This window comes from Carya illinoinensis, chromosome 3 (assembly GCF_018687715.1).
Source record: "Carya illinoinensis cultivar Pawnee chromosome 3, C.illinoinensisPawnee_v1, whole genome shotgun sequence".
Classification (NCBI taxonomy): Eukaryota; Viridiplantae; Streptophyta; class Magnoliopsida; order Fagales; family Juglandaceae; genus Carya; species Carya illinoinensis.
In genome coordinates this window covers 11236192-11307399 of record NC_056754.1, presented here as the reverse complement: position 1 = coordinate 11307399, position 71208 = coordinate 11236192, and the positions used below count along the sequence as shown (strand labels likewise).

Sequence of the window (71208 nt, the reverse complement as noted above, 5' to 3'; positions counted from 1 at the left end):
CGCGGGGCGCGGAACTGGGCATCGCTCGTCAGGTGTCACATGCGTGGTGGTACTCTACGGTGTGACACTGGAGCCAGAGTGTGCGGATGACCCCTAGGGGAGGTCATGGTGTATACGGTTAAAATTGGATAATGGTTTGTGAGGCCAAATGGGACTTTTGGCGTGGGCCAGATAGACTTCTGGCGAGATATTGGGCCAAATGGACTTTTGGCGGCCAAATGTGACTTTTGGCGTGTTTTTCGGAAAGGATATGTTTTTGGGCCAAATGGGATTTTTGGCGTGTGTGGAAAAAAATTATGTTTTATGGGCTTTGTGCATTGGGCATGTTTCATGCATATTGTTTGAGTCCTATGTGTTTTTATCTGGTAGCGTTTGGGTTTACTTACCTGCGGAACCATTTGTGGTTCCGTAGCTTTTGGTGCAGGTGATGAGGATGAGGAGGAGGAGGCTGAGCCCGAGGATGCGGCTCCGCCGGGTTGCTGATGATATGTTTTATATTTGTTTAAAACTGTATTTGGGTTTTTGTAATATTTTATTTACGTATGTTTTAAACAGCTTGTATTACATTAAGAAAAAAATTCTGGTACTTAGTTATATGACTTTCGTTATCCGCTGCATTTCCTTTTGCACATTTGTTGCCTTTGCACACACTTGGCACCCGTCGATGGGATGGTGACCTGGGTTGTCACCATCCGGACGTCTCGATTTCCCCGTGTTCGGGCGTGGGGATTTGGAGGCGTCACAAGATATCTTTTTAGGAACATGTTTATGCCAAAGCCACTTCTTCCAAGGGCAAATGTTTCGTCTTCTATGAATAATCTCCCATGTCAATTTGGTGCTAAAAATTCCATCCGATTTCGGCACCCAGATTAGGATATCCCTGCCCATTCTCACCTTTACTTGGGATGATATAATTTTACTAACACTTTATGCTGGAACAAGCTCACGTAACTACCCTTCATCCCATCTAGCATGCACAAAAACCGAATGGACTTGCAACGACGGAACTCCCCTCACCTCTATAGTTTCTACCAACGGTCCATCCCCCAACCAATTATCATACCAAAAGTTGATCTCCCCACAACGAACCAAGTACTTTGATTTCATAATCAGCAAAGGAAGCGTAGCCATAACCCCCTTCCAAAATTTAGTACCCCGCTGATTACATACTGAGGCCAGATGAGCGTCACCAACATATTTTTTGCCGAAGAAATTCTGCCCATAAAGAGTTCCCCACAAGTAATTTCCAAGCAAATTTCATAAATAAAGAAGATTGCACCTCTGAGAGATCCCAAATGCCCAAACCACCCTCTTCCACCTGCAAACAAATTCTACTCCAAGCAACCCATTTTCGTTTCCTTACCTCCTCCCCAACACCCCAAAGAAAATTAGAGAAAATGGAAATTGAAGCCTTATAAACACCCTTAGGAGGGTTTAGTACAGATAATATTTGAATGTGCATGCTACATAGAACATGTTTGATAAGAATAATTTTTCCTCCGAAGAACAAGAGCTTACTCTTCTAGCCTGCAAGTGTTTTCTACACCTTGAGAAGTAAAGGATCAAATAAACGGATAGTAAGCAGCCCCACGTGCAATAGGACTCTAAGACAATTACAAGGCCATTTCCCCTCCACAAACCCTATAACCCGAAACACCTCAACTTTCCTACTAAGAGGAAATTTTTTTGAAAAAAATATAGAGGATTTGGTAGAACTTACAAGCTAACCTAAGATAGCTTCATAAGAATGCAGCGTTTTTATGATCTACCGAACTGAACTCTTTCCACCATTTGCAAAAACAAGAAGGTCAACCGCATAAAACAAGTGACTAATCATTGCCCCTCCCCCCCCCCCCCCCCTTTCCCCGGGCCCCCAAATGACTGAATGGCTTAATCCCTTTGTTGAACTCTACTCGAATCATATGAGAAAGTATCTCTTCAGATAAAATAAAAATATACGGCGATAAGGGATCCCCCTGTCGAAGTCCTTGAGAAGGCTTAAAGAAACCTTTAACCATCCCATTTATCATAATAGAACATATAGGATAAGCAATATAATTGAAAATAAGATCCCTCCATTTTGCTGAAAAACCCAAACGCCTCATGACTTCCAACAAAAACTTCCAATTAACCCTATCATAAGTTTTCGCCATCTCAATCTTAATCATGATATCCCCCTCCCCCTCCCCCCAAAGCTCGCCTGTTTATACCATGAACCAACTCCTATGCAATGACAATATTATCGAAAATACTACGCCCCTTAAGAAATGACGATTGCTCTTCAGAAATTAATTTGCCCATTAACGGCGCTAATCTATTAACCATAATTTTTGTCAATACCTTATACACCACTAAGCACAAACTTATGGGCCGAAATTTAGCAAAACTATCCGGAGCATCAACTTTGAAAATCAATACAATATTTGTAGTGCAAAAAAAAAAAAAAAAAAGTAGATAGTGGCACTCCGTCAAAAAATTCAATAGCCATATTCAACAGATCTTCCTTAATAATATCCCAAGCATGCTGAAAAAAACTTGCCGCAAACCCATCAAGTCCTAGGCTGCTATCTTGAGGAATTGACCAAAGAGCCTCCTTCACTTCCTCCATCACTGGAGCCCTATACAAAAACAAAGTCTCCTCGTCTGAAATAGAGGGAGTTAATAACTCCATAACCTCCACATCCTCCGAAACCATGGACGTTGACAACAGTTCGTGAAAATAATTCACCGCACCACTATGCACGTCATCTGTTGAGGTAAGAATGCCCACATCTTCAAGTTGAATGTGGTCAATAGTTTTATTCTTCCTCTTGCATTTTAACGACGTATGAATGAACGCCATATTTGAATCACCTTCCTTAAGCCATTTAATCCTCGATTCTTGGCATCCCAAAATTTCTTGGCGATGCAAAATTTGAAGATGTTTCTGCTTACAAAACAGTAACTCAACCTCAACTTGTTGGGAAAAATTATCAATCACATTATGTTCTAGAGCAATCAGATTCTCTTCAATCGCTTTTAACTCCAACTCCACCCTGCTATAGACTTCCACATTCCACTTTCTCAGGACCCGTTTTAATTTTTTCAACTTCCCACTCATCCTCACCATCGCACATCCCGTTACCTCCTACGCCCAGCACTCACGAACCACTTCCAAAAATTTAGAATGGGTACACCACATACGCTGGAATTGGAAAGTTCAAGGACCACTCCGTCTCTCCCGAAGTAACTTAATAATCATCGGACAATGATCCGACGATGTTCTACGCAAATATTCCATCCGGCCATCTGCAAAGGAGGATAAAAATTCCTTGTTAACTAACATTTTATCAAGCTGAGCCCAAATTCTACCACCCCCTAACCTCCCATTGCACCAGGAGAATCGCTACCCAGACAAAGGAATATCCAACAAACCACATGCTTGGATACAATTATTGAACTCCATAATGGCACGAGAAGATCGGAAACTACCACCAATCTTCTCATTCACTGGCTGAAAAATATTAAAATCTCCTCCCAGAAGCCAAGGAGACCCCTCCATTACTAGCTCACCAAGATACCTCTAGAGAAGCAGACACTAATGTTGGAAACAACTAGCATACACAACAGTAGCAAGGACCTGAGTAGCTCCACAAGAAAACCAACAGAAAGAGCCTAATCCATAACAAAAATCAACTCAAAATCAATCCCATCAACCCAAAACAACCATATTTTACCTCCAGCCTCATTGTTATGACAAAAATTTGGAAAATGTAGCCACTTAGCCCAACACTTGCATTTATTAACGGAAATAAATGGTTCTAGCAAAGCCACCACCGATGGCTTATGTTTATTCAAAATAAGCCGCAATCTAGCTCTTGAAGAACAAATACCCCTAATTTTCCAAATAAGAATCAGCATCAATTAATAATGTTTATTAGAACGTGTAATCCTTTCAAGAACTACAGTAGCTTTTTTTTCCCACCCCGAAGTTTTTTAATCGAGATAGAAACATCAATGTCCGAATCATAGCATTTAGCAGCCAACTCTTCCAAATCCTTATCACCTTCCATATCCGACACTAAATGGCCAGGCAGCCTCTCCAACACAAGCATTCAGTCCCCCTCCTCCACTCGTCCATCATCGTCTCTACATAACTCATACTCCAATACTTCATCAATAATTTTTAAAGAACTTCTAAGAGATAAAACTCCCTCATTAAGGTCCTCAAACTCAACCAGGGCCGCTTCCTGCTCAGACTGCTCAAACCAACGATCATTTGGCTTATTCATCTTCAAAGGGGTAACATCCTAATGCACAGAATTGTTCTCAAAATTTGGAACGAACCCACTAACGATTTGCACTAGGTCCTCCCGCATAGACAAGGTGGTATCTAACTCAAGTTCACGGTGCAATTGTTGTTTATAAAACAATTCACCATTCACACTCGCAAAAAGGACCTCCTTCGAGCTCTATTCCATACCTCCGAGGCAGTTACGAAATTCAGCCAAGATTTTCTCCCGTCTAGCTTTTCGCGCATTCACCTTAGCAAGATCACTCTCAACCGCATTATCTTTTTTCACCCCAACCATTTTCCATCCTGCTGTACCTTCATCTTGCCTTTCTTCATCGACTTTTCTTTAGGCCCACACTTAGATTCTAGGTGACATTGTTTTCGACACCATCCACAAAACGATGGAACCACTTCATAAACAACTTCTTGATAATGACTCGACTCGAGTCCTGGGGGCACAACCAAAAATGATGCCAAAGAGGTTTAGACACATCCATTTCCACACAAATCCTCGCCGCTTCTGGTCTCGTAACACAAGCTGTGGCATTTATTTGGAATGATAATAAAGGAATAAAGGAATGATAATAATTTGGAGGAAGCCCTGGCAAAGAGATCCACACAAGGACCAAAGGAGAATCCTCCTCTTCATTGAAATCAGGAGTCTAATTAAAAATACGAAACGAAAACCCTTGAATATCCGCATTCCCCCTCGCCATCACAGTCACAAAATCGTCCTCTGTTGACAATCTAACTAGCATATTACAATGATTTTTCAATTCTCCCACCACTGGCATGGATTTCAAGCTCCAACAATTTTTAATGAATCCCTTGACATGATCCAGACAGGGCCTTTGACGAAGAAATTTCAGCACAACGGAGAATCGAAAAGGTTAACTAATTTAGTGATCTCTATCTTAGAGAAAAGGAAAAATATTTCACCATCATTGAACCATGGCTCTCTAAATGGGAGATCAATCTCTAGTAAAGGTTGAGGCTTCTACACCATGATATCTACATAAAAACTCCATGCAGACACCACAACCATCCCAGATCCCACATTCTTCCCCGCCTTTCTATCCTGATTTGATCCATCACCATCAAAGGCCATACCGGCCGAGGAAGCAGACGGGGCGGCAGGAGGAACCGTGCATGAAACCCTAGGTCACCCCAATCCAAAGAGAATCCTAAAATAGTCCACGTCAACACTTTTTTTTAGATAATACTCGCTCAGATATGGACTTATCTTTGGCGAAATCTAGTGCATTTCACCACCAATAAAGTAGTGGGAAAAAAAAAAAAAAAAAGACATTTTTTCCCATGACTTATAGTGTTGGTGGAGAAAGAGGCTTATCTAACCAATATTATGCCACAAGTCTCCCACGGAAGAAATTGGTGAGAAAATAGTTTTTCTTACCAAGGTTACACTTTTTTCGACCACAGTCTCTCCCAGGTAAAAATAGTATTTGTTGTAGTAACAATAAAAATGAGCATTTATAACGATTTATTTGCGAGAAGAATTATTATTTGTGACGGGTATAATGTGTGATTCCTAACATCTGGCTAATTCCTTAGAAGTGCATTGAGTGTCAAGTCATATATATTAATAATATTTTACTAGATTAATATGAGACTTAGGCATCGTTTGGTTATACATATGAGAGGAAATGAAAGTTGAATAAAACATTATTAGAATATAATTTTTTAATATTAGTTTTGTTTTGGTATTTGAGAATTTTAATTTATTTATTGTATTTTGTGTAAAAGTTTGTGAAAGTTTCAATGATTAGACAAGATGAGATGGCCTGTGTAACCAAACGAGGCCTTAGGTTGTATTTAGCCCACTTCGCTGTTATTCACTACTATTCACAATCTATTAACTACTTTTTTACTACTATTTACAGATAATATGATATCAGCTCAGCATCCAAACATAGCCTTAGTATCTCCAGAAACTCCTAATCTGTGGTTACCTAGTCCTTTTGGAATAGAAAGCCTATTATGATTTGAATTTTTCTTAAATAATAAAATTATATCAAGCTAAAGCTTCATATTGTTGGTCTTCTATCTGGAGCTATCGTCGCAAGGTTGAAGAAGCTGACACAGATTTCAAAGTCTGGAAGAAGCCCCCTTTGAAATCTTCTGGTCCACTTCTTTTATCCTCTGTCCATCCTTCTCTTATGTCATATCTCATTTCCTTTGTGTCACATCTGCTTCTTTCTTTCTGACACACTATCCTTCCTCAACCCTTTCATCCCCTCCTTCCTTCTCTCTTTCTTCACTCCTAATGAGACCCCTAGCCTTGGGCTGGGCTTGGAAAGCCGATATTTTATCCCTTCCAATTGCCTGCGATTTTTAAGAGCAATTTTTTTTTTTTTCCAAAAGAATGCCTTGAGAATCTTTAAGATAAAATATACGATCAAGATAGTCTACCAAAGTCTGTAGAGAAATAATTTCCAAAAGTGGATCCCTGGTTTTTTAGTTCTGCTCGCGATAAGTGATAAAAATTTATGAGTGCAAGACAAGGCGAGAGATGGGCCTGACCGTATTAGGTGAGAGCAAGAACTAGTCTTGGTGAGATAAGCGTGAGGCATGTTTGACTGCGTTAGATGCTAGCGTGAAGCTCGACTTTTGTGGCAGATGAGCTCAACCACGTTTGGTGAGAGTGCAGATCTTGTCTGGGCAAGATAAGAGGGAGGCAAGCTCGACCGCATTAGGTGCGAGCACGAAGCTTGACTTTGGTTGGAGATGAGCTTAACCAAGTTTGGTGTAAGCGCATAGCTCATCTTGGCAAGATAAGAGATAAGTAGGAGGCAAACTCAACCACATTAGGGGCGAGCATGAAGCTCTGCTTTTATGTACGTGAGATAGGTTGGGCAATCAAGTGACTTGCCTATCTATGGAGTGCTTGGGATGTCGAGCGATCCCTGTCCTTTCTCGCCTGTTGACTCATTATGAAAGAGGTGATATGGTCGGAGAGCTAAAAGACTTGACCCATTAACTCAAAGGCCCATTAACTCAGAGGCTCATTCTCAAAGACAACCCACTAGCGACGGTAATGGCACCAATGTAAATACTCGACATTTTTTGGAGGACATGTCATCCAAGAATAATGTTGGGCAGCCAAAAGACTGGACCCACGCTTCATCGTGAGGCAAGTCAGGGCTGCCTTTAAGACTAGACCCGCCTATTGATCCTCAATGGGAAAGTAACGTAGACGGGCAGCTAAAAGGTTGGACCAGTGCCTTGCCATGATGAAGGTGGGGCAGTAGAAAGGTTGGACTAGCGTATTGACTCTCACAGGGATGGTAAGTAGTCAGGTGGTCAAGAGGCTGGACCTTCACCTCACTATAAGGGAGGATGGGTAGTCGAGAGGTTGGACCCGCCTGTTGACTCTCATGTGGAGGGTAAGTAGTTAGGCAGCTAAGAGGTTGGACCCGAGCCTCACTATGAAGGAGGTCAGGCAGTCAAAAGGCTGGACCCGCCTATTGACTCTTGGGGAGGATAAGTAGTCGGGTAACTGAGACTCTGGATGAGCACCTTGTCATGAAGGAGGTCAAGCAGTTAAAGGCTGGACCCATCTATTGACTCTCACGGGGAGGATAAGTAGTAGGGCAGGCTAGACCCACGCCTCACCGTGAGATAGGCTGGCAGTTGAAAGGTTGGATCCACCTATTGACTCTCACAGTTAGGGTAAGTAAAAGATGCTTGACCATGCTGCAAAATCCAAGTCGGTTTGTGTCAGTAATCCTCAATCACAAGTGTGAGATTTGCAAACCTGATTCATCTTGCTGGAGTGTGGAAAAGGTCTAAGGTATGCCAACGAGGCCTGTGGGCAGTCATGTTTCAAAGATGACGAAGGTCTGAGGTGCCCGCATGCATGTTAATGCCAAAAAATTGATTCTAATGGAGACATATTAAGACATCTGAGTAGTGCCTGAGTGGGGTTGTGTAGCCTTTGTTTCACGCCACAAGAATCTATTATGTTTGTAAAACTGAAATCGACATAAGTTTTGAAGGAGACAAATCGGGGTGTTTTAGCCACTGTAGCCGATCTTTGCTTGACTGAAATTGTCTGCTGCCTGTTGTTGTTTCTATCTTCTCTCTTCTTCTTGTCCTTTTTTTAAATAGCTTGTCTGGTGTTAGCTATGCGGCTTTGACTACCTTGGTTGACCATTGCAAGGAACATGCAACGTGTGATCATCGCTACATCTTTCTTGGTCGTGTAACTTCCTTAGTGGGTAGTTTTGACAGTGATGCTCAAGGTCATCGTGTTTGGACACCGTCACTACGGAGCTATGTGGCTGGATAACCACCGAGGCTGAGGAGGATGTGTCTGTGAGGGGTTGGTCGAGATGGTGTTGCTGCTGGTGCATGGCGTTAGCTGAGATGCTGTTGTTGCTAGTGCATGGCATAGGCTGCTTGCTGGCACCTGGCCGAGATGGTGGTTGCTCGCTGCATGGTGGCAGATATGCTGATTGTCCGCTGCATGGTGGCAATGATGGGTTGGTTCACATGGTATTGCTGGTCGAGTGAGAGGTGCTCAGCACTAGGTGGCAAAAATGCTCATGATGGCCAAGAGGACTTCTAGCCAACAGTTCTGGTGATGACTAGCATTACCTGCCAAATCAAGGTGGTCATAGGGGAGTCTCCATTGGTTTCACGCTGTTGGTCGAGCAGCCCCCTAGTGGCTTGTCTCACTAGTGGCAGTGAGGAGCTTTGAGGCAGAGGTGCCCCGCTGGCCAAGGACCACCTTCTTGGCAGTAGAAATAGTCAGTGACCCACACGGTGTCTGGTGGTGGTTGAGCGGGTGGTTGCTTGTGCAATGCGGGATGGATGTTCGTTGGGCACATGGCGGTGCACATCCATTGCCTATCGTTTATTCTCCATGCATGTGGACACTCTGTTGGGAACAGACAAAGCCGACGGTCCACACGGTGGCCACTAGCGCCCTTAATGTGCCACGGTTGGGCTGGAACGAGTGGTTTCAGTCATGTCCAACCCGGTACATGCAGTGCGCATGGCGGGTGCCCCTGTGGTGGGCGGTCGAAAACCACCCCAAAGTAGACAAAACATGCCAATGGTCCACACCAATGTTTTGAATACCGTACCGGATGGCGTACCGGTCAAGGCACTGGAACGAAATATTTCGGTACCGGTACCGTTTCGTGTACCGTTTCGGGATAGTCGATATATAAATAAATTATATATATAAATATATATATAAATTATATTTCAAAATAATAATTTATATATGAATAAATTATACATGAATACATATGTATATATAAATTATAAATAGTCTAATATGAATTGGGGTAAAAAAATAAGATTATAACTTAAAAAAATGAAAAAAAAAAAAAAACATGAAGGCCGAAATACCGAAATACCGGCCGGTACAGGCCGGTACACAGGCCGGTACAGACCGAAATACAGGCCGGTACGGCCGGTATTTCAGCCGGTACGAAACAGGTACCTTACCTGTACCAGCCTGGTGACCGGTATGGTACAGTACCAAAAACTATGGTCCACACAGTGGTCGCTAGCACCCCTGTCTTGCCACGGTTGGGCCACGACCGAGTAACCGCGGCCAACTCTTTCGGGTTTACAGCATGCACCCATGAGACCTCTGTGCATGGAACTGTGAGTGCCATGCATAGTTGGGACATGCAAGTGCACAGTGCTTAGGACATGAGACTTGCATGCATGTCTGCATTGTGCATTTAAGTGCAGAGTAAACTACATGGGTGAGGGAATGTTTATTCTCCCAATTTTTGTGACAGTATTATCCATAAAAATAAAAGTAAAAAGGCCAAGAATACTTATCTGGAAAAATTCCATCTGCTCATTTGGAAATTATTTAGCACACTAGAAAATCGTCATTCTCCCACTTCTGGTGTCAAAAGTAAATCAAATCCCATAGATTGTGCCAACTGTTAATGTCTAAAAAACCACACAACATGTTGCAAGTGGAGAAATGGGCATTCCCAGCTCGCTACGAAGATACGAGCCTCGATTGGCATGGTTTGGAGGCTCCGACGAAAGTTTGATGCGGTTATATGGTGTCTGTATGTACATCCATGGCAATGAACAAGAAATAAATTTAGACAAAATAAAAGAAATAGAGACACATAAATTTACGTGGTTTGGTATAATGCCTACATCCATGGGTCATTTGGGTTGGAAGACAATCCACTATAATATGATTGCTTTACAACCTCTCATAGTCTCTCATCTTGTTGTACAATGGACATGAGAGATATATTTTATAATGAAAATCTTCTCTCAAGAGCTCTCATCATAAGGTTGAATAAGTTGAAGTATGGAAGAAGTCCCCCTTGAAGTCGTCTTGTCCACTCCTTTTATCCTCTATCAATTATTCATTTATGTCACATCCCCTCTTTTCTTCCTGATACACTATTATTGTTTAGCCTTTTGTCCCCTCCTTCCTTCTTTCTTTCTTTCCTCTTGATGAAACCCCCAACCTTGGGCTAGGCTTGAAAATTCACTTTGGGCTTGAAATATTTTATCCCCTTGAATTTGATATTATTAATAGGCCTCCTATTACAGGTCATTGCATGTGTAATTTTGGAAGTATTTTCATAATAAGTGTTAAAAACAATTGCAATGCAAAATTTATTAGGCCCAACTTCCATAGAGGAACTACACTTTTTTTTCTTATGAATTAAACATTTTGCTTACCATAATGGTTTATTTCTTCCTAATCATGTGCTTACAGCCCACCACATGGCCTTAAAGGTGGAATGGCTTTTGTGTGGCCGATTCCTAGTGAAATCCACATTAGGAAATTCACCAAGGAACGGATAACTACCCACGGATCATTAATCTACTTGGAAAAAATAATTGGATCAAAATGGAAGAATGACAATGGAAGAAAGTAGTTACCTTGACCATGAGAACCCCAAGCATTATTGGCCTCTCGGGAAAATGGCCAAGAAAGAAGTTGCCATTTGTTGTTACTATTTTTATAGCAACAGCTGAAACTCCTTAATTGTATGCAATCACTCAATCCATCAAGAGAAATGGAAACCTAAACCACAACCAAAAGAATGAAAAAGAGTCAAATAGCTTATTCACACGAATGTTACGGAAAAATAAGTCACTCACCTATGAGGCAGAATCTCATGAATCAGGTTGAAATCCATGATTGTTGGAAATGTTGCGTATCCTGCACAGGGGGGAAAAGAACCCATCATGTTCACAATGTCTAGAGAATAATAGGGAAGCGAAGTTTGTACTTGATTCTATGGGGATGGGATGTCTTCATTTTGATCTTTTACAGTGTCCAAAGAACAATAGGTGGTGAAATGGCTTGGATTAGTCTTCTTCTCCAATGGAGTGGTTGTTGCAAGGAATCCTGATTCTAATGACCAAGAATCAAGCCTGCAAAATCTCAAGCAAAAGATCCATGGCTCCACTAATGCTCAGGATATTCCACAGCAAGGTATTAGTTGATCCTTTTATTCTTGGAAAGTCCAAATGTATAGTTATGTGTATAGGCTAGTGTTTCTCCTTCATTTTAGCATTATTTACGTTTATTTAGCTCCCTTGAATGGGTTATACTCATCCTGTAACATCACTATAAATATGAATGATAATACTCTTTATCTCAACCTATGAGATAGAATTTCTCAAAACATCTTTATAGTATCAAGAGCTTCAACGGGTTGGTAGAGAGGGGTTGTTTTTTCTTTCATGAATTCTCCAGCTTCTTCTATGTGTTCTTTGTCCTCGGATCCTTACCCATATCATGTTTCACAAAATGTAGCAAACTATGTGTCCCTCAAACTTAACTCTTTCAACTTTCTGCTCTGGAAAATCCAGGTGTTAAACATCCTTGAGAGCTATGATCTTCAAGGATTCATTATTAGTGAGACTCAACCCCTACCACAATTTTTACCGAAAGAGTCATCTACAACTCAACCAAATCCTCTTTATCTAAAGTGGCACCAATCTGATAGGTTGGTTAAAGGTTGGCTTCATGCCACCTTGTCTAACGAAGTTCTTGGCATTGTTGTTGGCTTAAACACAGCCACAAAAGTTTGGAATGCTCTTGTGCACGTCTTTGCTAGAATTTCTTCTGACCGTAGTCTTGCTCTTAAGCAAAGACTTACAAAGGATTTGATACCTTGAGTGATTACCTATGAAAATTCAAGACAATTTGTGATGAGCTTATTGGTATTGGCAAGCCTTTTTCTGAACACAAAAAATCATGGTGGCTGCTCAATGGTCTTGGCGAGGATTTTGAGGTCTTCACAGCCACGATGCTTCAACCTCCCATTCCTACCTACTCTAAAGTGGTCATATTACAAGAGAGTTATGTTGATCATTATAAACTTGATACTCCTACCTCTTCCATGGTCTTCTATGGACAGAAGTTGTAATAGAACAAGAAACAACAAAGCAATTCTGGCTCTTTTACTTCCAAAGGGCATGGTTTTATCCAAGGCCAAACCAATGGATTCAAACCATCTTCTCATTACCATGGACAACCTTCCAATCATCAACCTCATGGTCCAACCAAAAGAAGAAGTTATCTGTCAAATCTGCAATAAAAGAAACCACACTACCCTTAAGTGTTATAATCCTTTTAATCATTCATTTACCTCTAACAATCTTCCTTAGAGTTTTGTAGCCTTAAAAATGGAGGAAAGTCCTGAACCTTCATGGCATCCTGACACTAGTGCAATAGATCACATGACTGGAAATCAAGGTACTCTTCACTCATTAACTCCATATTCTAGTTCTGATGGTGTAATGGTTGGAAATGGCAAGGTCCTGCCTATTACACATATTGTTCTGACCATGGTTGGTCCATCTCATGCTCCCATTTAGTTAAATGATGTTCTGGTAATGCCTAATATTAAGAAAGACTTACTATCTGTTAGTAAGTTAACATATGATTATCCACTAGAATTTAAGTTTGATACGTATGGTTTTGTGATAAAGGACAGGATAACAAAGAAGATAGTGGCAACAGGAAGGAAACAGAAGGGCCTATACATTTTTAATGCTGCCTCTCCCTATGAAAAAGACAAGACCACCTATTTCTCTTTTAGGTTTCGATCTACAAATAAACAAAGCTGGCACATAAGGCTGGGACATCCCAACCCTAGAGTTTTAGACTATCTCTATAATTAGCATTTTATTGCACTTTATTCTAAGCATACTGCCTCTACAATTTGTACAAGTTGTCAACTAGGAAAAGCTTGCAAATTACCACTTCTTTCGCAAGATAGCACTCATGTTAATGTTCCTTTCTATAATATCCATTGTGATTTATAGGGACCAACTCCTACACTTTCGTGGGACAAGTTTCTGTTCTATGCCAACTTTATTGATGAATTTACCAATTTTACATGGTTAATTCCACTTCAACATAAATCTGGACTCCGCACTGCATTTATCTAGTTCCATATGTTTGTCACTTGTCAATTTGATGCCAAAATTCGTATCTTCCAAAGCGATGAAGGGGGTGGATTCAATGTTAAGGATCTCACTGCCTATTTACAAACACGTGGAATTCTTCATCAATCTTCTTGTCCTAAGACCCCAGAAAAAAATGGAAAAGCTTAAAGGAAACATCAAAATATAACAAACTTGGATTTAACTATGATGTTCCATGCCAAACCTCCATCTCGTTTTTTGCTAGACTATTTTTCCACTGCTGTCTTTTTGCTTAACAAGTTGCCATCTCCTATGCTTAACATTGATTCACCATTCTTTAGACTTTATAACAGACATTCAGATTATAATATGCTTCGTACACTTGGTTCCAAATGTTTTGGCTACAACACCAAACATAAAGGCTACAAGTTCCTTTATCCACCCACTAACCACATCTACACATCCAGGCATGTTGTATTTGATGAATCTATCTTGCTATATTCCCAACCAACCATGATGTATGACTCTCCTCCTGTTGAAGGGGAACTTTCCAACTTTACTGAGTGGAACAAGGATACTTCCTCCTCCATTGTTTCAAAACCTATAGGCACTGCTTTGCAACCATCAGCTTCAGCTTTTGCTCCTCCTATCTCACTCTCAATCCCAGAAGAGCATGTCTCTCCATCATCTCCCATAGTTCCTGATCAAATCACTCAAACAGCTCATTTGCAAAATTCTTCCTTGCCTACACCATCCACTCAACATCCTATGCAAACCAGATCTCGGAATGGTATCTACAAACCAAATCCTCTCTATGCCAATTTACACACAATGTTGAATATTCCTGCTGAACCAAGATCAATCAAGTCTACCAAGAACCATCATGGTTGGTCTGCTGCACTAGCTAAGGAATTAAAGCACTTGCTATCAACGAAACTTGGAAATTAGTCCCTAGAACTTCTTATATGAATGTAATTGGATGTAAGTGGATATATAAAGCTAAACTCAAAGCAGATGGAACTTTAAAGAGACTTAAAGCTCAGTTAGTTGCCAAGGGATTTAGTCAAATTGATGGTGCGGATGTTTTTGAAACTTTCTCACCTGGTCTGACCTGCTAGTATCCGAGAAGTTCTCACACTTGCCACTGTTAAGCATTGAGAACTTCACCAATTGGGTGTTAAGAATGCCTTCCTACATGGCTTTCTCAACACCCCAATTTATATACGTTATGTGGACTCAGGTCACCCTTTACATGTGTGTAAATCAAATCGTGTCTTGTATGGCCTAAAACAGGCTCCTTGAGTCTGCTTTGATAGGCTTAGTGATTTTCTCTTACAGGCTAACAGCTTGGGTTTTTATAAATTTATAAACTTTCATATAGGTTTTTATAGGCTTAGTGAAGACTTTATAAATTTTCACGAATCCATTAATCATATAGGTTTTAGTCTAACTACATAGTTAGTGTTATTACTCATTATGGTATTAGAAGTGTGTTTTGATTATTGGAGATAGTTAGAAGTGTCTAAATGTATTATGGTTTGTGCCATTAGACTCGGTGGGTTATTTAAGGTCTTATGGCGCAATAACTCTTTTTCATATTTTCGGACGAAACGTCTGTTCAAAACTGTAGATATTATTGGATAAAAATATCTTGAGCTAATTTTTGTGGATATTATTGGATAAAAATATCTTAAATTAATTTTGTAGATATTATTAGATAAAAATATTTTAAGCTAATTTCGTGGATATTATTGGGTAAAAATATCTTGAGTTAATTTTTGTAGATATTATTGGATAAGAGAGTCCTACACTTATCTCACTCCGGGTAGGAGAGACCTACACTTAACTCTCACTTCGGGTAAGAGAGACCTACACTCAACTCTCACTTCAGTCTCATCTCTTTCATATCTCATCCATAAGTATCTCCAGCCACCCCCCCATGAAATTATCTTCATTTACACTTTCCATTAAAAGAATACCAAACACCCTCTCGGACAGCTTTTAGGAGTTCTTTTGCACACCCATTTCGAAACTTTTGTATGTGTTTTATCATAAAGTCTCCTTCATATAAGTTGTTCCTTTTTTAGTCTAGTTTACGTAGATATCTTATTTGTCTCATTTGAAGATCATTTGGTCAGTAAAATATTGTATAAACTATAAAAAGGTCATTCTGGGAGATAAACTGGAGAATATGTTATAGTTTGGAGTTTTTGACCAAGCTAATGGATAAATATTGGTTTGAAATTTTTATGGAGTATTGCTAACATGTGTATATGATTATTGGTTGAGGATTGTTGCATGATTAAAGGTTTTGATGAAAGATTTTCTTAGATTTAGAAACTTAGGAACTGGAAGAGGAAAAACAGTTTTTGTTTTGAGAAAGTTTAACTCTTTGGTGGTCTAAACCTATTCCAATGACTTTGATAATTTTATTGGAGGAACCTAAGAATCTTATATACATGTTATATTATTATTTTGAAGATATTTGATATTAGTTTCAAAGATATGAAATTTTATGCAAAGAGATATTCAGATAAGCCAAAGTGTGGATGTTCTTGGCTCAATTTATGTTTTAGTTAATGTTTAAACATGTGATCTTGAATTAGAAGCTTATATATGTTTTAAGACATCTTTTAAACCATGTAATGGTTTGGTTTGAATATCACATCTTTATAGGTCATAGATCAAAAGGTTAATCAAAACAAGTTAGAAACAAAAATCAATGGAAATAGCATATAGGAATTTTGGCCCTATAGAGTTTTAATAGTTGTGATTAGTTTTAAATTTTTCTAAATTGATATTTGAGTTGAGGATAAAATTTACATGAGGCATGTAAATTTTGGTGACTTTTGGAGTTAGTATGCAAAATCCTTAAGTTATGGGTAAAACGGTCATTTTCCTACATGTAGAGAGTAAAATGAAAATTTTACTCTTTAAGTTAGTATTTTCCATATTTCAAATTATTATTAATTTAGTGCTAACTTTTAGAATCGCTAATTACAATTTCTCATGATCACGCTTGAGGTTTTATAAGAAACGCGGAGATCGAGGTAAGTTAGCTTTTAACTTACTAGCAGTCTACTGTCTATGTGTGCTAAGTAAAGAAACTACAGTGTATGTATGTGTTTTATCATATATGTCATGTCATGCCAAGTTATTACGTAATTGTCTATTATACAGAATTTATTCTGTCATCAATTTTTATCTGTTACATAATATATTCTATCATGTATTACTGTACATTACAAGTACATCATACTAAGTATGCCATCTATTACATGTATGTCAAGTCATGTAATACTCACTGTTGCAAGTATGTCATGTTAAATATGTTGTCTATTATATGTTATGCCATGTTACGAAATGTTTCTATCTCAAGTTGGTCATGTATTTCAAGTTATGTTCAAGTCACGTTATGTTACATCAGGGCTTCAATCCTTTCATATTCCAGTCACGTTTCATCTTGATTACTTATGTATGGGGTCACAGCAATTGTGACGCATACACTACGTGAGACACATCAATTGTGACACGTAGAATACATGGGGCCACAACAACTGTGGAGTATGTATTTAAGCAGTTAAAGAATAAGTTTCCGTAGAATACATAGGGCCACAACAACTATGGAGTATGTATTTAACTGCATTGTGACGTGTAGAATACATGGGGCCACAACAACTGTGGAGTATGTATTTAACTGCATTGTGATGTGTAAAATACATGGGGCCACAACAACTTTGGAGTATGTATTTACACGTAGAATACATGGGGCCACAACAACTGTGGAGTATGTATTTTTCATGTTAAGTCAAGTTTCAGAACAAGTTCATGATAAGTCAAGTTTCAGATCAAGTTCATGTCAAGCCAAGTTCAATTTACGTTTCAATTTAAGTTATATCAATTATGCTATGTTGTACATCAAGTTATACTTTAATTACTTATGAATTTGATTATGCATTCATGCTTTTACTGTCATCCATGCATCATTAGCCTGTGTGGAAGTTTTTTGTTAACTTACTGAGATTTGTAATCAAATCTCACTTTGGTAGTCCCAACTACCATTCCCCCCGATTGGTAGATCTTGTTACAGGACCTGAAGGAGAATCAGGAGCTGACCAACTAGACACAGTTGACTAAGCGACGGTGCAACATCAATGATAATATAGTAGTTAACGTAAATTACTACTTGTACGATGGAGTTGTATCTCCAGTACTTTTTAGATCATAAATATTTTGGACTAGTCTCATGATCTTAGTTATTCAATGGGTCTTTATATATGAAGTATGTTTTAAGCATTTGGGATATTTTCAATTTGGTGCATAGTATTGCTAAACAAAAAAAATTTATCCGCTGCGAATATTACATAATGTTAGATGCATGTTAGGAACATTGCATCTTATATGTCATGAAAGGGGGCAGGTAACCTTGTGTTGCATGTCTCGACGCTTCAAATGTCCGTCCAATCCCAAACGGAATTTGGGGGCGTCACAGTTTTACTCCAGCTCTGCAAATCCCAACCTATTCATTTGTCATTCTTCACATGGAACTTTTATTCTTCTACTTTATATAGATGATATGGTGGTAACTGGTGACAATCTTCATCAAATACACTAGTTGATCTCTCAACTTAGTACTCAATTCCCTAGGGGTGTAAAAAAAATCGATAAACCGGACCAGACCTGACCAAACTGATGGGATCGGTCAGATCCTGAGTTTGGTTCGGTCGGGTACCGGTTTTAAGAAATAAAACCGGTCAAAATCGGTCCAGTTCTGATTTTTCTTTTTCTAAAACCAGATCGGACCGGACTGGACCGGACCAGTTTATATATATTTTAAATTTTTATATTGTATATAGTATTTATATATAATATATAACTATATATAACATATTTTTATATTATATGATATATTACTAATTAATATAATATTAAATTTTAAAATCTTATATCATTTTGTTTATTGTATTAATAGTTATACTAATATTATATAGTGCATATTAATAGTTATACTAATATTATATCACTATATATTATAATATACTATAATATATCATTATATTCTATGTTATAATATATCATCATAGTCTATAATATAATTATAATATATATTATAATATACTACAATATATTATCACTATAGTATTATATACTATAATATACTATATTATATATATTATATATTATATAATATAGTACATTAAAATCAATAAAACTGGACCGAATCGGACCAAAAACTAGTAAAACTGAAGTACCGATTTAGGAGGGTAATCAGTGCGTAATCGGTTTTGAAACATATAAAACCGGTGTATTCTAGTTCAGTCCTAAATTTTGTCCAAAACTGAACCAAACCGGACCGGTTACACCTCTACAATTCCTCATTAAAGACCTTGGTTTCCTTCATCATTTTCTGGGAATTGAGGTACATTTATTTGGCTCAAATATGTTTCTATCTCAGCATAGATATATTGTGGAACTTCTTACTCAAGCCCATATGCATGAATGCAAACATCTGTCCACTCCTATGCCCTCAAAAGGTAAAAAGCTTTCTGCTTTTGATACCATGTTCTTTGATCCTATCACTTATAGTACATGATCTTTACAAGACCAGACATCTCTTTTAGTGTAAACTATGTCTGCCAATTCTTGCAAGCACCATCAGTGGCTCATTTTCAGCTTGTTAAAAGGATTTTGAGATACTTGCAAGGCAACGCCACACTTGGTCTATGTATCTTATCCAATAGCACTCTTGATCTCTATGGCTACTTCATTGCTGATTGGGCTGGGTGCCCTACTACACGTAGATCTACCTCATGTTTTTGTACCTTTCTTGGAAGTAATTGTATCTCCTAGAGCGCCAAGAAGTAACCCATAGTGGCTCGATCTAGTGCAAAGGCTGAATACAAGGCTATGGCTTCCACTGCAACTGAGTTAACTTGGCTCTCCATTCTTCTCCAAGACCTTGGAATCCCATTAACCAAATCACCCTCTTTGCATTGTGATAATATGAGTGCATTATACATGACTGTAAATCCTATTTTACATGCTCAAACTAGGCATATAGAATTTGATTATCATTATGTCGAGAAAGAGTTGCCCTCAACTCCTTGGAGACTCAATATGTTACTTCTCTTGATCAACTTGCTGACTTATTTACCAAGCCACTACTCAAAGGTCCTTTCAAATTGCTGAGACACAAACTTGGCCTTTGTTACCTTCCACAGCCATATTTGAGGGAAAGTGTAAGGAATCCTGATCCTAATGACCAAGAATCAAGCCTACAAGATCTCAGGCAACAGATTCGTGGCTCCACTAATGCTCAAGATATTCCACAACAAGATATTAGTTGATCATTTTGTTCTTGGAAAGTCCAGCTTTATAGTTCTATATTATGCTAGTGTTTCTCCTTCATTGTAGCATTATTTATGCTTATTTAGCTCCTTTGAATGGGTTATACTCATCCCTTAACATCAATATATATATATATATGAATGATAACATTCTCTCTATCTCAACCTGTGAGATAGAATTTCTCAAAACATCTTTAGCTACAAGATGAGATCTGAAAGTAGGAAAAGAGATTTGTGATCTTGACAAAGACAAAATGCTGCAAGGTCGATGAAACATTTTCCGCTTAAGTATAGAGATGCATAGGGTGTGCACGGGTAGTCTCCATTCATATAGAAAAATGTACAGTAATTTTGAAAAGAGCCCGAACCTAAAACATTAAAGAAAATTATTTATGTCATATAAATACAAGTTTTGTATAATCATATTTTTTTAAAATAATAATAATAATAAATTTGGTAAAAAAAATTACTTCCTAATAATGGGTCTAACCATATATCCAACATGAGTTTTGTTATATACAAACAAAGTCGCGCACTAATCTGCGTACCAATACTGATTCTTTTATACTTAAAATTTAAATTAACACTAGTTTCAATAAAATTTACTTTTTAACTAATCACATTAAATTAATATACAGATTAATATATAATTATATTTACAACTAAATTTTTGCTCCCAACATTATATCCCACATTACTTAAACTTCAAACCAATTGGATATTCGCTAGTACTTCTATCAATTATTTGATCTGTATGCAACTCACTGTCACAAAGGTGGCGATTGAGTCGGACTCCTGGGGGGTGTTTAATTAGTTGAAAGGGACTGATTTGTGTACGTTGGGCTCTGAAGAGACTATTTGATTAGACTCTTTCAAATTTACTTTTATTATTTTTATTTTTGTATTGGTTAATGAAAAAAACAGATGTTGAGCCTATAGATTGGTAAATATCGTTACGTCATTAATTCATTTCAATAATGAACAAATTAAGATTTTTAGATCACGACCTTCTTAAAGTTGATGACCAAATTCCATCGTAAAATTTGGAGATATATAAACAAATATACTATATATTATATATATATATATGCACCTCTCCTCATGCAGAATGTAATTTTTTTTTTTTTTTTATCACCAAAGAAACATAGTTTTATTCATCAATTACATCAAAGTATCATGCCTAATGACTTGAGACGCAAACTCTGGAAAAGAATGCCACCAAATCACAAGGTCATCTATATGCCATGAATGTCTAGCTAAACAATGAGCCACAGCATTGGCCATCCGACCCCTATGCTTAATAGAAACTTTAGGAAATCTTTGCAATAGCCTCCTAATCTCAAAGACCAAATTCCCCCATATAGACATAGAATCCTGATCTGTAGCAAGTCCTTGTACCACCAAAAGGGAATCTAGTTCCACCTCGAGCTCAGCAATTCCCAAAGGCAAGCAAATCTGAAGTCCTCTTAACACAACCAAAAATTCAATCTCCATTGGATTTGTTACTTCATGTTCTGGTTTACTTGCTGTGAAGATCACCTGACCATTCTCATCTCTTAAAACTATTCCTACCCCCGAGCTGCACTAGTCCTGAAAGTTAACACCATCAGTATTAAGTTTCAAGGCCCCTACCTATGGAGGAATCCAAGTGCACACAGGCTTTAATCCCTTTCTCTGCTCTGCTATGGCTGATTTCTGTTCTTGTTGAAGAGAAAAAGCTTGATCCATAACTTGCTGAGGAGACAGTCTTTGCTGCTCGAAAAGTAGCTTATTCCTTCTGTGCCATAATCCCCATGTGCATAGAGCCATTTGTTCCATCTCCCTTACCTTTTTGCTTAATGCCAACTGAAGTATTATCTAGACAAAATCTAATAAGTCTGAAGCATTCTGCAGGAAACTAAGCTGATCCAACAATGCATCTTTAAAGGTCACACAGTTAAGCAAAGCATGATTTGTATCTTCTTCTTCCAGTCTGCACCATGGACACATAGCATCTATCACCACCTTTTTAAATAGCAGATTCTTCAAAGTAGGTAAACCTTCTTTACACACCCTCCATACAAATATTTTCACTCGAGTAGGAACCTGTATTTTCCATATTTTTCTCCACATTGTTGTTTGATCTTCTCGAAATGATACCTCTCCTTCTTGATTATTGGCAACATCAGCCAAGAAAAGTCTATAAACACTTTTGACACTAAATTGACCACTCTTCTCATGTTCCCATATCAACTCATCAAGCCTACTAATAGAGGTTAACACCATATGCAACACTTCTTCAGCTTCCCTTGGAGGTAAACATCTTCTAACCTTTTCCACATCCCAACTTCTAGTTCTATCATCAATTAAGTCAGAAACTTTCCAATTTAATTGGGACTGAGTAATGGAATCCGAGACAGGCACCAGTTTATGGTTTGGTAACCAAAAGTCAGACCATATATTAATGGCCTTACCATCTCCAACCCTCCACTTACAACCTTTCAGAAGATAATGCTTAGCTTCCCATATACCCCTCCACACAAAAGAAGGGTTTGCTCCTAGTTTGGCCTCTTTAAAACTTGTTGAATGAAAGTATCTAGCTTTATATAATTGATGTAGCAGCAGACTCTCTTCTTTAAGGATACGCCAACTCTGCTTTGCAAGAAGGGCCAAATTAAAGGTTCTTAAATCTTTAAAACCCATCCCTCCATGCAACTTGGGCTTACACATCTTCCTTCAACTAACCCAGCTAATTTTATTTTCATCTTTTCTTTGCCCCCACCAAAATCGAGCTATCAAACTTTCCAACTTAGAACACAAAGAGGCAGGCAATTTAAAGCAACTCATGGTATAAGTTGGAGTTGAGAGAGCTACTGCCTTTATAAGTACTTCTTTACCCCCTTGAGATAAAAGCTTTTCCTTCCACCCTTGTAACTTAGTCCACACCTTATTCTGCAGCCCAGAAAAAGCTTGATGTTTTCCTCTACCCACCATTGGAGGCAATCTAAAATACTTATCATAATTTTGCTGCTATTGAACACCCCAGAACTGCATAATCTTAGCTTTAGTAGTAGATGATACATTCTTGCTAAAAATCATAGAGGTTTTGTCTTTGTTCACCATTTGTCCTGAAGCTTTTTCATAAACCTCCAATAAATGAAGAATATTTCTATTTGTTTGTGTTGTAGCCCTGCAACATAACACACTGTCATCTGCAAACATAAGATGATTAATCTTTGGAGCACCTCTGCAGACACAGATCCCTTCCACTACATCTTTGACATCAGCTTGCTGAAGTAGGGAAATAAGACCTTTAGTACAGAGAATAAAGAGGTAAGGGGAGATGGGATCCCCTTGCCTTAACCCCCTTGAAGGATAGATTGGGCCTTTAGGTTCCCCATTCACCAAAATAGAGAATGAAACTGATTTTACACAAAGTATCAGTAAACTAGTCTATTTAGCACCAAAACCCATAGTTTCCATAACTATTTCCAAGAAATCTCATTCTATTCGATCATAGGCCTTACTCATGTCCAGCTTTAGAGACATGTAACCTTTCCTTCCTTTCCTTTTCCTTCGAAGAAAATGCACTAACTCATAGGCAATTAACACATTATTTGAGATTAATCTTCCAGGAACAAAAGCACATTGAGAGCCAGAAATCAACTGAGGCAGAATGGTCTTCAACCTATTTGCAAGAACCTTTGACACCAACTTATAGATAACATTGCAAAGGCTAATTGGCCTAAAATCAGAGACCAACTCAGCCTTTTTCTTTTTTGGAATCAGTGTCACATAAGTATGGTTTAACAATGAAGGAAAGCTGCCAGTATTCAACACATCTAAAACAACTCAAGTAACATCTCCACCCACAATAGCCCAATATTTTTGGTCAAATAATGGAGCCATACCATCAGGACCAGGTGCTTTTGTTGGATTCATTTCCTTCAAAGCTACTTCAACTTCAGCTGCCACAAACTCCATTTCCAGTTGTTGTTTCATGTCTGTTGTAACTCGACCCTTTAGAGCTTCTAAAAACTGCATACTGCCTCTTTGTGTTGAGGATGTAAAAAGCTTCTTGAAATAGTTTAGTATAACTTCATCCCTTTCTTCATCCACTCTCCAAATACCCATTTCATCCTTAATGCCTTTTATCATATTCTTTGCTTTTCTCTGTGAGGCTTTATGATGGAAGAAACTTGTATTTTTATCACCCTCAGTCAGCCATAGAGCCCTTGACCTTTGTCTCCACATAATCTCCTGCCTTTCCAACCAATTCTGAACATCCCTTCGAGCTCTCTTTAAATCATTTGTTCGATGACCCTTTGGATCAGAGGCCTCAAGTCTTTTTAAAACTTCCTTTGCCTGTCTTAGCTTTTTCTGCACATTACCAAAGCTATCCTTATTCCACTTTGCAAGATGTTCACCACATTGCTGAATCTGTTTGAGGACTCCCACCATAGTTCTATCCCCATTAATATTAACCCAAGTCTTCTCAATGAGTGGTTTGCAGCCTTTATCCTCCACCCACATGGCCTCAAAGCGAAAAAACTTTTGTCCTCTCCTCTGAGCTCTATCATTTTGCAACTGCAGTTTGATTGGCACATGATCAGAATATGCCACACTGCCATGACTGACAGTTGCCATAGGATATAAATTCTTCCATGTAAGATTAGCAAGTCCTCGATCGAGTCTTTCACTGATGCTGTGTTGAGGTTCCCTTTTGTTGCACCATGTAAATGGATTACCAATATATCCCAAATCCAATAAACCAAAATCATCAAGCAAGTCTCGAAACTCCTGTATCTGTCTATCAGTTCTTGCTGTACCACCAACCTTTTCATTAATACTTAGCACTTCATTGAAGTCTCCCATCAAAAGCCAGCCTTGGTCATGAGGAATTTGAATTGATCTAAGTAAATTCCATGTCTCATGTCTCCTACTAGCTTCAGGCTGGCCATACACCCCAGTAAAATACCAAGGAGCATAGTCAGTGGAAGAGCCCTGAATACTAGCATGGATATGGTTCTTAGAGTAATGCTTAATGTCCAAACTTACATCATTCCTCCACAATAAGGCAAGACCACCACTCCTCCCCTCACTACTAACTGCCAGACAATTGTCATACCCCAGCTTGTATTTAATTTTCTCCATAGCCTTAACTTGTAACCTGGTCTCTTGTAAAAACAAGACCTTGGGACCTTCCTCCCTGACTAAATCAGAGAGAGCTCGAACTCCACGTTGGTTCCCAAGCCCACGGGAGTTCCAACTAAGGAGAATCATTGGGGTATATAATTGATGTGGTCCAGAAGATTCACATAGGTATATAATTGACATAGAGTTCTGTTGTTTGAATAATCTGATGACATAATTTTAGATGAAAATTGAAAATTGAATAAAATATTATTCGAATATTATTTTTTAATATTATTATTATTTTAAAATTTTAAAAAGTTAAGTTATTTATTATATTTTATGTGAAAATTTAAAAAAATTTGTAATAATGAACTGATGAGATAGATTAAAAGTGTTTCTTATTCCAAACAGCCCTTATATATGTGCCTCTCCCCAAATTAAGTGCACTCCTAAATTCAGAAAAGGAAAGTTATGCCTAGGTCTCGATCTCATCTTAATTACGTGCTCAATTATTTATTTTCTAATACTTAAAGAAAAAGAAAGAAATTATGTAAGTAGAGATATAAAGAACATTTGCAAGTCAAAAGTAATTTAGAAAAAGGATCAGGCTACTGAGACGCCCAGCTCTTACCGTTGGGCATGCCGCCCAAATCATTTTTATTTTTTAATTTTCTTTTCACATTTTTTAATATATTTAAATATTTTAAAAAAATAAAAAAAAAATACACCAATATACTTAAAATCCCTTTCTTAATCACTAAATAAAAAGAAAAATTTACCGAGTGGTACACTTGAGCGATACCGCCTAGGCGGTATAGTAGCTTTATGCCTAGAAAAAAGGATGAATTTGATTTGTGAGGAAAAGGAAAGCTTTTAACCTTCGTTAACATTTCATGAATAATTAGTCTGGAGTCCTACTAGGACAGAAATTGATGATTGAAGACACACATTTTTGTTTTTGTTTTTTTTTTCCCCCCCGTTTTAATAGTAAGAATTGATCAATAGTCAAACTAGCTAAGAACAAATGGGCTGAGGGCAACAAGCTGAAGGGTACTTTGGCGAAGGAATTAGAAAACAAAAGAGATTCCATCAAACACAATATGTAGTGTATATTTATATAGCTTATAATTGTCTTCCAATGAGTTGAAACAGATATTAGACTTATTCATATTCCTAATTCTCTACTAATTTTAAAGCAAGGGGTTAAAAAAATAGTTTTTCCTTGTATATATGCTCTTTCTCCACTATATGAATTGCAATATATATGTGTGTGTGTAAGTTTGTTCTTTTTTAATTAATCTGAAAAATAATGAGAATTTTGTAACACCCATTAATAGTGATCATCATGTTATCACCTAGGTACTAGCCAGGTAGCTTATTCAAGATGTTCTCTAAATCTATAGAGATCATGATCCACATATATATGATTTATTACAATACTAATAAAACACTTAAGTAATCAGACATGAAATATAATTTTGAAAACATACAATACTATAATAAAAATGAGCATTTACAACAACATATTTGCGAGAAAGTTGATTATTTGTAATAGACTCATTTTTATAATAAATAGTCATTTTAACAAGAAATAACTCGAGACAAATAAATCATTTTTTATAATAATATTATAATTATTTTAACCAAAAAGTACTGCACTTGAGCTTAATTAATTTTTCCGGCCAGTGGAACTGATGCTTTAATATTCCAGTAATCATAATTGGCAAAGACAAGGATGAAGTATTCCACTAATCACTTGATCTTCAGAAGGCACCAGCGGACTGGTTTTAAGTGGTTTGGAGACTTGCTACAATTCCCGCCCCAATTGCAAACAAATTCATTGTCAAGAGCTTTTGAGTTTGCTGATCGATCAGTCATCATATTTTGGTGGGAAAGGATCAAAATGGAAGAGCAGGATCAGGAGAGGAGTGTGAGAGATGGAAGAAGATCAAGCAGTAAAAGAGAGGCGGGCGAAGAGTTGAGACAATATATATATTGCATATTCTCTAATGTTTGCTTTGCAGGATACAACATGGTCTCAAAGGTCGCTCTGGACAAAGGCATGAATCGTTATGTGCTTGTTGCCTATGGACAAATTTTTGGAACTCTAGCTACTGTTTTTTTCGCATTTATCTTCGAAAGGTTACCATCTCTCTTTCACGTCTTCTCTTGTTAATTTTCGCCTTCTTCCAATCTCTTCCGTCAACTTCTCTTGTACACTCCCTTGCAGGAACATTAATAGCAAACTGAGCGTAGCAATCTTAAGAAATGTCTTCTTATTGGGTCTCGTGGGGTAAGTTGTATGCAAGATGAATGGGTCATGCTCTGCCCTGCTCCATATCTGCAGGAGCCTGTTTTCTAGTTTTATCAACTAGGCATAACAATTTAAAGTTTCTGCTAATTCCTTGATTTTTCTCTTACTTTCAAATATAGATCTGTGCTTGGAAGGACGTTGTTTTTCGCAGGACTGGAATACACTTCACCAGCTTTTGCATCCGCATTGGTCAACTTAATTCCATCAATCACCTTTATCTTGGTCGTTGTGTGCAGGTACGAGGAAAAATAATAATAAATGCCAAAAATTAACAAACAACAAAAATAATAAAACATGTAACAAATAAATAACAATAATAAGAAGAAGAAAAAATAAAAATAGTAAATAACATATAATAAAAAAGAATAGAAGAAAACCATCTTCTTGCACACCTCGCAGTGGTTCCCTCACTAGCAACCTATGAGTGGCTTGGGGCCACGATGGAGGAGGCCGAACCTCCATAGTGGCATTCGCATTATCTCCAAGTGTGTTTTTTCTTTTTTTCAAGGAAATAGTAACTTTTTTGTAAGAAATTATTGGCCAGAAATAAGAAGTTTTCATGCCGTATACATAGTTTATTAATTAAAAGGATGATGAATATCAATCAACCCCAGAACAGTGATTCCCTCCCTATATTCTCATTCTATGCTTCTTGAGTTGATAAATCTTGCTTGGCATATTCAGGATGGAGAAAGTAGACCTTTCCAAGCGTGGTTCTCAAGCCAAGATATTGGGGACCATCATTGCCTTTGGAGGAGCAACACTGATGACCTTATACAAGGGTCCCGCTGTGATTTCTTTTCATTCTCAGCGCTCGCATCAACCTACCACCGGATCGAGATTACTTTTAGACAAGGATTTAATTAAGGGCTCCTTGATACTTGTGATTTCATTCATTTCATTGTCAGCATTCTACATCTTACAGGTGAAATCCCTTAAGCCAATGCTTAATATAAGCCATTAGTATCGATTATAATACTCCAAATCATGATCCACAGGTATTTTAGAAATCCTCAATTTATAGTTATTGTTTTCAAATAGGAAGATTGATCTACCGTTTGGTTAAGCCAATACGGATGTTCTAAAAATATTTCTTTTGGTTAAGCCAATGTGGATGTTCTAAAAATATTTCTTTTTTGTACAAAGATATCTTCTCCCTCGTCTGTACCAATTACACAAGCACATGTCATATTTTTCTAATTGAATCATGCGAGCGTATCATAATTTAAAAGAGAACTATTACAAACACAAAGAGATTATACAAAAGTAAACCCACAAACTGACATGGGTTCATAGGATTCGTTAGATCTATTTTACAATAAAAGTAACTTTATAATTTGAAGTATAAATCACATTAGTTTGTGGTTTACTTTTGTATATCATTTTGTGGTTAAAGTATTTTCCAATTTAAAATAGAAGCAAAAAGTGAATTGTGCATTTCATTTTAATAGAAGCAAAATGGATGTTAAATTATAAGTAGGGTGGGTTGTAGGGCCCCGGCACCCGTCCGCCCTCCCATCCCGACTAGCCCCGTTTGGGCAGTGGGGTGCCCTCGGCTATCAAATGTCAAGGTGCGGGCCTCCGTCCGCACCTAAGGAGACACGCAAGGAAGGGGCCCAAGCTAGGCCCTAGCTTGCCCGCATTAGGCTTTGTCCATTCACACACACACACACACACACACACACACACACATATATAACTATTTTCTTTAATAAAATAATGTCATTTTGATGTTTGGCTGAGTGCTATATAAAGAAAACAAAATCCTAAATTTTTTGCAAAAATCTCCTCTCTCTCTTTCCCTCTGTCGTTCTCTCCAATCTCCTATCCTTTTCTTCTCCTCCTCCATGGGCCATAGCATGGCCATGGATTTTGCAAAGAGACCCATGGCCATTTGTGGCCGTGGTTCTTTACTCAGACCCATAACTACGTCGTGGTCTTGCGGAAACATAAAGTTGTAATTTTTTTAAGTTAATTTTTGATTGGTATTTGTAACTGTTAGATGATAGATCTGTTGGGTTGTTTTCATTTTTGGTTGGTTTTAATTTTTTTTTTTTCAATTATTTTTCTAGTTTTGGTTTTGGATCTGTAGACTTTTTCACCATCGGTGGGTGGTGAGCAGGGTTGGACAGATGGCTGTGTGGGCCAATCTGCCTCTAGCATTTGGATGGGGGCACCTGCCCACAATGCTAGGGTTTGGGTGCCCAAATTATTCCCTACAAGAATGGGGGGAAGGACAAGGGCTCACTCATTCAAGGGTGAGAGTAGCACCCCTAATTCTAAGTACTTACAGGGGATGAATAGTTTAATTTCTTGAAAGTTGGATTGTTTTGGCATTTCTAATCCAAAATTGACCAACATTGATCGGTTTATGAGCTTCAGTTGGATCCATTTTAGTTATATCATAAAGTCAAAGCAGAATTCAAAAATTTTGATTTAGTGTTATGGATTTGGGTCAAGAGTATGCGACTATGCCCCTAATTTATATCACTCACTTTGTCTTCATGATGTGACACTACAATGTAATGTCACGTGACTTATTAAAAGAATTTGAGAAATTTTAAAATTATATCTTCAGAATAAAATGGCACCTGAAAATATGAAAAGATAAAGACTAAAATCCTAGATTCTGATCTCTACTTTTTTATGTTTCTATTTTAAATGTTTTAGTAAGCTACATGACACCACATGCCAAGGATTGGCCTGATACTTGGCATTCTTTGTTTTTGTTTTCCATTAACTGTTTAGTTTAATCACAAATGAAGTAGGTCAAGCCTCTCTTTGTCTAAATATTTATATTGTTAGCTCCTATGTATATATAGAAGGGAACAAAGTGATAATTGACATGATGACATGATTATTGTAGACAATTACAATCAAAATGTATCCGGCACCAATAACTCTCACATTATTAACTTGCACATCGGGTGCTATACTCTCCACAATCGTGGCGGCAATTCTGGATCATAAAGCTTCTTCATGGAGGTTGTCATGGAACATCACCTTTCTTGCTCCCATCTATAGTGTATACTTCTAAATGTCACCCCATATCTTCATCTTTATATATAGTGATTCTTGAAAATCTAAATTTCGAACATTTTTTTTCTCATTTGGCAGGGGATTGTGATATTTGGAATTACTATTTATGTTCAAACGTTGGTAGTAAGAAAAAAGGGTCCAGTTTTCATGACAACGTTTAGACCATTGGCCACAATTGTTGTAGCCATTATGGGACTGCTCATTTTAGGCGATGCTTTATACATGGGAAGGTATGTACATTGATAGATGAATATATACTTGCTAGCTTTTGGTCTACCAAATGGATTTTATTGTGGTATTTTCTACTTGCATTTCAGTATTATTGGAGCTACATTGATAGTTCTTGGTTTGTACACCACTCTATGGGGAAAAGAAAAGGAGAAAGCCAATCAGAAGCGATTCCAGCAAACCATAACTGAAGAAGTTATTGAAATTAAGGAAGTAAAACAATAGAGTTAAGTATTTAAATGCATTGTGGTTTCCTATTAGAAACTTAAGTTCTATTTGTTCAATAAGAACGTGTAACTTTTCATTCTTGAATTTCTTACCCGCATGCAAAAGGATCAAGTTACGTGAATGATGCAGAGTTAATACATGCATGATACATTACGAGGCTTATTGGGATAACCAGTGGGCCTAGGTTACCAGTCAGGCTACTAACCCATGATCCCCTGAGAACTTGGCCCACTCTCAGAGTTTAGTCCATCCTAACTATCGAAAGAATAACTGTCTGAAAGTCATTCGGTTAAGGAAAGTTATCTTATCATTTGAGTATAGATAAGCCTTTCACCTTAGGACTTGAGTTTCGAATAGGGGATAAGTTTACTATCACATAATAACAAAAGTCTCACAGGCTCTATATATGTAGAGAATCCAAGCATGTAAATATCATATGATTCATTGGTAGTAAAAATAGAGTTTTCCATCGTAATCACTGACTTAAGCATCAGAGATGTTCTCCAGAACCCTCAAGCTACTCTACTATTTGATTACATGTGATTATGCGTGAGTTGCGGTGAAACACGTCCATAAAATTTATGTACACCAAGTGTTTATTTTGACCCATGAGTCATGACCTCGCAGCTTGTCGTGTATGAACAACCTTGCCCCATAGCTTAAGATTGTCTAAAGATTGATTGAACATTTGGTCAAACAATTGTTAGATTACATGAAATCGCAAAATTGATTTTGCACAATGTATGATTTCTATCATGATCTCGCTAATTCGTTTATATATTTGATGGGTATATAAGTGAATAGGATCGATAAAAGTGCATTGAGTGCATTTAGCTTAATTCCTTGATTAATTACTCACTTTTCAATTTAGTTCACCAGCTGTTGCATCTGCTTTGGGCAACTTAATTACATCCATCACCTTTCAGTTTCTCCTAGATGATAACGCATAAAACAGCTGGTCTAGCTTTTGTTTTTTCTGTCTTCCGTTATGCTGGATTTTCTGACCTCAAGCCTTCTTCACGCCAATTTAATTTGAAATATACGTACACTAATTTTGAAAGATGAGCTCAAATCTAAATTTTAAAGAAAATGATTTCTACCGTCTTAAGATATATAAATTTTATGTACTTTTTTTGAAAAAAAAATAGATAAATTTAAAACCTATTAAAAAAATTCAATTTTTATTTATAAGCCCCACTATATTTCAAATAAAAATATATTAAACTTATACGTATTAAAACTATATCTAACATTGTTCAAACTTTAAACTGAGATATCCGCAATTAATATTGTCAATGAGACATTGCACTCTGTAGTTTGTATATAAGCAGAAAAATACTACTACGCCTCATGAGTTTATTTTTCATTTTGACTATTCATGTATTTAAATTTTTTTAAAAATTTTATTTTTTACTTTTAAAGAAATGATTTTTAGTTTGTTATTGTAATTTTTATTTTTTAAAGATATTTAAACATATAAAAAATAAAAAATAAGATTTATACTCGAGAACACCCCAGCAGTCAAAGCTGGTGGCAAAGGACCACCCACATAAGCAACTCACTGCCATGAAAGTGGACGTCGTGGTGGCTGATTCGGACTCGATCCTGGGGGGTGTTTAATTGGTTGAAAGGAACTGATTCTGTACGTTGGGCTTTGAGGAGACTATTGGATTAAGACTTCGAAATTTGCTTTTATGATCTTTATTTTTGTATTGGTTAATGAAAAAACAGATGTTGGGCCATTGAACGGGAAATGTGGTTACGACATTAATTCATTTAAATAATGAACAAATTAAGTTTTGATCTTCGCAAAGTTGTTGTCTCATGCAGAATGTAATCATGTGGTCCGAGATTTACACAGGTGGTCCGATCCATTATATACGTCTCTCTTTCCGAATTATGAAACAGAGAAAGAAATTATGAACGTAGAGAGATCATATAAAGAGCTTTTGCGAGTCAAAATTAGTAATCTGAAAAAAAAAGGGATGAATTATTTAGGTTGATAGCTTTTAGGAGATGCTTTATATATGGGGATGGTATGTACGATAGTTTAGAAGAAAGATATTCGATCGATGGCCCATGAAGAGCAAGATCATGCAGATTATGAAAAGTATATATGTAGGCTAAAAATAACATGCATGTACGTAATGTTTTCCAGAATATTGGCTAAAAATAATGAGAATTTGAAAGCCAAAGACCTACTTGCAAAGACGTACTACTGAAAATAAATAATAATGCTAATACTAGATATAGATAATATAGGATATGCAGGCCTATCCATCTTTAGTATTAACACGCTTTTCTCTTTTTCTTTTTATCCTATGGTTTGGATGTGAAATTGATGGCCATGAACGATAGTCCACAAAATATTTTCTGTGATCCTGTTTACTAAATATTCCATAGACACCGTCATGACACGTACGTATTTACACATGATAGAAAGGTTATGATAAAGACAAATACTTGTGTGCCGCCTGAGCGGTGCCATTCAAGTGTACTGTTAGGAAGATTTTTTTTTAATTTAGCAATTAACAAAATAATTTTAAGTGTATAAATGTATTTTTATTAATTTTTAAAAATATTTAAATTTATTAAAAAATCTAAAAAATATTTATAAAAAAATAAAAAAATAGAAAAAAGAAGAAGAAGCAGCCGCCTAACAGTCCGATTGAGCGGTACACTCTGATTGACAGAATAGCACGGCTCTGTGATAAATGGTAGTCTAGTCACAAATCAGAAATTTATGGTGACAGGCCAGGTAGCTCATGATGAAGCAATAAAATTATCATTTAACCAAAAAGTAATATAACTTAGAGTTTTACTACATACAAACATAGTTGCGGATTAATTTATGTATCAATACTGATTTATTCATACTTAAAATTTAAATTAACACTGTTTTTAATAAAATCTACTTTTTAACCAATCACATCATATTAATGTACAGATTAATGCACAATTATACTTGTAATTATATTTTTAACTTATCCTCAGTTTCTTTTCTTTTATTTTTTCTTTTTAAATTATGTTTTTATCCAATAATTGGGAGAGATGAATCAGGCAACTCCACTGAACCAAAAAGTTACATGGAATCTAGCACCAACGATTATTTTTCATAAAAGAAGCGACAAAAAGACGTGGAGTTCTAGTATGCCAATCATCTTGGCATGGTGGGAGAGGTACTAAAACAGAATGTTGTGAAAGTGTGTATGTAGAGCTTTGGAGATTCATGTGAAGTCATATTTTGCTGGGAAAGGACCAAAATGGAAGATCAGCAGGAACAAGAGAGTACCGGCCGTGTGAGAGATGGAAGAGGAAGCAGCAGGAAGGGAGAGGTGTGTGAAGAGTTGAGACAATATATGTATTGCATATTCTCTAATTTTTGCTTTGCAGGATACAACATACTCTCCAAGATCTATCTCGACAAAGGCATGAGTCGTTATGTGCTTGTTGCCTACGGACACGCTTTTGGAACTCTTGCTACTGCTGTTTTCGTATTTCTCTTCGAAAGGTTACCATTTTTCTTTTTCTTCTTCCATTGTTTTCGCATTCTTCCAATCTGTTCTGTCAACTTATTCCGCTCTGACACTAGCTCCCTTGTACACTCCCTTGCAGGAACAATAACAGCAAACTCAGCGTAGCGATCTTAAGAAATGTCTTCTTCTTGGGCCTCCTGGGGTAAGTTTATGCGAATTAAATAGGCCATGGGCTGCTCATACCTGCAGAACCTGTTCTCTAGTTTTATCAAGTAGGCATAACAAAGTTTAGCTTAATTCCTTTATCCCTTTTCAATTTAGAGCTGTGTTTGGGAGGACACTGTTTTACGCAGGGCTGGAATACACTTCACCAGCTGTTGCATCTGCGTTGGCCAACTTAATTCCATCAATCACCTTTATCCTAGCCGTTTTGTGTAGGTAATGACACAAATTACTTTCATGCGTTTCCAATTTAATTATAGTGTCTCTTATCGTGGTTTTACATTTTAGAGTAATGTTAGAGTAATGTTACGTACAGTTATTTTTATATATTTTTTGTATATTTTATTGATATAATTGGTTGCATTAATTTTTTTTAATACACAACTAATCACATCAATAAAGTGCGCAAAAAAGTAGACAAAAATGATTGCATATAGAATTTTTAATTTAAAAAACTAAGAGATGAGTGATGTAATGTAAGCACGCGTAAAGAGAAAGTCAGTCTATGATCGAGTAATATTATATATAGTTATTTTTACGTATTTTCTACATACTCCACTGATGTGATTGGTTGCATCATTTTTTTTAATATGCAACCAGTCACATTAATAGAGTACACAAAAAAATATGTAAAAATAAATGTACATATAATTTTTGTAAAATTAAACTTACAAATTGGCATAGCTTAATCATGAGATCATATGCTAATTTTACTTTACTGTAAAAATAATTTTACAATTTAATGTACGTACCATTTCAAGACACATTAATTTATAAATTTATTTTTATGAAATATTTCTTTTACGGAAAATAAAACCATCATGTACCACTCATTATTTTAATGCAAAATGTACAAAATTCTTTTTTATTTCTAAGCAACTTTGCATCGGTTATAGAAGATCGGCAGCTAGCCTCTCAAAACGCATGGTGTGGTACCGTGTGTGAATTTTTATCACATAAATAGACAACGGAAGGGGGAAAACATAGGAGAATAGATCACATAAATAGAAAACGAGAGAGAGAGAGAGAGAGAGAGAGTACAAAAATTCAAAACTATGAAGTTGAAATTAGAGTTTAACCTTTAATTAATTAATTTCTCGAAATATCACGTCTATATTGTTATATATATTTGTTGATCAATTGTTCCCAAATAACGTCCTCATGATGCTTTATTTGTGTGAGGTGACCATAAAAAATTTTGCTTAATTGACATGCATGACATTGATCAGGATGGAGAAATTAGACATTTCCAAGCGTAGTTCTCAAGCCAAGATATTGGGAACCATTGTTGCCTTTGGTGGTGCAACACTGATGACCTTATACAAGGGTCTCCCTGTGCTTTCCTTTCATATTCATGATCACCCTGCAGCCACCACATCAAGACTACTCTTGGACAAGGATTTAATTAAGGGCTCCTTGATACTTGTGGTTTCATACATTTCACTGTCAGCATTCTACATCTTACAGGTCATGATTTATGGTCATCATGCATGTTAACATCATCAATATCATCATCATACAATAATAATTAATTAATGACATATGATTATTGTTGCATGCAGACGATTACAGTAAAGATGTATCCAGCACCAATAACTCTCACGTCATTAACCTGCCTATCAGGTGCTATTCTCTCCATTATCATGACGGCAATCTTGGATCATAAAGCCTCGTCCTGGAAGTTGTCATGGAACATCGCCCTTCTTGCTCCCATCTATAGTGTATATATACAATATTATGATGATCTACTTCTAATTAATTAATGTCAGTATATACCCCATGCATGATATCTTCATATTTATTGCATGCGATTCTTTATAAAAATCTGAAGTGTAGGATTTATTGGCAGGGAGTTGTTATATTTGGGATTACAGTTTATGTTCAAACGTTGGTGGTAAGAAAAAAGGGTCCAGTTTTCATGACAGCTTTTAGACCTTTGGCCATAGTAATTGTAGCCATTATGGGACTCTTCATTTTGGGAGATGTTTTATACATGGGAAGGTATGCACGCACTTAATTATATCCTGTTCGTTCTTGGGCTACCAAAAATTTATAACAAAATGTAATTTATAATTTCTATTATTCTCTGCTTGCATTTCAGTATTATTGGAGCCACATTGATTGTTATTGGTCTGTACGCCACTCTATGGGGAAAAGAAAAGGAGAAAGCGGAGATCAAGCTGTTCCAGCAAACCATATCTGATCATGACGAAGCTGCTGGTATCGAAATCAAACATGAAAAATAATATATTATGTATTTAAATTTATTCAGTGAGATCATGTATTAATTATTTATAATTAAATCACTTATATGCATAAAATGATGCTTTAGATAGAGACTATATATAGTTTTATTTATTCAATAATTATATAAGATGTAACTTAATTAATTAATTTATCACTTATATCCTTGTGCTAATAGTGGATAGATTTATTTAAAAAAAAAAAAAGATTTATTTATGGTCGGACTCCCGGGTTGAGGTTTGCAGCTGGATAATTGACTGCTGACCCAAGTCAACAGTTATATAAGGGGAACCCAGCCCATTAAAGTCGCCCACAACTATAAGGCCCAGGCCTAGGTTTGCAAAGGCGGAGTTTGAAGGAGATGCTTTGGGAGTTGTTAAAGCTGTGAATGGTAGGGAAGATAAATAAGAATGGAATGGACAAATGATTAAAGATATTAAAATGATTTTGAAAAATAAATCTGATTGGGTGGTACAGCATATATACAGAGAATGTAACAAGGTAGTTCAAAATCTAGTTAGGTACTCACTTAATGTAAATGATGAACGTGTGTGGATAGAAAGTGTACCTGAGGAGATGTTTAGCTTTGTCAATAAGGATAAACTTTGTACCAGTTGATAGTGAATAGAAAATGAAGGTTTATTTCCAAAAAAAAAAAAAAGTAAGAATAATTGGGATAAAGTAGTCTAGGACTTGAATAATTATGAGTGCGAGACGATATTCGAAGGCCCATGATGAAGAGTAAGTGGAGGACCATATCGATTGTTCAAAAGGGAATATATACCTAAAGTCCATAAGCCACTATCTTGTTGAAATATTTATTTCTACTCATATTTTTTTGTCCAATTTAATATTATAACTTAAAGGACTTTTATGCCTCCTCCACTATAAAGACTGAAATCAATTGTAATGAACCTTAAAAAATATTGAGAATTTTCTTAGGTTTATGCATAATACCGAGTTAATTAGCTAGATGATCGACAAACCTCACAGTTCTGTATAAGGTCATTCAAGGAAACAAGGTACTCTGGCCATCAAACAAATATATGTTAATCGAAAAAATATTAACAAATTGAGTATTACTAAATACAATTTTAAAGAATATAAAGCTCGTATGTTCATTTTAAAAAAATGTATGATCCACAATTAAAAATGGATTATTTTATGTTAGACACAAATTTGTCTAATTTTTTTCAATTAATTATGCGGGTCTAGCACAAATATATGACTGTGCAAATAAATCATTTCTCCAATTGAATATATACTTAAGTAGGGGATGATAAGTATGTAAACCACTAAAGTTCCTCATACTTATAATTAAACACTACTTAATCTGAAATATAAAGAGCTTTGTTACTCATCATCCTCACACACACCACACCACATTATTATACTCATTATCCATTCACTACACATTTGATAAAAAATAAAAAAATAAATAAAAAAATCGTATGATGTGTAGTCTTAGGAGATGGTTACATTTTTTCTTACGATTATTATTAATTTGCATCATGAATGTTTGGATTTTGTGAAGTCATTTCGTTCGGAAATGATCAAAATGGAAGATCAGCAGGATCAAGAGATCATCAGTGTGAAGTGCTGAAACTATATTTCTAGTGCATATTCCCTAATTTTTGCTTTGCAGGATACTTCATAGTCTCGACTCTCCAAAGTCTCTCTAGACGAAGGCATGATTCGCTATGTGCTTGTTACCTACGGATACGCTTTTGGAACTCTTTCTACTGCTCTCCTCGCATTTCTCTTCGAGAGGTCACCCCTTTTTCTTTTCTTTTCGCATCCTCTATCCCGTCCTGTTGGGTTAACTTCTAATTCCAATCTGACCGAAAAGGAAAGAAGAGTGAAGGATAAAAACATCAAAGCTAGCAACTTAATTTTAACTTATATATTCCTGTTATCCTTGCCCATCGGTTTAATCAGAACAAAAATTCTATGAGCAGTCATTTTTACGTACTCTTTTGTACACTCCAGTCATTTTTGTTCGGGCTGTTTTGTGCAGGTAATGAGGAAAACAAGATGTATCCTTTCTATATTGGATTCTTGCTCTCGAGTGCCATTGATATTGGCCGTTTACGATGTTGCTATTTAATCAAAATTGATCCTTCGGTTTCCATAAAATCTAAAAAGTTTTTAATGGATGTTTCGTGTTCTAAAGGTATAAAAAAAATAAAAAACACTTACCACTTCTTATATTATTGCCACTTGTGCAAAAATCAAAACCAAAAAGCAGAAAATAGAGTTTTACCCTTTTGAAGTAATTGCTTGACATTTCTTGTACAAATAATCTCTACGCTTCTTGAGCTGCAAAATTTTTCTTTGGCATGTTCAGAATGGAGAGAAACTAGACATTTTGAAGCGTGGTTCTCAAGCTAAGATATTGGGAACTATTGTTGCCTTTGGTGGTGCAACACATGACCTTATACAAGGCTGCTTTCTTTCCATTCTCAATCCTCGCAACAACGTAGTACTCCTCAAGACTACAGTACCTAGACAAGGATTCAATAAAGGGCTCCTTGATGCTTGGGGTTGGGTTTCATACATTTCATTGTCAGCAGTCTACATCTTGCAGGTGTTTTAGAGTTGATGGTAACATCTTCTTTCATATATAGGATCCAAAATCAATGTGAAATTCCTTAGATTAATGCTAAATTTCACATTGTACATGCAGGAGTCTGATTCGATTTTTGGGCACCTTAATTGAATGTTTCAGCAGCCGATTTGTTCATGACAGTTTTTTTTTTTTTTTTTTTTTTTTTTTTCTAGCAAGTTATTCATTCAATCGCAAATGATCAAATAGGCAAGGCCTTAATTATTTGCCTAAATATTTCGACTGATCCCAACAAAAAGGCCGAAAGGAGTGATAACTAACACACACAAATGTTTATTGCAGACAGTTGCAATGCAAATGTATCCGGCATCAATAACTCTCACATCATTGACATGTTTATCAGGTACTGTTCTCTCCACTATCATGACAGCAATTTGGGATCATAAAGCTTTCGTCATGGAAACTGTCATGGAATATCACCCTTCTTGCTCCAATCCATAATGTATGTATATATACTTCTGAATGTCACCGTTCTCTCTATTTATAGTGATTTCCTACAACATCACCCTTCTTGCTCCAAACTATAATGTATGAATTCCTTCCTCTGTCTTTTTGCAGGGAGTTGTGATATTTGGAATTACAGTTTATGTTCAAACGTTGGCAATAAGGAAAAAAAGGTCCAGTTTTCATGACACCGTTTAGACCGTTGGCCACAATAATTGTAGCCATTATGGGACCTACTCATTTTAGGAGATGCTTTATACATGGGAAGGTATGTATGTGATTCTTTTAGTCTAGGGAAAATAATTAAGGTAAAAAGTTTGGAATAATTTTATTTGTAATGTTTTATACTTACGTTCCAGTATTGTTGAAGCTACATTGATAATTCTGGGTATGTATGCAATTCCATGGGGGAAAAGAAATGGAGAAGGCGGAGACGGAGACGGTGGTCTAGCAAACCATATTATCTGAATAAGTTATTGAAATCAAAGGCTTGTGAACTAATTGTCATAACTCCCAAGCCTCCAATGGAGGGCTTGGGTTCGAAACCCCCCTCCCTAAATGTATCAAAAAACAAAGAAGCGAAGTAATAAAAATATAAGTATGTAAATATATAGTAGTTTCCTGTTTGTGAGTAAGGGCAGATGCTTTCTTCTTCTATGATTAAAACTGCTATATATTTCCAGAATGCTACCATCGTTAGCCTTAGAAACAGAATCTATGAAAAAGAGGAAGAATTACCATTAGATGAATTCTTAGCCTGGTTGCTCCAATCACCCTCTCTCGACGATTGCCCGGTTTATTAGCCGGTTCAGGAGTTTCTTCATCACGAGAGGGTGTCTTGTCCTCTGGAGATCTCCTCCTTTGTCAGAGTTTTTTCTTCCCCCTATAATTGCAATGCCTCTGCCGTGCATCCTCTCTCTTATCAGAACGGCGAGACTCGAGCGCCATCCGGGTGGTAGCTGCTTTATCCGAACCCAAATCATCAATCGAGTATGCTTGTGGCGTTCCATTAATCTTTACAGTATTCACATATGATAGTAGCAATGTTTTTTATTTATGATATTTCTTACAACTATTTTTCAACTTATTTTACAACCAATCAACTTCATCAAAAATATTATAAATTTCTTTCATTTTCCATGTATTTTATTATTATTATTATTATTATTATTATTATTGCCATAACGATTGGATGGTTTACTGCCCAACTCTTTCAAAGCACCTGTACTCGTTTGCTTGAATGTCTCCTACTGGCAAATCATCAATGACGAAATCATATTATTCTACAATTATTCCTTATTTGCATCTCTTTGTTTTCAATTGGACACAAATCACTTTTCAGTGCCGATATTTTCTTCTACATCTCAGTATCGCGGCAGACCAAATCCCCAATGCACAAATACATGGGAAAGATGCGAGGAAGATGAAAACAAAATTACATTTCCGAGTTCTCGGCAGCGAATCACTGCAGAAAATTATTGAAGAGGAGAGAGAGAGAGAGAGAGAGAGATCATGTCTTAAACCTTTGGGTGAGTTTCTCCACTCCGTCCCTACAATCTCCAGCGACTCTCTTTGTCCCTTCCCTGAGGGACAAGCTAAATTCTGCCGTGCTTTGCTGCAACTCTTGTGCTGATCTACTTGCCCTCAAAATGGCAGTTTGCTGTAACTCTTCAGCTCGTTTTCCAGCCTTGGCAGTCCATTCTCTCAAATTTGATATCAACAAGGCTATCTTCTGGATGACTTTATCAATTATATCTCTGGATTTCCCTCTCAAATCCATTGCCATTGTTTTGAGCTTGTCCACCAAGTTCTCAGCCCTGTTAACCGTTGCATCAACCGAGAACTGCTTTCCAGCATCAAGCCATGAAACTCCAGCAGTGGTCTCTTCCCGAAGGTTATCATCCACAACTACTTTGATACCTTGCCTCTCCCAGCGATATCGAGCCTCTTCCAGGACTTTCGCTTGTTCTCTTGCTCTTTTTGCCTCATCCTCAGCCCAAGCCCTGGATGAGAAAGATAGCATTCATAAAAAGGCTTAACAGATTGATAAGGAATTCACATCCTAGGTGTCAAATACCAGAAAAAACAAAAAATAATTTTGCAAAGGTACTGCATGAATAACTTCAAAATTTGTCGATCACCATGTTTAAGTAGATCCATGGAACATGATCTTTAGGTATATAAACTAATATAGACGCCAAATACTTGCTAGATCTGCTCCAAATTATTTCTCTCAAAATGGCATCAATTTCAAAATGCAACAAAATGACTGGCTCCTAGAAAGAGAACTTTGCTCTCGTACCTGGCCATAGACAATGCTTTTCGCTCAACCTCTAGCTCATACTGTAAGCGGGCAATCTCCTGGTTTTCAATTTCTGCTGCTTTCCGAAGTTGGCTGGTCCTTTCCTTTTCATATGATATTTCAGCCTTGCTAGTCATTAGGCTCTGCAACTGCTCCTCGACATCATGCCTCAGCCGTGAAAGAATTTCCATTTCTGATTCAACAGCAGCACGTTCCTTCATTAATGCAATATTACCTTTCTCTCTCTCAGTTCTTAATCTTTCCAATTCTTGCCTTGCCTCCTCAGCCATCCTCTCCACAGCATCAATTTTTTCCCTCTCCAAGGAAAGCTCTTTTTCAAAACTTGCATTGATATCTTTCTCAACTTCAGCTACTAATGCACTATGTGCCGCAACTGCATTTTCTGCCATTGATTCTGCTTCTATTCGTGCAAGCTCCTCGCTTACAATGTCAGAAGCCTCACCAGTTGCGAGGGCAACAGCAGCCTGGGCTTTTGTGACTGGTTTATCTGGCTGGAAGAGTCGTGTGTAACCTATCCCCGAAAAAAGGGCGCAGATTGACTATAAAATTGAAGATAAAATTTTTGCAAAGGCAGTTACAAGGGACTTAAACTCACCAAATGCAAGAGCTATGATTCCCTGTTCTCCGGCAGATATATCAGCCACAAGTGCAGGACATGCATCTGGGTGTATCTTATCAACGTCAATGAAACCAGATATTTGATACAGCTTCTGTCAATCCATACAAAGTTTTGAAGAATACAAATACATTCACTAAAACTAGCAACACAATAGCTAAAAGAATAATATCAAACCAAATTTTAATTAAGAAACCTTTCTGTCCGCTTCAGGGAGCTGTCTTTTTTCTAAAGTCATCTTCCAACTGATAAGGTCTTGACGTGATAGAGGTCTGCATCAAGAAAAATAGAAGAAAGAGAAGGTAACATAAAATAATTGATATACTTCCTTCCCCACAATCTGAGACATCAAGGATATCATGTCTGAGTAATCAAACATCGTGTACAAGGAATTACTATTAAAAATGGTTCATAGAAACTGAGAAACCACTCTGGCTTATTCTAATTCCATAAGCATATGCTATTCTTAATTTTTTTTACAAGTAACATTTGTTGTTCTTATTTAAAAAAGAAAAAAAAAAAAAAAAAAAAAAAAAAAATTGTTGACCTATCAAAAAAATTTCCAATAGCATACACCAGATTTCAGAATGCAGTTAGTATTGAAAAAGAAAAACTAATCTAGAAAAATTAAAACAGGTTATGTCGCTGGGAAATGTTCCTTTTTTTTAATTACTTGTATGTTGCATTGGAATTTTGTAAGCACCTTTCTGGAGAAAAGTAGAATGGACTCTGGTCTTCATCTAAAGAAGAAATCATATCCCGTCTTGAAAGCTTACTTGCAATAAGTCCAGCTTCTGCCAAGCCTGTAACATCCAAATCAATTACAAATTATGAAGCAACAGAAATAGCTTAACACACTGGTAGGACTTCTACTACTATTATTGCCCCAAATTTAATATCCAATTCTCACCTTGAATGGATGCAAAATCAGGGTCATCGGGTGTGATATCGTCAAATGCAAGCTCAGAAACATTTTCTATATACATTGCAGGATATACTTTTGAAATTGTGTTCCTACAGGTGGACAAAAATTGATCCATTTTATGATCTTACAAAGACAAAAATGTACACATTATAATTTATAATGGCTAGTGAGATGCTGATATCCCAGAAGCAACATAACACTTCACAGCAAGAAGAGAGAAATATATACCTGGAAAGGGCACTGCTTGCAGAGACTAACCAACGAGCATAGTCACGACGGGTACATAGATCACTAGGTTGAACATCAGCCTCAATGACCTGAAAAGCATTATGATGTTTAACCTTTTCATGGAAATGCTATCTAGAAAGCTTCACATAAATATCCTAAGGACAACATGATAACTGCAGCAAAATATTTTCATTTTGATTATTCACCCATAGAAGTATGGTCCACATTTTTTTTTTTTTATAAGCAAAAGTATGGTCCACATTAAAGCCACTGCATCAAGCTAGTTGCCAAAATTTAGTCCTATCGACTCTCAGTTCTAACACAAGGCACCGAAAGGCACGAGTAAGAGCAAAGAAAATATGAAGAAGATCAAGCACTCCTAACAATTATCATAGCTCATTGACAAGATGAATATGGGGAATGCACTTTACTTTCGTTTAATTATCTTTTCTTGCAATCTAGTAAAACAAGAACAAAGACTGAAAATTCAAGAAGATTACAATAGTATTCAAGATTTGAAAAGCATGATTGTCCCATACATATTACAAAATAATTTTTTTTACAAGAACATCCTACAAAATAGCTAGATCATATTTGCATTTGATCAATAAAGTTTATTACTTATCCAAAAAAAAAAAATTAGCTAGATCATATGCACAATTAATGAGGTCAAAGAAGTACCTTTAAAACTTGAAGTGCGGCCAGTGCATGACCCTGAGCCTGATCAACAACTGCAGGAACCAAAACCTTTCCAGGAAGCACCTGTAGAGCTGCAGAAACGACAGATGGAGCAGGTATACCAGTGGAGGAGAAGGAATTCCCAGGATATGGTGATTCTGATCTGCTTCTATTCATCTCATTAGGATGGTTTGAACCTTTTTCATTTGCAAAAGTGTAGGCTAACGCCGACAGAGAAGTTCCAGATGGCTCACTTTCACTAAAGTTATGAACTTCCAGGGAAGAACTATTCTTCTCAGCTGAGACCTGTTCTGTTTCAACAAGGCCAGGATTTTCTTTGGTTGAAGGTTGGGCTACAGTCTCTATATCATTTTCAGGTGAGTCTTGAGTTTCTAAAGTTGTATATAACTGTGAATTGGCGGAGCCATTCAGAGCCACGGGCTCATTGACTGTGTGGGCAACAGTCGTAAAAGAAGAATCCAATGAAAGATTAGGATTTTGATGCTCACTTGAACTATGTATTTCATCCTGGAGGTCAATGTTGAGCTCTGACGGATTAGCATCAGAGACTAACAAATTGCTTTGTTTGACATTAACAGGGTTCTCAGTAAGCTCAGAACTTAATTCTGTGGTACCCACAGGAGAGTTGTTGTCAACATCTTTAAATCCAGAGGTAACAAAAGTATCACCAACATTTTCAGATTCAGGCAAATTAAGGGTGTCATCAAAAGTTGATTCATGCTGCAAATCTTCTTGAATGGAAGCATTTTTATTGCCATCAGTAACATTAGATGCATATACAACATCTTGTACTGATGATACCCCGCAGTCAGAATCATCACTACTTTTACTTTTGCTGGGATTTTCATCAAATCCAGGAGATGAAGAAGAATCCTTAAATGTACCTGTCCCACCATCCAGACTATTATCTTCTGGCTTAATATTTCCACTTGCATTCCCATCTTTAACGTCATCATTCAGGTCATCAGAGGCCAATGACACTTCCTGCTGAATAGTCAAGGGCTCCATCAGTTGGCTTGATCCTACGTAGAATCATACATGCATTCATAGATACAGCAAAAGATTAGCGACATAGCAAACAATACTCAGCTAAATTTGTTCTGATAAACACAGGACCTATAAAACAGAAATGTATTCAAAACCCAAACATTGACCTATAGCCATATATAATTGAGAGAGAGAGAGAGAGAGAGAGAGAGAGAGAGAGAGAGAGAGAACAGATTCAGAACAAAACATTAGCCACCAATGCGACAAAGGATTACATGAGGGAAAATGACAACTTACTCAAATTGTTTCGTTTACTGAAAGACAATGCTGCAAATGCAAGCCCCGAGAAAAGGATGACTCCAGCTACTCCTGCTCCCACAAACCATGAAAGCAAGCTACTTTAAAAGTGTTAATTAGTCGATAGAGATACCAAACAGCTCCAAAAGCAGCAAACATGAAAATCAAAAAGTCATTTCTGATGTATTTAATCTCTACTTTAGAAATTCTGGGCATAGATATCAAACATAACACAACATCGCTGCAACGTTACTAATCAAGACAATGGAGGCAATATATGCATTCAACAGAAAATGCAAGTCATTTCGCCAACTTAACCAGGAAAATAAATAATTTGTCTGAATTGGTACAATTGTCATTACGTTCAAAATTTGCTAATATATGCCAATCCTATCCTATTTATGAGATAAATTTATAAAGCAACACCCACAGCTCAACAGTGCCCATAAAATAACATATATTTATTTAGCTCAGCTCCTCAATATTCTATAACTAAAAATTAAAAGATGATAAAAAATAAATAAATAATAAAAATAAATAAAAATAAAAAAGAGAGAGAGTAGAAATCCTCAACAAATTATACATCATATTCTCTAAGAAAATTTTCTTTCCTTTTCATATCAATACCCGAGTTTCTGTCAAACAGAGAGCAGAAGATCAAAAGCAACTGTCAATACAGAACTGTCCTTACCTCCAAACCATTTCTTCCTCTGAGACTCAACAGACTCGTCATTACCATCGGACTCGGACCATCCTGAGAACCCATTAGCTGCAGAATCGGAACCGACCCACAGAGCCCAATCACGACGGCGTCCCGATGCACTTCCGTTTCTGGATTCGTCTTGAGCTACACAGAGCACCCGAAACTGAGAAACCGGCTTCCCCATCCGCAACCGGACGAGAATTTCCGGGGATCTGCGGCAATTGAAAGCGAGTCGGAGCTGGAGAGAACTCGGGGAGCACGTGGCAGTCGTAGAAGCCATAGAAAAAAAATGAAAGCTAGAAAGGACGGAATCAGTGGTGAGCTAGGATTAGAATCCGGAGATATGAGTGAGAATTCCGAGGAGCTAGCCTACAACCACATGGGTAGAGGAAGAGGAAGAGATAACTGAAGTGTAGGAGATTGGGGGGAATTTCTAGGGTTTTTGTTTGTTGTGTACTGTAGTGGATGAGTGTGATTTTGTGCCTGTCACTGCGTGTGTAGGCTGTAGCAGCACGTGTTCATTGCTCCCTCTAACATTGGTTTCTTTTCTTCTTTTTTTTTTTCCTTTTCACTTTTCGCTTCCCTTTCGCAAATTTGCCTTTTCGGAGTTGATGGGGTGAATCAATATTTACTTTCGAGAAAAATATAAACAGGAAGAATCGCAGAATTAACGACAGGAAAATTTGTTCTTTACCCGTGCAGCTGCAATGCTGCATACTCACCACCATCCTTGCAGGATGAATAGTTGCAGAAAATTTACGGAACTAACTTCAATTTTGATGGAAGGAGAACCGAGAATCAGACTCTGCTGAATTTTCAGAATGCATGTTGATGGTGTTAAACTATATCGAAAGAGCATATCAGCGACGGACAGTAAACAAAGAATGATTTTTTCACAATTTTGAATACGCGTATCGTATTTTAACCATAACTTTTAAAAGTTATAGGTAGTAGACTGGCGCATATAACCCTAATTTGAAAAGCTATTTTTAGTGAACATGTTCTAGTCACCCAGCTACATTCAATGTGCATGGTTTTCGACCTCAAAATCAATTATTTTTTTCTTCAAATTCTTAATTTTAAATATTTTTTACCCTTTATGATAATGTTTCGTTTCTATATTAAGAAGGGATTTTGGTCAAATTTTTTTATACGTATATATTTTATGTATTTATTAAAATTTTGTTATAATAGTAAAATTCTGTGTTTTTAATGAATCTCTTATTTTTTATTTAATTATATGTTAAACTTAACTGTCAAAATATATCTAAATTCTGTCTGATATCAAATTTACAATATATTTTAGAGAGAAATTACGGGAACCTGGAGTTTCGGAAAAGACAACCATTTTTTTTTTTTTTTTTTTTTTTTTGTCCCTTTAGAGCAACTCCAGTCTTACAAAGCCAACCTTTTTTATTTCCAGATAAAAACGCTACATTTATTTGGCCTTTGCAAATAAGGAGCTTCAATTTCCACCGAAATCCACAAGTGCAACTCTTTTTTTTTTTTTTTTTTTAACTTTTTCTTTCACTATTTTTTTAAGCTATTTAAACATTTTTAAAAAATAAAAAAAAAAATCACATATTCATTTAAAAGTACTTACTTAATAAATAAATAAAATTCGATAAAAATTCTCTGTAGAAATAGTATTCTCCTATTGTAAATAACTGACATTCTACCCGTAGATGAGTAGATAATCCGGGCCCACCTATCTATGATTCTATAGAGAATCTGAGAATATGGAAACGTTTGGACATGCAAATGATACATAAAATCCTCATTCCATTCTCAAATACTAAAATTATTTTTTAATTTTAAATTTTAAACTTTTAAATTTTTTCATTTAATCATTTTTATTTAATTATTACCTAATCAGTATCCAAACATAAAAATCAATACAATTTTTATAAACTTTACAAAAAATAAAAATCAATACAACTTTTATAAACTTCAAAACAAAAATTATATTAAAAAATTATATTCAAATAAATTTTTAATTTTATAATTTTTTATGCAATTTTTTCTCTCTCATTTTTTAAAAAATTCAATAAAATATCTTAACTCAAATTATTTAACAATTATTCGCACTTGAAATGTCCAAACGACTCCATATGTAACGTATAGAATTGGAAATAAATGTAATATACTTGAAAAGAAGAAAAAAGGGAATATCAGAGCAGTTTCCCATGCATATGAATGCCAACCAAAGACGAGACATTTACAAAAGTACCTTTAAACTCTAACTACATTTTGCAGAATTACTTGGAACTCAGTATTCTCCGCCTACAGGAAGTACCTCCAATTTCTCATCGAGTGTTAGCCAAATGGGATTACAGATTGTGAAAAAATTATTTAAAGCAAAAAAAACTGGGAACACAGATAGTCCCGGATCTTGTAATAATCCTCACACAAAGGGCCTTCAATGAGAATTTGCTGAGGACCAGAAGCGCCACCCTGCCAAAAACAAAAGGAGTTAGTGGTGAAGCTTTTCATCTGCAAACTGGCGAGGAATTCGTCTTCGTTTATAACTGATACTGGATTGAAAGCAAGACGAATTTCATTTTAAGTTGCACAGCTGAAAACAGAAATGTAAACCAGAATCACTCACTTTCTGGCTCGCATCCCCAATCTTGCGTAGGGTCACATACTCGCCGCATCGTAAAGCCCCACCAGCAAATTCAACCTGTAAACTTTAACAAGTTATAATCTTTTTCCTCTATTAAGCACATCCGAAACTGGCCTGAAGTTTTCCCAAGCCTGGCTCCAAGCCACAACTTATTTGGAGAGATTTGAATAGTAAGCTGAGATGAGTTGAGTTGAAATGAAAGTTTGATAAAATATTGTTAGAAAATTATTTTTTAATATTATTATTGTTTTGAAATTTGAAAAAATTGAATTATTTATTATATTTTGTGAGAATTTAAAAAATTTTTAATAATTAAGATGAGTTGGAGAACTTTTATATCTAAACCAGACCTAAGGGACCAAACTTTTTTACAGGCCAGACACATCGGCAGTCCAATCGACTGACACGTCTTGATCATTGACCAGCTCATTTCAGTTTGATAGTAGAGAATTTTAAGATGAAAATTTTGAATTTTAAGATAAAATATTAAAATATTTATATTTGTTTTGGGATTTGAAAAAATTGAATTATTTATTATGATTTTGATAGGGATTTGTGAAAATTGTAATGATGAGATGAGAATTTTGTGTTTGAGATGAAAAATTATGATTTTTGGTTTGGTTTGGCATTTGAAAATTTTCATCTCAAATTCAAAATTCTCATCTCATCATTACAACTTTTTCAAATCTCCATACAAAATATAATAAACAATTCAACTTTTTCTTAACTTTTTCAAATCCCAAAATAATAACAATATTAAAATATAATATTTTAACATTTAATCTTAAAACTCAAAATTCTCATCTGAGAATTCTCACTGGCCAAGCAGAACCAATTGGGTTTTGCCATATCTGAGATATTGATTGGTTATTGACCATCCCCACCCCACCAACCCGCACAAAAAAGAAAAGGAATAAAAAAAGTGAAAATTTTAAGCAGAGTGGAGAGACTGTACCTGGATGCCCTTACTGGATAGAAACTGCTTAAAATCTGCCATTTTTAGATCACCAACAAGAACAGATCTATGCGTTGGTGCTGCCTTTGAACACGGAAGTAAAGACAGCATACCGTTCTCTGTCTTCCCTACCTCCGCATCAACCCAAGCTATTTCATAATCTCCGAGCTGTAATTGCACTTAAATCAGATGTACTGGGGATGATATAATATTGTTGAGCAAAAAGACTACTGCATCCTCACCTTCTTAAAGAGCACATTACTCATCAGCCTCTCAGAAAGTTGTACCTATATATCATGTAGGAAAAATATGAGTTTAGTTTCTGAAAAAATTGGCCCACGAAGAAAACAGATTTATCTTATTATACCTTGTAAGCACACAAATCAGAGGTGACATCAATTGTTTCCTCAATATGGGGAGCATAAACATGAGGGCAAACGTGTTTCAAGCAGTGTTGCTTCAAATGCTCTGTGGCCTCCGCAGATCCATGCACCAGAACCTCCAAGGAAAAAAGTAAAAACCAGTCAAGACTCCACATGCAAGTGCCGAACAAAAACCAGAAATGACACCTAAAAAATCAGTGTCACCCCTTCCTACCACTGTAGAGCTTCACATGTCTTCAGCCAGCCCCTTTTAGACCACTTACAACCTCATTTAGAAAACTTCTAATTGTGCAGAAAAAAGTACTGGACATCCAAACAAGCATGATAACTTGTAAATTTGCACTACTTATGTGACTCAATTGTTACATAATCATGTGAAAAGCGCACATGCAAAATGCATGTGCATGATCATGGTAACACAACAATTGCAAGTAATGGCATGTTATGAAGGAACAAGGGATGCTAAGCAATATAGACTTCAAAATCTTGACCTTAACTAACATAAGTTGAATAATAATTGGGGAAATTGTAAATTAACGAGCATAAAATGCATTCTCACTAGCTTTAGGGGAGCCACATGGGAGAGAATTGATTTAATAGAACGCCCATCGGAACGGCCCTCAAAGTCCATGTAAATCAATGAACACTTCACTTGCACCTGAAAAAGCCAAATTCAAGAAACCAAAACAACATCACATCAAGAACTTATGAGAGCCTCTACGCCCAAAAGAAAAGTTGTCCATCATTTCAAGTTTTCAAGCCACATTATAAAGAAGCACAGGCAAAATATATGGCAATGATTCCACATTCATAAAATCTTAAATGAGGTCCGATATTTCAGCATGTTTCAATATTAAGTAAAATTTCATCAATATGAGCTATTTTTTATGAACCAAAAACAAAAGATACTTATAAAAAATTATTAATTAATATATTCCTTGAAACGCTACAATAAAGCACGCTATTGCTTTTTGTTCAAAAAGACTATCACATGCGGCGAAGAATGAAGATTTAAAATGAATTTTTTATAAGTAATAAACCTTTATTAAAAAGCACAAAAGGGGCAACCCCACAGGATCTGTACAAGAGAGACACCAATATAGAATGAGAACAAGGTACAAGAAGGAAGGGGCAATATCAAAAGGGAAACACATTTTCCTCCTATAATAATTATTATAAATAGCATAACAATACATAATAGCCAGAATCAGATTTCTGATCAACATAAAATACTATTTCCTACCATGAAAACCATATTGATATAAAACTAAAATATAATTGATGATCAGCATAAAATACCATTTTCCTACCTAGTACCTTGAAACCACATTGCAACGAAAATAAAACAGAAATGACTCGGTGACAATTATTTTGTAGTCTGTGACAGAACTTACCATGACCAATTAAGAGATATAACTCTTTATATAACCCTAAGCCAGAGTTGAACTTACTGTTAATTCATTAGAAACAACTTTTGAAGGTTTTGTATCAAGTATCAAACTGGCAGATCCATCATCAAATTTTCCATCTGCATTGCCACCTACCTGAGATAGAGAAGAAATTCAGTGGAAGATTCAAACATAATACGCACAATTCTCCATCTATCATTTTAAGTCTTGATGCAATAATGCAGATATGGTAGTACAAACATTTTCGCAAAAAAGATGCACTCAAGTGATAACATGTTTCAGCTGAAGGACAAAGCTATGCTCGAAACACTAGCATAAACCTAGCAAATACTGTTAGTTTATGCTACCTTCTCTTTATATATCAAACAAATTCAATGTTAGGCAGCTAGCTCACAGAGTTATGTAAGCACATTCAGACAGCTGCACTGGGGAGGATCTTGCCCCAGATAACTCAAAGAAGAGAGAAGTCATGGAGATACAATGGTGTTGTATGCGCAAGTGGAGTGGGGAATCCGTGGATCATCTTCTACTCCGTTATAAGGTAGCTAACTCTGGCAACCTGTGCCTAGTCTATTTGGGCTGATGCCTAGACAGGTGGTTGATCTATTCGCATGCTAGAAAGGGCAGACTAGAGTGGATGACTTCATCATAGTGAGACCTCGTGAAAAATAATATTATATGTTTGCTGTGGTACATATGAAGAGAAATAAATGACCAACAATTTGAAGATAGCACAAGGACCATGAAAGACATCTATGCCTTTTTATTTTCAGCTCACTTTACCATTGGGGGACAACCTACCTATATCTTTTTAGCTTTAGCTTCCAGGAATTTTTTATCTTTTTTGCTTTTGTCATTGGGATTATCTGATGTATACCCTCTATCTCAATAATTCCTTGTTCATTTTTCAATTAAAAAAAGGTTCAATTTTCAGGTCAAGAGCGGGTTCCTTACTGTACTTTTCCATAATTTTCGATGAACCAACAGTACTCAAATGCAGTTTTTTTTTTCCCAAATGTGATTCTCCATGTTTTTCGTCTGTACTTTTTGCAAAACCCAGCATATTCCATCTCCCTATTTCTTCCCAGCTGCTCAGAAATTGAGAACTGGTACAGCCACCTCTTCAATGTTGTCACTTAACCCGAATGCTACATTTCTTTTTCTTTTTTTTTTTTCTTTTTCTTGTTCTTTCACAGTTCACTGTGATCCCATTTCACATGCTAGAAGTTTTAATTTTCCTTCACACCAAAGATAGTTGAGCACAGTCGTTACTACCAAGCAGCTGTTCTTCAAATTCCAGAACAAAAAATTGCAGCACGCATTGACAAGTCATTGTTCTATACAACCCAATAATTTGATAAAAGGGCACAAGTAGTCAACAATATTCCTCAATGGTTTGGGGCTACATGAGTTCCTTATATCCATTGTTCATACCTAGATGTGGTCTCTAATCTTTGTATCAGGCTTTTGCCTTCTTTTGATAATATAATTACTTTACTTATCAAAAAAAAAGTAGTCAACAATATTCCTGTAAAGTAAGCTACTTAAATATCAAAATTCACAGCATACAAAGAGGACTATATCCCACAAATAGAACTTACGTGCATTCCTGCTTGGTCCATGTCTTCGTCCTTGATAACATAATCATCAGGATTTATGACTTCACCGAAATCATCCCACTCTGAAGCATTCTCATAAAAAGGAAACATCGGGGCAACACTGGTGGATGAAGGAACAAATCCATCAGTTAGTATGTCCCGGTATTTACCGCCATGTTGAGCAGCCACTGAGAGGTACAGTCAGGAAGATTCAGTATATACCCCAGAAAATGGTGAAATAAAGTGTAGAATGAATCTCAATTTGGTCAGGAATGGAATTGTAATTCTTGTTATCATACCATCTGGCGAAGAATGAGCTTTACTAACATCAATGACCATGGGATCGCTCACATTAACATCAGCCCCATGAGATGCTTTTGACTCCTCCTTGATGAGAGCAGCTTTTAATGTTTCTTCCTTTTTTATTCGGTTCTGCTCTTCCTCATAAGCAATTAGCTCCTCTCCAACCAAAGGAACCCTCTTAGACATGATGACTTTAACAGCTTTTGGAGGTGGATCTGCCTGGAGTATACGAGCTAATGTGGCAAACTACATATTTACTGTAAGGCGTCAGCACATTCCTATTTTATTAGAGAAAAAGCTATTCCAAATAAAGCTGCAATGGAATAGGGATAATATACAGTAGTGATATCATAGTTACATGTTATGTACATGAGTACTAAATGCAATATAAGGCCGACTGTAAAAACCCAATTATTTACAACATTTCTCTTTGGAAAAAGACTGCATATTTATCCAAATGGAAAGGAAACCAAGAACTAAAAGAGAAGAGGGGACAAATAGAAAGCTTATCTCACAATGCTTACAGAAAATTCAAATTGTCTGAATAAATCTTAACAACATGTATTCTTACATTCACGTGCATATAATATCAGTAGCCGCAAAAACCCAATGCAGAAAGAAGTTTACTGATCCTTAGTAGAGGCATGTTATCAGTAAATTTTTGACTTATTGACAGGAAAGGATTCAAAATACAACAGAATCCTTGACTATAAAAGGAAACTAGTACAAATATCTCTTATTGAAACGGCGGTGAAATAGCAGTGAAACAGACTGGTGCTGTTTGTGCACAAATAGCGGTGCAACGGCGGACCATCTACTTTTACATTGTAAGTTTGCTCGAGATATCTGGAATTATTTTTTCAGCAAAATGGGAATGGCATGAGTAATGCCGGGTAGGGTGGTTCAACTATTAGCAAGTTGGAGAGGGATCACTAGGACACCACAGATCACAGCTGTGTGGAAGATGGCTCCTATATGTATTTTTTGGTGTATTTGGAGTGAAAGAAATGAAATACATTTTGAGGATCATGAACGTTCCTTGGAAGAGTTTCAGAGTTTTTTCTGGAAGACTTTTTTTTTGTGGACCATTGCTTTAGATTTGAATGGTCTCAGCTTCCATGATTTCCTTGTACCTATTTCTAGTTCTTAAATAGGTGTATTCACATGTATACTTCCAGTGTACCTAGGCAACGCCTATCTTTATATCAAAAAAATAACTTATTACTTATCGGAAAAAATATATATATCTCTTATTGAAAAACTAATTGAAAATGATGCCAGTTGAACCACCGTGTAATCAGTTGAAAATACCAGAACAAGATGCTATACGATTGACCAAGGAAAAGATGCTTTAAGAAGTTAAGTTAGCAAAAGGCAGCAAAACTAAGTAATAACAGCAATCAAAATCCGGGAAAGAACATAATAGAAGCAGAGAGTCAAACAATATAATAGGGAAAGATGAAAGAACTGGAGAAGTGTTTGTGATATGTAATTATTATTCGCAATGATTATCATTTTCTAAACATCATAAATAGTTGTAGCCTCTAAGGCCAACCGGATAGATGCAAGGCAATCAAGAAATACACTGCAGAGCATAGCTGAATGGCAATTCAAAGAAAAGTGTAATAAGAAATTCATGCACTCATCCAAATCTAGTACAGAACAATCTGAGGACAACATAAGGGAGACAACTTTCAAATGATTTAGAAAGCATAATAAGTCCAAAAATGGTCAATTCAAGTCAAAGATGCACTGAAGCAAGATAATAATCAAAGGGAAAAATATTGTTTTGGCAGAGAGTTGTGTTTTGGTAGTGAGGTAATCTCAAATATTCTATAAATAGTAATGAAAAAGTAAATAAAAAAAAAAGTCTTGAATAGTAGTACAAAATAATAAAAAGTATGTGAAAAGTAATGATAAAATAATAAATAGTAGTAAAGTATTCTCAGTGAGAATACCTCACCACCCAAACCAGCACAGTATAGCATAGAGGAAAACAACCTTAGTAGAGACAGTTGGCCAGGGGCAGCTCAATACAAATTGAGGCCTAAGGCGAAATTTAAGTGAGTCATTCATAATTATAATACAATAAAATATAAATTATTATATGGAACATTTTCAAAATTTTCAATAAAATGAGATTTTATTTAAAATCTTTAAATAAATTTTTTTTGAATTTATATTTAATACAACTTAAATGAGGCTCAATGCAAATTTTGTGCCTCAATTTAGCAAGACCTTAAAAAAAATAGCTTAAATATAAATAATTCATTCTATTAAATATTAAATTTAGTATCAGGAGCCTTGCACACATTGAAAAATCTAAAAATTATTTAAAATTTTATTTAATGAAATGGTTTTTATTTAAAAATAAAAAATAAAAAACACCTCATTTTAGTTTTTGGGGGTCTTACATAGGGTGGGGGGGCCTTAGGCAATGGCCTAGGCTTTACCATTGAGTCAGCCCTGCATTTGGCTGATAAGACACTCTATTGCCAACCCAAGTTGAAAAGGCGAATAGCAAGCTAGAGAATTTCTATGAAAACATATGTTCACCTTGACACTTTAAGAATGAACAGCAACATTAATTTAGACCTCATATTCATGGTAAATATTACATGGGCAAAGCAGTTTGATTTCCTCAAGAGAGAGCCATCATGAAGCAATTGATTTCTTTGAAAAGAATGCAGCAAAGATGAAATGGTAATGAAATTAAACAGTCTTCATTATATTAGCTGAACTGAAAAATTTACAAACGTGATAATAGAGGACAGCGACTTCTCAAATTCCAGCTGAAAATATAGGGACTTGCAGTACACTCAGTCACGAAAGCTATCAATATCTGAATTTCGAAAATACTACTCCCAATTCATTTTCATAAGTAAAACACAGCTTAAAATGCTAATCTTGGAAAATTCAACAAACAAGGTCTTAAAAATATACCTGGCCTCTGTCAGTAAAGAGCACAAGATTCTTCGTATCAGACGCCCATTCAACAAAAATATCATGAGAAAAACCTACTTCCAAACTCGCCATGGATGCAATAACAACCTATTTAAGATGTGTAAATCCTTTCCATCAGTAGTGGGCAAAAGTGAAGTTAAGGGGTGCAAAGGTTATCTAACCTTCGGACCATCTGGAGCATTATCAAGTTCAGTCTTGTTAATTAAAAGTGTGACATGCCTGCAAGTGAAAATACCCATTAAGCAACATCACCCAGCAACATGAATAACAAATCAGATAGGGTACATCTTTCTCAAGTACACAGATATATAGAAAACAAAAAAATAAGGTTGCATTAAATATGAATATTCTAAGGAAGAATCCTCATTAAGAAAGCATCACTTACTTTAGATGAAAGGGATTTTCACGATTTTGTTCAAAAGATTTTGCAATCGAATCACTCATCCACTCAAGGAAACTCTTGATATAATCGATTGTGCTAGACGCAACATATGTAAGAAAGAATATGGGATAGTTCAAACTTTTATCTGTCCAATACTGCAACCATCACCAAAATCCTATGTTAAAATATTGACCAATGGTATTTGCATAAGGCAGGATTATGTATACTTAGCCAGACCAAGAAAAATAGCATCCCTCCTACTGACCTGTTCTAATATTAGAATAAGTTCCAATACTCTCCCAGCGGTATCAACTGGTAGTAATACATTTCCTCCAGCACCTAGTGTTTTCTTTATAGTTTCTAAATCAACCAAGAAAGATGGCATAAGAATTAAAAAATAACAAAGATAAATTATAAATAAATAAAACATGTTCATTGGCAATCTTGAAACCTATAGTTGACATCCACGACTAAATACCATGCATTCATGCATGTGTTTTATAAATTCAAATTGAGATAAATGAAAATTACAAACAAAAAGAGAGAGAGAGATGCTATTCCTAGAGGAAATAGCAATATCGTACCTAGCTGACAAAAGCATGGGCTTAAAGGGGGATGAAAAGTTTAAAGATCATAAGAATTAGTACCTCCAAACTCATTCTCCTTTTCACCACGTCTATATGGCTGATTGTTTAGAGCATTATAAGCATCTGTTATTAGAACGGCAGGCCGCACAAAAGATGCTAGAACAGTTCCATTCAAATGCCTAACAAAAACAAAACCGATAAGTACAATTTTCCAATTGTTTTTATTGGCACCAGGTGTCTATGAACAGCATCCCAACTAATCCCAATGGTGCACAGGCCCTTGACAAGGAGTTTTCCACAAGTACATCTCAGGTAATTCAATAGAAAAACCCCCCAGTCTGATAGTCCCTAGAGATTGTTTGCACCCAAAGGGATTTGAAACTTAGACCTAGGGGGAGCATACCCCCACGCCCAAGCCCTTTACCACTTGAGCCAACCCCTAGGGGTTACAATTTTCTGAGTTTTTAAAAGGTATATAATAGTATTGCTAATCTTATTAAGCAAATTTTTGTAAGAAAACGTAAAACAGATACAAAAACACTTATCCCAAAGCATGGAATGATGGGGATACTTAAAACTTTCTAACGTGTACAAGATTTTACTTAAAATATCAGCTTTCAACAGTACATAACGAGCATAAATGAGCAGGAGGGGAACAAAGTGATTTCCAACAACCAAATTTAGAGTACTTGAAAAAACTGTGCCATGTCTAAGTTGATTTGATGGGGACGCAGTTCCCTATGGTAATGTATTACAGCAAATATGGTGCAGGTAGTTGGAAGGAAGGTTTACCTTTCTTTGCGATGGTTTAAGTCAACAGCATATATAACATCTTCACCATCCTTTGTTATCTTCCATACAGTACCTCCCAAAAGATGCCCAGCCACATGGGGTGCAATCACAATCCCCTCCCCTTTGCCTACAATTTTTTTTTTTTTATAGTTAATAAGAGAATTTTATTCCAAGTAAATAGGCATAGCCCAAGTACACAGGATGTATACAAGTAAATACACCTAAATACAAGCTAAACCAAAACACAACTAAAGCAAGACATTACAACTGTTCCCATCCCTTACAAGATTCTTCACCCAAAAACTTAAAACAATTATCAGGTTAACAAATTAAACTACAAAAAGGAGAGGAAGAAGAGAAAAGACAAAATAAGAGCGTCAATGTATTCATAATATATTTCACATTAACAATCTACAGAAATTGATCAACATGAATAGCATCCAATTGTCTTGAATAGTATCAAAACATGATGAGCGAGGCAAAAGCTCCTATAAAAATGCTAACATGCCAAAGCACTCAAAACAGACTATGCCTTAAGTGAGAGGCAATGTACCTTCTAAATTAATAAACAATTCACTTTAGACACGTCAATGTTCTCACTAGGTACAGGACCACATGGACCATCTAGTCTCAATTTGTACCACCTGTACATCAAAATCTTGGAGAACAGACAGCAGAAAACTAGCAACCCTTTCTTTTCACACCCCCCCCCCCCCCCCAAAAAAAACAAAAAAAAAAAAAAAACCCCAAAAATAAAGGTAAAAAAAATAAAACTCAACTCATTTAAAGCCTTGTTTCTAAGAAAGTGATCACCATCAACACAAATGCATACCGGAGAGATGATGATTCTGAGAGTAGGTTAGTCTGGTCACCATTTGGAAGGCAGAATCAATATCATCTAAAGTAAACAGTTCAAACTCCGACACTTGCTGCACAGAAAGAGAGAGAGAGAGAGAGAGAGAGAGAGAGAGAGAGAGAGAGAGAGAGAGAGAATTGTATGTCAAATTTTCAGACAAGATGTAAGCACTTGCAAAATGAATAGCACAGGTTATAATTTTTAATTTAGAATTCTCTACTCTATAGATATAGTAATGTTCCACATATATTCATTCATTTTTTTTTTGATATCCTTGGGTGTCTAGGCCAGCTTGCGCGCACCTTGACTAATTCCATGGGACCCTGAAGTTAACGGCCAGATAAACCTCTAGTGGCCCTGAGAGGACTCGAACTAGTGACCATTGGGGAGCAAACCCAATGCCTGACCAATTGAGCTACCCCTCAGGGTTTTCATTCATTTCTTTACATCTTTACTGATCATATATAACATATGTAGAAAAGTATTATATAAAACTTACTCCCTCATCAAGTTAATAATTTAATCACCCATTTCAAGTTAAGATGAGTTTTAAGATATCATAATCAAGTTCATAGTATGCTAAGAATAAGCACTTAGTCAACAGTCAACAAAGAATGTGCAACAATACAGGATGAAAACTTCACCTTCCGCGCGAGATACTGATCGTACATTGTGAGGAGGCCCAATCTGTAAACAGGCTCAGTAGAATAAATCGGAGCGGAGAGTCCAAGCTGTTTCATGGCATACGGCAAGGCACCAAGGTGAAGTGTATCCGGATATGAAAGCAAGACGGCATCTATTTTTGATGCTATTCTGCACACCAGTCCAATCTTGTGTTAAAGTGGTCCTCCCCCCCGCGGGAAAAATAAAATTGAAAACAAAATGCAACGGAACACTTTGTATGGAACATCAGCTCCATTCTATCAAATTCTATTTATATTTCCGCCACGTTCTCAGTATACAAACAAGGATTGGGAGTTTACTCAAATAACAATTATTTTCTTGTGAACTATTACACGGAATTCAACAGGAAGTCAAGCACTTGCATTGTTCAGCAACTGGTTCAATTTGTTAAATTAAATTTTAAAAGAAGGGTAGACTTCAATCTAAGAAATTTTAAAGTTAGGTTAGACAATGTCCACCACAGAGCCTCCGAAAATTGTTTTGTTGTTAAAGAAAGAAAGTGAAAAGAAGAACAAGAATTGAAGAGAGTACTTGGAGAGGGGCTGAAGGAGAGAGGGATCGAAGAGGTCGTTCCAACCACAGTCGATGAGGAAGTTGAAACCGTCTATGGAAACTAAGTACGACAGCGGATTCTCGTTGTACACTCCGCACACCGGAGTCACCTGCACCGAAGTTCCCATCTCTCTCTTTGTCTCTCTCTCTCGGAAACTCTCGCTTTATTTATGGAAGGTGGTCGGCGAGCAAGCAGTCGAGCAGCGTCCTTTCAATCGTTGTTTAAATGAAGTAGGCGACTAGCGAGTGCCTTTAGTTTGCTTGTTTTCGTAGATCCACGCCGGTGTTCCTACGGCGTCGTTTCGGCTTCATTTTAATAGTCGACCATGGAATGAAGCTTTTTAAAAAAAAAAAAAAGGGTTTTGTTGCTCATCATTGTTATACACGGTACATTAATTTTTTATTTTTTAAAATTTATTTTTATTTTATTCTTTTCTAAATTAATAGTAATTGATTTCTTCCCTTATGATCCAAAAAAATACAGAAATGATAGAACACCTGCATTGATTTTTTTTTATATATAACTTTATCTGAAAAATAATATTCATAATTTTTTAATTATTATCCTTTTATTATTTCTTGATGTATCATCATTTCAAAAAAAAAAAACCTCTTTCACCGTGTGCTCGGAGACTGGATAGTCAAGTTGATGATCATCCATTTCATTTTCTTGAAATCACGAGATGAGATTTACACAGTATAGCCGAACGTTGGTAATAGTCAAGTTGCCTCAATATCTTCGAGTGCATGTCTATCTCCTTCAATCCAATACTAACCCTATTCTTCCAAATATTGAACCTTCATTGCCGTATAAACGTAGTTTGCATTATTTGCGGCCATGGATAGATTTTGGCGCATCACACATTGACACTCTCTATTTCAGACGGGCCATTAGTGTCCATACCATGCAAGTTCACCAACAAGGTGAATTACGACCAAATGCTCCGAGTAACCTTTTCTTTCAGACCATCCCGAGACCTTATGTCTAGATTTTAGTGTGGAAAATGGAAGTGTATCTCGTCTCAAAAGAAAATTCATAACAGGGCAAGACAAGGTTTGCATAAATTTCCCATTTTCATTGCTGGGGAATTAAAGCGAAACATCTGATGCCAAATGTTTGATACCAAAATAAACATATATTTGTTGATTTTCTGAAGTTTGACAAGGAGATGGCTTTTATATGAATCTACAACCTCTAAAAGGCACCGAGCAGTCTCCTTGTGTTGGACCGTTAGGCATCTCAAACTTCTGTTTGGCGAGCTTTTTCGTTTAGGTTTGGCATACTTCCTTCCCATAATTCCATTAGCTCCTTCCTCATCCAAGAGATCACGATAATAGGTCCCAGTGTAGAAGGTACCTACATTCACCGAAATAGGGAAAAATGTTTTAAGTTAGAGGGCACAAGGGTTCTTACTTGACATAAAACTACTGCTCAACTGGACTAGGTAAGTGCCCTCAAAATTTGATACAGTTATGTTACTGGAGATGTTTTTCTGGAAAAAGGTTCATAAAATAAGAACAACCAGTTTTTTTCCCCTAGTGTCAGAGTTTAAGATAAAAATATCGTACTTAATGCCAAAAAATTCAGTTCTTACAGGAGAATCAAAATCGTTTCCACCATTTACTAGCCATAGGAGCGTACAATGGTCGCCAAAAAAATATATTGACTTGATAATTTGAACCATGAAAGCTTACACCCCAAAGAAGCTTGTAAATGGTAACTTAGGTTGGTAGAATAAACCAATCAATGTATATCAACAACAGAGAAAAAGAATTTGCATCAATTTCATGATTGCATGAATGAGAAAACGTCACAAGGATGGCAACACAAAAATTAAAGAGAAAAATTACCAGATAAAGAAGTGCAGGTTGAGGCGAGTGAGTCAAAACACCAGCAGCTAAAGCGGTTACCAGCCCGATCGCATACCCAGCAAGGGCATACCATATGTATTTGTGCCCCTTCGAAGAATTTATGTCCGAGAGATTTACTGAATCCCTGCTCTTTCGATGATCAAAGCAGAGAACTAAAGCCAAAAGCATGGAAGGAATAGCCTGCGACAAGAACATTAGCCAAAGAAAATATAAATATTCTTTTAAGATATTATCAGATACAGAACAATATACCTTGATACATCTGAGAGATATACTGAATAATGCCAAACCTCTTGTAGACAAACTCCAATTAGAGCAAAGCTCTTGGCTTTACATCAAAAGCATTCAAAGTCGTGCAAGATGTTCTTATATTCACTCCATATAATACATTCAATATGCGAAGAAAATTTCGAAAACATACTCACAGCTGGGCATTACTGTCAATGTTCAGGATAGCTTTGCCTTAGGCGTATCGATAAGTTGCCTTATTTTGGCAATCTAACCCATCATGACCAGAGCAGGCAAGTTTTACGGGGCTTGAAACCATTAAGAAAGGATAGATAAATCCTAATCGGGTTCATGATGGTTTTGGAATAGGGATCGCAATTTTGGCCACAAGGTCTTAATGGGGCAGATTTTCCCCATGCAATTAACAAACAAGATGAATATACCTCTTTATTAAAATCCAACCAAGTTTCTTGATTGGGACAGGTGCTGACCGCCCACCACCATGAGTATCACACACAAACACACATATTGATATGCATGACTTAGTATTCAGGGTATGCTTCTAATGAGTGGCTGGAGGCAATTGTGGGAGGTTGAGCCACAGGCCTACTAGTGCCAACCGCAAGTCTGGGAGACGAGGGGTGTCAAGATCACACTAGGGTGGGGGCTGGGCCATGTCATGGAAGAGCATGAAGAGATGTTCCAGTCCTTGATCCTGGATTTACAGGAGAACATCTCTTCCACATTAAATTGCAAGAAAGTACTGACTGAAGGTGATAATGATCATATGCAACAGAACTTCCAGATTTGGTAAAACCTACAGTAGCACAAATAGAAAGAAAAGGATGCCATACCATGTCGCCTAGCCCAAGCATCATGAAGTCTGCAGCATTTCCTCCAGGAACTGCTCCACCCAACAAATTCCTAGGGAAAACAATCTTCACAGGCAACTCCAGCTTCTTTGTAATCAATTGCAGCCCAGGAAGGCTCAAACTATTAGCAACTGTATGGACAGGATTCAATGCTTGTTGCGTTGCCACTGAGACCATGACATTTGCCCCAAAAAACCTCTCAGAGAAGAAAACCCAGAAAATGTCATATACAAATAAACAAACGAGAAGCATTGCACATATTTTGATGTTCGGGAGACGCACATGGCTCACGAATGCAATGCATATGGAGATGCCCAACAAATTATTTAATATCCAATGGCCAGAAACAAGCCAAGCGGCAACAACACCAGAGCATGCCAGGAATAATAACCCTTGAATTCGTGTAAATGACTTTGAGCAGCAACGAGACACAAATGGGTCGGTTAAACCAAATTGTGACCTTATATATGCAGCATAAGGATATAAGCAGAAAAAAAGGGATGAAACGGAGGCAATGGCTGTAAATGCAGTAAGGAGTTGTGAGACAGAAGAGAACAGGTAGAACATCAAAAGCAAACTGCAAGAGCTCATTATTGGGATCATTAGAGCTTGTGACCTATCTAATGTGATGGATGCTTCAAATAAGTTACGGTTTCGCTCCATCTCCTTCCCATAATTAAGAGCCCGAAATGCAGATCCAAATGATGCAGCTACTGCAGTCACAATGAGCGTAATGGGTGCTGGCTCCAGCAAATATAAAAGTTTCCACAGAGGCTCCATAACTTACTTAACACTCAGTTCCTTCTAATTTATGATCTTCAACTTGTCAGTCTTGCATTAATAAATATCAATAGAGAAAGTTCTCAATTACAATGTCTGAAACCAAAGTTGCATTGTCTCCCCGATAACAACTTGATCAGAGAAATTTATACAACCTGCAAAGAAATCATATCAAGGAAGTGCGTAAGAGTGCAACTGGTATAACTGGAAATAATAGAAGCTAAATCAACTAAAAAAGAAGCTAAACTTAACTCATAGCTTAGTACGGCAGTTGCCTGATAAAGCAGGAAATGTAAGATTCATAAAACTTTAAACTTGATGAGTCTATGGGGATTCCATTACAGCAAGTGCTTATGGATAAACAATAGACAAATTGAGAGAGAAAAATGGAGAAGCTAATGCAATGAGAAGTCCATTTTGGAATTTCCTATTATATCGTCTCTTTGATGAAACGTGGATGAGAAAATATTAAAAACGGCTCTCAAACATTTTCTATCATTTCAACCAAACATGTTTCCTCAAAAAATAACTTTCAAAAGTTTTTCCTCCATTTTCTCTCTCTTCTTCGTTTTAGAAGTGGAAAGCCAATTCACTAAATACATTCCAGACATGTGTCTTTTGGTTCAGCATGGAATACGTTAATCTTCAATGCCTTTTCCTTTCCTTTGCCTACGTTTCCTCAGCAGCCCAAACAATGAAAACATTAAGCAACAAGAAATTCTACTCGTCTTAAACTACATCAGGCCCAAACTTTTATACCTTCCATTTGATGGCCCAGAAATAATAGAAATTCAAATAAGTTCGCAATTCTTTCCTAAAAAATACTACATTCGAGCTTAACATTTCACTAATTCTTTAACATGAAACCAATACAGACAAAAGAGTCAAAACTTTTTTATTTAGTTGCTCATCATCTAAACAAAGTGATAAGACCCAAAATGTAAAGCTTCTCAATTACTTTCTCCGTTTTTTTCAATAACAAATCAGAGCATTGATACCAAAAACCCAACATGCAGAGCTTCCAAAATAGATAAATAAAATCGGTGTATGCACACGATTACATATCTCGTGTCTACAGATGAAAGAAAACATATACATAGTATATACAGCTGAAGATCTGAAGAAACAAGGGGTTGGAATTAAGAAACTAGGGTTCTGGGAGGTGATCGCTGAGGGGGTTTCCGGGAGGACTAACCTTGGACTTCTGGAAGAGTATGAAAAGCCTGCAATGGAGGTATTTCGAATGATCTTTAGGAGTTCTATTTCGAGGTGTTGCTAATATGTTTAATATTGAAATAGGTTGGACGAAAAATAAAATATTATTTTAAAATATTAAAAAGTTTAAATTATTTATTTTATTTTATATAAAAAATTATAATAATAAGATAGAATAAGATAAAATAGATTGAAAGTGTTTTTCTATCCTCAAACAGTGCTATGTGGTCCAATTGTTTCGAAGCATTACAGTGCTATTAGCATATTACGCATCATCAGCAAATAACATTTTACTAGCGTTTGGATTTAAAATATCTAATGAAATAATAAATTATTTGAGTTAAAGTATTTTATTAAATTTTAAAAAATTCAAAAATTCAAAAAATATATTATGAAATTCAAAAATTATTTAAATATAAATTTTTAATATTATTTTTATTTTGTAAATTAAAAAACAGTAATGTTACTAGCCTCATATTTTATCTCTTCAACGTTACCATTATTGCAATTAAACTCTTTTTTATCTTTTTCTTCAAATATTTTTTAAATATTTAAAATATATATATACAGATTCATTAATAATCACTTATATAATTATTAAAAAATGAAGAAATAAAATTAGAAGGTTGGTTATAGTTTTTATACGAAAATATATCTCGTAGTTTGTGTTAAATTCACCCAAAAAACAAAAAAGCGCAGTTTGTTTGGGCCCAATGGAGCGTGTGCAGGGCCAGTTCTGAACTGGATATGCAATGGCATTTAGACCCATTGATGCTTTAGAAATCAGGCACGAATATAAGCAATCAACAATTGGCTCATTTTGAACTTATTAAATTAAGTTTTGGTTTCTGCTCCGGCGATTCGAGGCGATTCGAGGTAACTGTCAGTAACCGTTTGGTGTTTGTTTGGATAGTGCAGTTTGTCTCTCTCTCGAGTTGATGAGAGTGCTTTCTTGCCTCTAGTGCAAGTAGGGGTGCTACCCGCACCATACGGTGCGGGGTAGGGCCCCCCCGCCCCCCGCCCCCGCATGGGGCGGATGGGGAAAATCCCCCCCGTCCCCCGCTTCCGATGTGCGGGGGCAGGGTACCCCGTCCCGCATGACGGGGTACGGGTGTGGGGGGCAATCCGTCCGGCCCCCCGCACCCCCATTCTAGGCCTTGGGCCCAGAAGCAATTTCTGGGCCATTTTGGGCCCAGAAATCTCAGCAATAGGCCAAAATGGCCCACAAGTATGTATTTTTGGCCCAAAAATACCTTGTAGGCTATTTTCATTTTTCAACCCATAAAATTATAAGTAAAAAAGAAAAAAAAAATTTAAAACTCAGATTAAAAGAAAAAAAAAAAGTGTTATGTCTAAAAGTCTAATACGTAATAAACTAATAATAATAATTAAGCTATTACAAAATTGAAAGGCTAAACAATTACAAAATTACAAATATAAAAGTGTCCAAAGGGCATTGTATCAACATTACAAATTATTGAATACAAAATTTTTACAAATCATTAAAAATTGATCATTTTAAAGAGGCTTGTCAGCTGTGGCTTGTCTTTGAGTCAAGGGGTGTGACAGTTGGAGCGGCCCAGGCTTGAGCACATTTTTATGTTGCAGAGGTGCTAGACGTCTCATGTGTTACTACAAAAATTAATATTAAAATTAATAACGATGAAATGGAAATGAATATAAAAAAATTAAAATAATAAAATAAAAAATAATTATCAGGTGGTCCAAATCCAGACTGATCACCACCCTCATCGGTCTCCTTAAAATCTAAAATATCCGGAACATGAATATCCTTTCCTATCGTCCAACTCTGTGTGCATATCAATGCCTCTACAGTTGTAGGAGACAATGAACTACGGAAAGGATCCAATATACGATCTCCGGTACTAAAGGCTGACTCTGAGGCAACGGTGCTAATAGGGATGGCCAAAATATAGCGGGCAATCTCAGAAATGATGGGATATTTCTTTGAGGCATTCTTCCATCATCCTAATATATCGAAATGATCATCATCATCTTGGACCATATCCGCTGACAAATAGTTGTCTAACTCAGAAACAACTTTCGTAGATTGATGGACTAGTGTGGGATTCTGTGCGAGGGTCTTAGTCCACGGCATTCTGCGCTTCTTTGTAGGAGGCCCGGTCACGGTGTCTGTAGAAGGAGTTGGGGTCGGTGTATGTGTCTTCGATGTAGTACCACCCTTAATTGCCATAAACTCATCAAACAATTTTTTCAGGGTATCTCGGGCCAATTCACCAATAATGTCAGTCCATACCTGATTGTGAACAAGTCCCAACCCATATAACAAGCCTGAAACTTTCAGACGGGGATCAAGAATAACAGCCACATATAAGAAAATATTCATTCTAGTCAAATCTCCCAACACTTGTCATACTTTAGCATCATGGTCACTGTCATCCCCCTTCATCCTTTCATTGGAACCCCTACGCATATCTTCTAATTCTTCTTTTACCCTACATATTTGTTGACAAAACTCATGGGATGTAGGGTACAAAGAACCAGATATATTCAACGTGACATCATAAAATAATCCAAGAAAATCAACGAAAGTAGAAACTACCACCCAATCATCATCATTAGGCTTTTGTGATCCCCCGTGCTCATCAAAGTATTTGACATATTGGATGTCTTCATCACCCAATAATTGAAAGGCTGAGCCGCCTCCAACATCAAGAAGGTTGAGTTCCATCCGGTAGGAACATCAGTACAAAGACCCTTCTTCAATGTTATGCCCGCAGCCTTTGCAGCAATTTTGAATTTCTCCAATCTAGAAAGAGAAGACCTCACCCATTTCACAGCCATTCTAACTCGTGCAACCGAGTTATCAACATCTTTCAACCCCTCAGTCACAATTAAATTCAAAATATGTGCAGCACATCTAACATGCAAGTATTCACCACCCAAGAATGTCTTATTTGCATCTTTAAGATAATTCTTTAGATATCTCAATGCGACATCATTAGATGACGCATTATCAACTGACACAGACAAAACCTTTTCCAAACCACACTCCTTTATTGCGGCCTCCAATGCCTTTCCAATCGTCTCACCCTTATGATCAGTTATTTGACAAAATTTAATAATCTTTTTGTGCAGAACCCAATCAGCATCAACAAAATGCACAGTCAACGACATGTAATTCATATTTTGGATAGAAGTCCAAGTATCGGTAGTGAGGCAAACTACCAAACCCGCGAGTTGGCCCCTCAAAACATCTTTATCACGAAGGTACATCTTCTTAATATCCTTTGCCACAGTGTGACGAAAAGGAAGTACAAATCTGGGTTCCAACTCTTGGACAAATTCTTGGAACCCTTTACCCTCCACAAACTGAAAAGGCAGCTCGTCCATGATAATCATACGAGCTAACTTCCTTCTACACTTATTGGGGTTATACTTCGTATACCCCTTCAATGTTGGCCCCCCGGCCCCACTACTCCCATCAGCCATTTTAAAATCTAGTCTAGATTGACCCTTCTCTACTAAGGATTTTAAAATTGGACTCTTCTTGCATTGTTCCTCTAGATGGACCTTCAGCTGGGATGTACCATGTTTCCTATAGTGACATCCATACATTTTTCCACAGTGATTACATTTAGCTTGTGGGTTGTTGGGGTCCCCACCCTCTAGTTTGGTAAAGTGTTGCCAAACTATAGATACAGGTTTCTTGCCCTGTGTGGGCTTCGGAGCAGGGCAAGGTGTACTCGTTATAGGGGTAGGAGTAGGGTTAGTTTCTGGGGTAGGGGTGTTGGCTGGGGAAGGCGAGCTATAACTGAAATTCGAAGATATTCCTGATTCTCCAACAAAAAAAAAAAAAAATTCAAAGTGCAATCCAACACAATCAGCAAAAACTACATACATAACTATTATTGATGTATTAAGTACTTTTTATATATAATGATGATAATATGAATGGCTACACTATAATAAGTTTTTACACCTCATATAAGCAATTCCAAATAATTTGATTAGGAAGAGTCGAAGAGAGATGCTTCATATTTTTAATAGGCATTATTTTAATAGGCCACTTTAATAGACATTTTTTAATAGGCATTATATTCTTCTCTCTTTTCTCTTTTTTACCCTTTTTTAAGTTTTGGCAAGCGTAGGGGTTAATTTCGTGTCATTTATATATAGGCCAAGGTAATTTAGGTTAATCATGTGTACGTTATATATATCATGTGGAGTCATGAGTATAAAACTTTACCACAGTACATATGATAATTTTATTCAATCATTTAAAAATACTCAGACTTTCTCAATTCGTAATTGGAAATGATATGTACTTAAATGATTGAATATGTACTTAAATGATTGAATAAAAAAAATTATCATAATTTTAATCACCCAAAAATTATCATTGTCTTCATCACCCAATGATATCATTCAATTAAATGATATGTACTTAAATGATTGAATAAAAAAAGACATTCATGAAGGCCATATTTGATTTTATATAATTTTCAAATTGATTTTTTTTTTAATTTTAATGATCTAATAGTTATAATTATTTAAAACTTTTAAATAAAACAAAAAAAAAATGATAATATGCTTCATAGTTTTGTTCTCTCATTTTTACTTTTTCATATATTTAATTTTATAAAATTATTTTCTTAATAGTTACTGACACTAATATTAGTATATTGGTATATTTTTTAATTTTTTTAAAATCTTGAAAGATGTTTAAAAAATATGAAAAATAAAAAAGATCAAAAAGTGCAAATTTGCCAAAAACTTAATTTCATACTTTCAAGAGCAAAAACCCTAGCCAAGAAAAGAAAGATGCCAAAAACCCTAATAAATCATACCGTGCGTCCATGATGATTACTATCTCAAACAAGTTTCACAACTCCATAAATTTATATATATGTATATAAATAATTTATATATGTATATAAATAAATATATATATATATATATATATATGATTATTATGTCAAACAAGTTTAGGGTTTTTTTTTTAGGGGTTTCAATCCATGAAACCCCTAAATCAATTTAGGGTTTCGGATTGGAACCCCAATCCCCAATCCGAAACCCTAAATTGGGTTCCAATCCGAAACCCTAAATTGATTTAGGGGTTTCAATGTGATTGAAACCCCTAAATCAATTTAGGGTTTCGGATTGGAACCCTAATTTAATTTAGGGTCCCAATCCGAAACCTTAACCCCTAAATCAATTTAGGGTTTAGGATTTCAATGAAATTTACAACAAAAATGGGCAATCCGAAACATCCAAAATGCTTGAAATCCGAAACAATCACACAATTTGACAAATCAACGAATCCACAGCACACAATCCACAAATCCCATCCTCCATCTCCGATTCAACCCCATCCTTCCTCCAATCTCCGATCAAAACTCAAATATATATATATATATATATAATTT

The 71208-nt window shown here is 36.4% G+C and overlaps 6 protein-coding genes across 8 annotated transcripts; 2 read left to right on the top strand and 4 right to left on the bottom strand.

Moving 5' to 3' along the window:
* Positions 1–951: 951 nt before the first annotated feature.
* Positions 952–3109, bottom strand: LOC122304473. The gene is made up of 2 exons (XM_043116745.1): positions 2540–3109; positions 952–1215 (listed from the first exon to the last, which is right to left on the bottom strand). The coding sequence occupies exons 1-2, from the start codon at positions 3107–3109 to the stop codon at positions 952–954; spliced, it is 834 nt and encodes a 277-aa protein (XP_042972679.1).
* Positions 3110–27043: 23934 nt separating this feature from the next.
* On the top strand, positions 27044–30964 carry LOC122304471 (WAT1-related protein At5g07050-like). The gene is made up of 7 exons (XM_043116744.1): positions 27044–27282; positions 27371–27433; positions 27574–27690; positions 28139–28379; positions 30321–30479; positions 30572–30723; positions 30811–30964. The coding sequence occupies exons 1-7, from the start codon at positions 27044–27046 to the stop codon at positions 30944–30946; spliced, it is 1107 nt and encodes a 368-aa protein (XP_042972678.1). The 3' UTR covers positions 30947–30964.
* A 3082-nt stretch (positions 30965–34046) lies between these two features.
* Positions 34047–37058, top strand: LOC122303860 (WAT1-related protein At5g07050-like). Its single transcript, XM_043115853.1, has 7 exons — positions 34047–34460; positions 34565–34627; positions 34747–34863; positions 35877–36114; positions 36210–36368; positions 36497–36648; positions 36749–37058. The coding sequence occupies exons 1-7, from the start codon at positions 34213–34215 to the stop codon at positions 36891–36893; spliced, it is 1122 nt and encodes a 373-aa protein (XP_042971787.1). The 5' UTR covers positions 34047–34212; the 3' UTR covers positions 36894–37058.
* A 4168-nt stretch (positions 37059–41226) lies between these two features.
* On the bottom strand, positions 41227–47345 carry LOC122303254. 3 transcript variants are annotated; one of them, XM_043114932.1, is made up of 11 exons: positions 46728–47330; positions 46037–46108; positions 45637–45774; positions 44735–44823; positions 44054–44142; positions 43811–43914; positions 43604–43703; positions 43097–43172; positions 42880–42994; positions 42264–42795; positions 41227–41964 (listed from the first exon to the last, which is right to left on the bottom strand). In XM_043114932.1, exons 1-11 carry the CDS (start codon positions 47017–47019, stop codon positions 41472–41474), a joined length of 2100 nt encoding a protein of 699 aa, XP_042970866.1. In that variant the 5' UTR covers positions 47020–47330; the 3' UTR covers positions 41227–41471. The 3 variants fall into 3 exon arrangements, with proteins under 3 accessions (XP_042970866.1, XP_042970864.1, XP_042970865.1); XM_043114930.1 differs by having other exon boundaries at positions 44735–45774; positions 46728–47345; XM_043114931.1 differs by having other exon boundaries at positions 44735–45774; positions 46037–46134; positions 46728–46872.
* A 1520-nt stretch (positions 47346–48865) lies between these two features.
* LOC122303253 (cleavage and polyadenylation specificity factor subunit 2) lies at positions 48866–61086 on the bottom strand. Its single transcript, XM_043114929.1, has 18 exons — positions 60810–61086; positions 60239–60407; positions 59571–59667; positions 58739–58865; positions 58007–58125; positions 57625–57719; positions 57363–57514; positions 57139–57196; positions 56957–57064; positions 54010–54259; positions 53714–53898; positions 52155–52247; positions 51263–51361; positions 50688–50819; positions 50563–50607; positions 50321–50488; positions 49348–49422; positions 48866–49193 (listed from the first exon to the last, which is right to left on the bottom strand). The coding sequence occupies exons 1-18, from the start codon at positions 60956–60958 to the stop codon at positions 49092–49094; spliced, it is 2223 nt and encodes a 740-aa protein (XP_042970863.1). The 5' UTR covers positions 60959–61086; the 3' UTR covers positions 48866–49091.
* Positions 61087–61885: 799 nt separating this feature from the next.
* Positions 61886–65915, bottom strand: LOC122303252 (signal peptide peptidase-like 1). The gene is made up of 4 exons (XM_043114928.1): positions 65778–65915; positions 63785–64737; positions 62682–62882; positions 61886–62187 (listed from the first exon to the last, which is right to left on the bottom strand). Exons 2-4 carry the CDS (start codon positions 64580–64582, stop codon positions 62071–62073), a joined length of 1116 nt encoding a protein of 371 aa, XP_042970862.1. The 5' UTR covers positions 64583–64737; positions 65778–65915; the 3' UTR covers positions 61886–62070.
* Positions 65916–71208: the final 5293 nt, after the last annotated feature.

Excerpts from the sequence above, each read along its gene's own strand:
- LOC122303253 (XM_043114929.1), bottom strand. The coding sequence starts at position 60,958 with ATGGGAACTTCGGTGCAGGTGACTCCGGTGTGCGGAGTGTACAACGAG. Across the intron at positions 57,515-57,624 it reads TTATTCTAATATTAGAACAG|TATTGGACAGATAAAAGTTT; the intron begins GTCAGTAGGAGG and ends TGATGGTTGCAG. Across the intron at positions 49,194-49,347 it reads TTGGGGATGCGAGCCAGAAA|GGTGGCGCTTCTGGTCCTCA; the intron begins GTGAGTGATTCT and ends TGTTTTTGGCAG.
- LOC122304473 (XM_043116745.1), bottom strand. The coding sequence starts at position 3,109 with ATGGTGAGGATGAGTGGGAAGTTGAAAAAATTAAAACGGGTCCTGAGA. Across the intron at positions 1,216-2,539 it reads TAGGACTTGATGGGTTTGCG|AATTTCTTCGGCAAAAAATA; the intron begins GCAAGTTTTTTT and ends CTTTATGGGCAG.
- LOC122303254 (XM_043114930.1), bottom strand. The coding sequence starts at position 47,019 with ATGGCTTCTACGACTGCCACGTGCTCCCCGAGTTCTCTCCAGCTCCGA. Across the intron at positions 46,109-46,727 it reads GAGGAAGAAATGGTTTGGAG|GAGTAGCTGGAGTCATCCTT; the intron begins GTAAGGACAGTT and ends TTGTGGGAGCAG. Across the intron at positions 43,704-43,810 it reads TGATTTTGCATCCATTCAAG|GCTTGGCAGAAGCTGGACTT; the intron begins GTGAGAATTGGA and ends TGGATGTTACAG.
- LOC122303860 (XM_043115853.1), top strand. The coding sequence starts at position 34,213 with ATGGAAGATCAGCAGGAACAAGAGAGTACCGGCCGTGTGAGAGATGGA. Across the intron at positions 34,461-34,564 it reads TTCGTATTTCTCTTCGAAAG|GAACAATAACAGCAAACTCA; the intron begins GTTACCATTTTT and ends ACTCCCTTGCAG. Across the intron at positions 36,369-36,496 it reads TTCTTGCTCCCATCTATAGT|GGAGTTGTTATATTTGGGAT; the intron begins GTATATATACAA and ends ATTTATTGGCAG.
- LOC122303252 (XM_043114928.1), bottom strand. The coding sequence starts at position 64,582 with ATGGAGCCTCTGTGGAAACTTTTATATTTGCTGGAGCCAGCACCCATT. Across the intron at positions 62,883-63,784 it reads TGCTTGGGCTAGGCGACATG|GCTATTCCTTCCATGCTTTT; the intron begins GTATGGCATCCT and ends TTCTTGTCGCAG. Across the intron at positions 62,188-62,681 it reads AACCTGCACTTCTTTATCTG|GTACCTTCTACACTGGGACC; the intron begins GTAATTTTTCTC and ends CGGTGAATGTAG.
- LOC122304471 (XM_043116744.1), top strand. The coding sequence starts at position 27,044 with ATGGAAGAGCAGGATCAGGAGAGGAGTGTGAGAGATGGAAGAAGATCA. Across the intron at positions 27,434-27,573 it reads TTCTTATTGGGTCTCGTGGG|ATCTGTGCTTGGAAGGACGT; the intron begins GTAAGTTGTATG and ends TTTCAAATATAG. Across the intron at positions 30,724-30,810 it reads GATGCTTTATACATGGGAAG|TATTATTGGAGCTACATTGA; the intron begins GTATGTACATTG and ends CTTGCATTTCAG.